Source organism: Esox lucius, chromosome 12, assembly GCF_011004845.1.
Source record: "Esox lucius isolate fEsoLuc1 chromosome 12, fEsoLuc1.pri, whole genome shotgun sequence".
Lineage (NCBI taxonomy): Eukaryota > Metazoa > Chordata > Actinopteri > Esociformes > Esocidae > Esox > Esox lucius.
The window spans coordinates 27,594,772-27,666,860 of NC_047580.1; the positions used below are offsets into that span (position 1 = coordinate 27,594,772).

General features: G+C 38.6%; 3 protein-coding genes across 5 annotated transcripts; 2 read left to right on the forward strand and 1 right to left on the reverse strand.

The window, feature by feature from the left end:
- Positions 1-12,567: 12,567 nt before the first annotated feature.
- pfdn4 (prefoldin subunit 4) lies at positions 12,568-17,796 on the reverse strand. The gene is made up of 4 exons (NM_001310895.1): positions 17,740-17,796; positions 17,010-17,117; positions 15,237-15,377; positions 12,568-13,026 (listed from the first exon to the last, which is right to left on the reverse strand). Exons 1-4 carry the CDS (start codon positions 17,764-17,766, stop codon positions 12,895-12,897), a joined length of 408 nt encoding a protein of 135 aa, NP_001297824.1. The 5' UTR covers positions 17,767-17,796; the 3' UTR covers positions 12,568-12,894.
- A 4,498-nt stretch (positions 17,797-22,294) lies between these two features.
- Positions 22,295-38,857, forward strand: bcas1 (brain enriched myelin associated protein 1). Its single transcript, XM_020051379.2, has 14 exons — positions 22,295-22,671; positions 22,954-22,998; positions 23,216-23,300; positions 24,419-24,843; positions 28,171-28,362; positions 29,617-29,676; positions 31,387-31,443; positions 31,855-31,890; positions 33,837-34,058; positions 34,774-34,815; positions 35,173-35,310; positions 35,437-35,517; positions 36,427-36,633; positions 37,019-38,857. The coding sequence occupies exons 2-14, from the start codon at positions 22,972-22,974 to the stop codon at positions 37,070-37,072; spliced, it is 1,626 nt and encodes a 541-aa protein (XP_019906938.1). The 5' UTR covers positions 22,295-22,671; positions 22,954-22,971; the 3' UTR covers positions 37,073-38,857.
- A 9,296-nt stretch (positions 38,858-48,153) lies between these two features.
- Positions 48,154-56,314, forward strand: znf217 (zinc finger protein 217). Of its 3 annotated transcripts, none has more exons than XM_010875148.3 (6): positions 48,154-48,211; positions 49,683-51,122; positions 52,592-52,714; positions 53,230-54,660; positions 54,827-54,938; positions 55,052-56,314. In XM_010875148.3, the coding sequence occupies exons 2-5, from the start codon at positions 49,823-49,825 to the stop codon at positions 54,925-54,927; spliced, it is 2,955 nt and encodes a 984-aa protein (XP_010873450.1). In that variant the 5' UTR covers positions 48,154-48,211; positions 49,683-49,822; the 3' UTR covers positions 54,928-54,938; positions 55,052-56,314. The 3 variants fall into 3 exon arrangements, with proteins under 3 accessions (XP_010873450.1, XP_010873449.1, XP_010873451.1); XM_010875147.3 differs by having other exon boundaries at positions 48,158-48,264; XM_010875149.5 differs by lacking the exon at positions 48,154-48,211 and adding an exon at positions 48,922-49,450.
- Positions 56,315-72,089: the final 15,775 nt, after the last annotated feature.

Genomic DNA, 72,089 nt, shown 5'->3' on the forward strand with positions numbered 1-72,089 from the left:
GCCATTATCAAGATGAGACTTCCCACATGAAAACATACAGCAGTTAGCCATACAATACCAGAGTACTTACCATAGTATTCTGTAGTAAACTGTAGTATATTGTACTACAGACAACAATACTCCCCAATGTAGAATACATCTTAGTAACACTTCATTTGGATAGTCAATATGATCTGTAGATGACAAATTGTCAAAAAACTAAGTAAATACTTGCTACGGTTGGGGTTAGATTTACAATAAGTGTCATGGTAAGACTTAGGGAAAGGTCTGAGTTTAGGGATAGGATGAGGTTTAAGGTTAGGTTTAGGTTTACAATAGGTGTCAGGGTAAGACTTAGGGAAAGTTCTGAGGTTAGGGATAGGATGAGGTTTAAGGTTAGGGTAAGTGTTATAAGATAATTAATTGAAAGTGAATGTCTGCTAAATTTAAGGTTTACAATATGAGTTAGGGTAAGTGCTAGGTAAAAGGTTAAGTTTAGAAATAGGATGAGGTTTAAGGTTAGGGTCAGTAGATAGTTGAAATGTTGACTGGGAAAATGCAGGGGCATCACCTGGTTATGACAGTTGGTAGGGCACCTACAGATTGAGTTTCCAAATAAAGTTGTACCTACATCTATTGTGACACACTCACTATAGGATGTTGTAAAAAACTGTAAAATGTATTAAACCATACTATAATGTTCCTCATTTACGTGTAGTAAACACGTAATAGTATTGAATTCATTCATAAAAATAAAATTGAAACTTTTATGTTGCTGAATGCCGTTTTAAATATATTTTCTTAAGGAAGATGGTTGCATGTTAATCGTACATTAGTGAAATTGGTGGAATTAATAGCAAAAAGGTGATTTTGCCAAAAAAAGCAGGAAGCTAAAACTATCAAGGGCATTTATACTCTTAAGCGATATATAGTAATCAATACATTATAAATTAGTTAATGTTACTGATAATCAAACACACAACCAATTCTATCACACCATCACCACTATAACTTTATAAATCTATTCATCTTACATGGTAAGTGGGAGATTATCCTAAATCCCGAAGTACACCTTCAAGCATCAAGGCACAAGGCCAACATAATACAGGCACATCAGAGTGATTGGACACAGTCCTTTGCCTTGAAACAAGGACTTGTTTTTAGAGACCATAACCAGTTTAATTGGGGTTTAAACAATACCCAGTAAACTAAAATGTAAGTACAATAATATAGTTCACTATAGTTCAGTACAGTAATAGGGTACAGTATATTTCAGTATACCACAGTAATATTGAGCAGTATAGTACTGTTATTTACAGCACAGTATTGTTCAGTACTGTATAGTACAGGACACAAAATATAGTACAGTAGGGTACAGCACAGAAAAGAGCACAAAGGCACAGTATAGTGCAGTACAATAATGTACAGTAAAGGACAGTACATTACAGTAATGTAAAATATAATATAATATTGTATGTTTAATATTGTACACTTCAGTATAGAACAGTATGGTATAGTTCAGTACACTGAAGTAGTAGATGACAACTCCTAGCAACCTGGGTTTCATTCCCAGCACTGCTGCTTGCAGAGAGACATCCCTGGACATTGAGAGACTGTTGATGGGATAGTTGAACTGAAATGTGATGGCTTGCTAAATGAATACATATTTGAGGAAGTAAAATGGCACGGCAAGGGCAAATCTGACTGGGTTAAACAGGTGGAACCGGCAAAAAGGCGTGGACCACAGGTCGTCGATGCATGCATCTACACACATAATCATCAGTTATTCATGCAAACCTGGAGTTTAAATTCCCCCCAGAAAACCTCGTAATAATATAATATTGGGTTTTTACCGGCAAAAAGGTTCAGTGAAAGTCTCCTCTTTGGGTGACTAAGTGTGTACTCCGCAACATGAACGAGGAGTGTTTTTCCATATTGTGTTAAAAAAATAAAGGTTTTTTGAGAAACAATATTGTAGCTCATCCAGGCTCATCCCTGATGTCTCTAGGGTAGGGCCGGGACAGAAAATGAGGAGGCAGCAGCAGCCTGAAACTAAACCTCCATCTATCACACTTAAAAAGATGCTGCCCAACCTCCGCTTCACAAGCAGGACGCCAATATGCTGGAAGTTGCCGGAGTCTGGAGATTAGAGGGACATTTTGCGGTGTCGTGGGACAAAACAGACAAAGCTGAGAATGATCATGCTTGTTTTTATTAGAAGGTGCTGCTATTGTTTTAGGTTAAATGTTGACTGGGGACAAGGCTGAGAGGTTTACCGGCCCCTGTATGGTGTTGTGTATAAGTGATGGTTTACAGGCCCCTGTATGGTGTTGTGTATAAGTGATGGTTTACCGGCCCCTGTATGGTGTTGTGTCAGATTAACAAGGGATGTTTCTCAGGCGGTGCATCCTCCACAGCATTTCAGCCCCTCTGACACACTGCAATAGAAGAAAGCTCTCTGGAAGATCACAGAACAACACTGGGATAATGCAGGGGCCTCACCTGGTTATGGCAGTCATCATAGCTTGCTAGGACGCCAGGAAACTTCTGCTTGGCATGAACTTGATCTAGGGTTTTAAATCCAGACACTGGGCTAGAGTGTAACAGGTAATTGCTGTTTGATGTGTTTGTAAAACGTTGAAAGAAGGTAGCCTACAATAGGTTATTTGTTAATGGCTGGAGGGTAGGCTAAACTTTTTCTCAGAACAGTGTAGAGGTGGAACATGGCTTTAGGGGACACAAGGTAGCTGCCAGCCTTAAAACGAAACTCGAGTTTCTAATCCCGTTGCAGAGCTACAGGCTTATCAGCTAATTGCTGTATGACATGTTTGAATGGAGGGAGGCCTACAGCAGCTAAGGTGATACAGTCAGTGTAGCTTGTTGTTGTTGTTCTCCAAATAGAATTTTGTAGTTTTGATATTGTGTGAAAAAGCTAATCCATGGAGGAGGGGGTCGAAATCGAAAGCTGGTAAAAGGTAATAGAGTGTGAAACTTAAAATGCCTAGAAGAGAAAATTCTAATGAGATGCTAAAATAGGCAAAACTGAATTAGTCCAAATATTATCTTGGGAATTATTTCTGGGGGATTTCTAGCTCCAACTGTGATAATAAAATAAATGTAAAGCACCACAAGAGTTGCATTTTTTTCCTTGTAAAAGACAATGCCCACAGCTTAACTGTGACAGTAAATCATCGTTTTAGTCAAAATATGATATATTTGTGTTTGAAGTGGTAAATTCAGGCGTCAGGTGTTTCCCATGAGATGACATGCTATACATTATTTGACTATGCTTTTACTTTCCATCTTTCCATCCATTAGCATTGCATTGTATATTAAAAACACCTCCAATGTTCTTCCTCAGCCAATAGGCTTTTCAGGATATACAGTAGCTATCTTGGTCCCATTAGAACCAATTCAAATAGGTTGGCAAATGTATACGGGTGCACTGCTATTCTTCCTAATCTGTGTTATGACCATAAACATTGGTAACATTTGAGGATTTGAATCGTGTGATTGCATTTTAGAACCCAGCTCCGATGTGGCCCCCTGTGAGATGATTATGCTACTTAAATGGTGGAGCTCCTTATATTGGTTATACTATGGTTATAGTCCATATAGCTACTGAAAAGTCTAACACATGGGTAATTTATTTTAGTATTTTCATTTTAGAAAATTACAATAATTTATCTGCAGTAATAGTGGTATAATAGTGTTTTACAATACTTAATTACCTGTGTTGTGATTGGTGATATTATTCACCAATAATTTCTTACCAAACTGGGCCAGCACTTTTTGCCAAAATGTAAATCCTGATTTTATATAGTGGCTGGGGGCAAGCAGCAATGTATCTGGCATTTATGGGGAGCCAAAACCCTACCATATGGGCGACAAATCCCACATGTGACACCTTTAAAAAAGGAAATTAACATAGCATGGCCAGGCAAGCAGACAATTTACTAATTGTCTACCAATGCATTGGTCCCACAAAGACCACAGACATGCAAAATGAACTCGCAAATTGCTTCAATACAAACCCTTCAGTAGTTAGACTATCCATTTTACCGGGGTAAATTATTTTCACATCCTTGTTAATACAAGAATCATAGCTAGGCAGTATCATTATTTTAATGATACTTTATTTTAGCAATAATTGCGCTAACATATGTTTCACAGGAAGCTAATTTACTAAAGAAATTAGTAAGTTAGGGTACACATTATTTTGAGAGTCCCTATTTCTTACTGTAAATGCTATATAGATATTAATACTATCAACAAACTTTAAACTTACTATTGGTGGATAAACAACTGCTTGCTAATGTTAAGGTTAGGATTAGGTTTAGAATAATGTTTAAGGTAAGGGTTAAGGTTGGGGATAGAATACAATTTAGGGTTAGGATATAGGTAAGCGTTAGATTTAGTAGATAGTTAAAATGTTACAGAGAGTCAGTAGGCAATCGGCAGAGTATATACAGGCACACTTTTGGGACATCTTCTCTACTTGGCATCTTTATATGAATTGTGGGAGCCCAGCCTTTTGAGTGTTCAGTGTACTAGAGTGTATAGACCACATTCCATACCAGCAGAAGTATTACCACTTGCCCATTTCAGTGACAATGGAAGCCAAGGAAAGACCCTGATGAGCAAATGCAGCCCTGACCATGTTTCCAACCCTCCTTCCTGTTAACACTAAGCCAACCAAAGGGCTGCAGCTGCCTGGTTCTTCTTATTGTTCTTCTTCACTTTTTCCTCCATCACTGATGCTAATGCAACACAAACTGAAGGGAACCATCCGCCTCTCTCAGCGAATCAGTCTAAAGAAACCGCCTAATGCTGCTAAATTGCTAGGGCTGACTGACTCCGATGTGAGGTATTTATTTTCCATTAATGCCCGTGTGCCTTCTTAAAATGAAGCTTGGATGGAGATTGAGAGTGGTTTTAAAAGGATCTTATAAATTGTGTTCTAAAATTGGTTTCAGAAAAGTAAGATTTTAGTATTAAATATTTCCTTACATCAAAAAATTCTGTTTGACAAAAGATTTATTAGGGCTGCATACCAATAATGTGGCATTTTAAAACAAAGTGGTAACATTTTGAATTGCATATTAAAGTTTAGCTTACTCTCAAATAACTTACAGCAGAAACTTAGGACATTTGCTGTGTTTTAACCTCTACAATGTAAGCATTTGTGGACAGACTATGTAAACACAAATGGTACTGAAGACCTTCAATGAAACACGAGGAGTATCGATTCCAGTGTTTATGATAAATCAACATTTTGCAGGTGTTAGCATCTTTGGCATTTTTTAGAAAGGAAGGAGAGATTTGGCCCAATGAATAGTCTGTAATTTTCAGAGAGAAAGGGAGTGGTGGAATTGTTCATTCACACTTTCTTCTCTTATCACATCTAGGCAATTTAATGAAGTATCTCACCAATTATGCAAGTCTTTAGTTCTGGATTATCTAACATTACTAACAATTAAGCCGCTTAGGACTACAGTTGTAGTCCTAGTAGGAGTGTCATTATAGCTAGACTACAACGGCAGCTATTGATTGGCTTTTGTTTCACTTGAGAATACGTACTTTATGACTGCAGTGTGTTAAAGACTAGCAATATTGTGTCGGTGAGTTGTAATTTCTTCGATCAAATTGTATATCCTTTCAAGATAAAACAAGGACTCCCCTACCGGTCACCTCTAGCACTGGGAGATGCCATGGTAATGTGCACTACCCATGGAAGCCCCCTGGTCTTCACTGGCTGTGACACATTAGCACCTTAGACCACAGCACCTTAGACCACAGCACCTTAGACCACAGCACCTTAGACCACAACACCTTAGACCACAGCACCTTAGACCACAGCACCTTAGACCACAGCACCTTAGACCACAGCACCTTAGACCACAACACCTTAGACCACAGCACCTTAGACCACAGCACCTTAGACCACAGCACCTTAGACCACAACACCTTAGACCACAACACCTTAGACCACAGCACCTTAGACCACAGCACCTTAGACCACAGCACCTTAGACCACAGCACCTTAGACCACAGCACCTTAGACCACCACACCTTAGACCACAGCACCTTAGACCACAGCACCTTAGACCACAACACCTTAGACCACAGCACCTTAGACCACAGCACCTTAGACCACAGCACCTTAGACCACAACACCTTAGACCACAACACCTTAGACCACAGCACCTTAGACCACAACACCTTAGACCACAGCACCTTAGACCACAGCACCTTAGACCACAGCACCTTAGACCACAACACCTTAGACCACAACACCTTAGACCACAGCACCTTAGACCACAGCACCTTAGACCACAGCACCTTAGACCACAACACCTTAGACCACAACTCCTTAGACCACAGCACCTTAGACCACAACACCTTAGACCACAGCACCTTAGACCACAACACCTTAGACCACAGCACCTTAGACCACAGCACCTTAGACCACAGCACCTTAGACCACAACACCTTAGACCACAGCACCTTAGACCACAGCACCTTAGACCACAACACCTTAGACCACAGCACCTTAGACCACAGCACCTTAGACCACAACACCTTAGACCACAGCACCTTAGACCACAGCACCTTAAACCACAGCACCTTAGACCACAGCACCTTAGACCACAGCACCTTAGACCACAGCACCTTAGACCACAGCACCTTAGACCACAACACCTTAGACCACAACACCTTAGACCACAGCACCTTAGACCACAGCACCTTAGACCACAGCACCTTAGACCACAGCACCTTAGACCACAGCACCTTAGACCACAGCACCTTAGACCACAGCACCACTTGGGAGAAATCTGTTGATATATAAAATCAAATATAGTTTCCTGGTATGACTCAGTAGAAAGCGTGAATCAATTCAAGCCAATTAGGACAATGTTCCTCTGTTTATAATACACTGAAATTATAATTAGAAAAGTAATTGAGGCAGCAGCTGTTGCATCAGTTTGTCTCATTCTGTCTCACAGCCTTTTCACACAGTCACCTTTTGGTTTAACAAATGAGTAATTTATAAAAATGCTAATGTACAGGGAAGATGCGTATGAAATGGACATACTGTACTGATATCCCCTGATAAAACTCATGTGTTAGTCTTTGATAATGTGAGGGATGACAATTTTTCATTAAGATATATGCTACTAAATATGCCTTGCTGTTCAGATAGATAGCCCAGAAAAATATACATTCCTCCAATGACTTACTCTGCCACTACCAAACATACGGTATGCTTAAGCCATTGCACATCTTACTAATTCTCTCAATATGCCGTTTAAGAACATTTTGAGTGTTAATTGTTCTTGGTCTAGCATGTGTTTTTCTTCAGAATAACGGTCCCATGTGTGGTGACCTGACCACTGCCAGACACAGGCAAGTACTGACTCTTTACTGGAAGCTACATTCCATCAATGCTCCTCCAGTATAGCTTTAATGCACATCAAGAGTTCATAAATCTGTACATCAAGAGTTCAAAGTAATTGTATACTCACAAGACTGTGACCATAACTTTAGTTAATGTCCCTTAATCCTGTCTGGACAATTTTTGTTTACATTTTAAGCAGAGAAAAATCAAATGAACTGACAAATGGAAACATCAAACAACCCCTTGTCAAAGATTTTAATTACTAAACCGACACAGCCCTTAAGCTGTTGTTTTCTGCAGGAGGCTAGAAAAGCGATTTCTGATGAGCAGAGCCAAGCACCAGGTAACGAGATCCTTTTGGGCACTATAGGTGCGTTCTAGCAAGGAAGTGCCTACTCTGAAGTGCTCAAATTCAAAAACTCAGTTGGCCCTTCAAATGCCCATCCTGCCACAGGTAAAGTTGTTGTTCATAGTATGAAGTACAATGTTCTACTTTTGGGGACAACAAACTGTACTTCTATCCAAAACCACCTTTAAGTGCATACATTTTACTTATATACATATAAGCCCTGGCAAGAATCAAACCCAAAAGCTTTGACATTGCATGGACCATGCTTTCCTTACTGGCCACATAAAACTATATCATATACATTAATAATGCTATGCTACTAGCAACATCTCTGAATTTAAAAAGGTAATAAAAGCCTTATTCAACACTTAAAGATGAGGCTTGCAGAATGATTACATTATTTTGATAAATTGTCATTATCATATCTAAATTGTCATTATCATATATATTTTTAAATGTACCCATGTCACAATACACTTAAAGTGCTCTTAAAAAAGGAACAAGCAGGACAGACACAATGAGTTGATTTCATGGGCCGATTAAAGCTAGTGCCGATCTTGGCACCCATCTAGTATGTCATCATTTGGAGTGTTAATACCAACTCAGTGAAAAGACAGCAAATCCAGAAGTGGAAAATGAAATCAAAGTAGCTGTATAACCTTCCTATTTAGTGAAAAGTGCAATATCAACTTCTGGCTATAGTTAGCAACACCAGGATAGGGCAAGTAGGAATATAATAGCAGACATTCAATGGCACCTTTGAAGGTAAAGTGACTGATAATTGCACTAGTTTTAAACCAATCTTTTTTTTTTTTTACTGAATATTATGATAGGCATCACCAGATCCATACTGTATAGAGTACAGCATCCAACACTATCAGCGAGTTTCAAACCTTTTCCTCACTAATGGATCTTCCATAAGACCTTCCATTTCTGAGACCTCTATTTGAGATCTATTTGTGACATGTGGATGTATCAGTTTAAACCAAGGTCTTAGCATTGCAATTGTCATCCGTCTTTGGTAATGACATTATTCATGAGCACCATCAGAGAAATTCTGTGGGTGTTTTATAATGGTGGCTTATTCGGTGCATTGTGCCATGCATATAGAAGGGCATTTGTGATGGTGTGAAGGGATAGTCTGCACATATTAAGGGCCACTGATCATAGCCATCGCTAAATTTGAATGGTGGAAATTATTCATCTTTTTCATTCCTAAAATATTGCTGTATTTCTGAACAGCAAGATCCTGGTCTACACTGAACCTGTTCTACATTAATTCCAAAGATAATTGAGAGAACCAGCTGGTGCCTGGCTAATTCTACATTGACCCTTATACAGTACATTCAGTACATTCACCTATCTAGTCTTTCAACCTATTATGCAGATATAAACCACTAATGTGATGAGATACACATATTGTCATTGGCAAATGAAATAAATGGCAATGTGTGTGTCCCTACCAAGTTCATTAAGCTAACATAACATCCAAAGAAAGCAGATAATAGTAAATATCACAACCCAAAGAATGCGCATTACTGTAAATTTCACATTTAACAGAAAGTGGATGATGGTAGATATCACATTACATAGAAGGCAGATAACTGTAAATATTACATTACAAAGATAGCTCATGATAGTAAATATCGAAACACGAAGAAAGCTTATGATAGCAAATATCACCTCACAAAAGAAGCTGAAGATAGTAAATACCACAAAGTAAGCAAAATATCACATCACAATCAATCAGAAAATATCACATTACAAAAGAAGCTGAGGCAAAGGAGCAACCTAGTTCCCAACCACAGGAAATGACTAAAATGTAATCATCTGCTTATTAATTCATATCAAAGCTTTCTGTCAATAATATTCTTAAACTAATAGTCTACAGTATTTGGACCCTGAGTGACATTCCCAGCATTCATCCTGACAGCTCAAAACATTAGATGGGTCTCTAACCACAGTTTGCAGAAAGGGAATTTAATTTGACCACTGTGATCACAGGAGTATAACATCACTTAAAAACAGTGATCACTTCTGAAGGTCATCTTGCATTATTTAAGAGACACAGAAGACAAAAATTATCCCCAAAAGCATTTATTGCATCATCACAGCAGTCTCTGACTGAAAAATTACACCAGGACCGATTTCAATGTTTAATTGAATCTCACTGAATCTCTCTTTTAATTGAAAAAAATATTTCTGAATTTTAAAGCAATCCAACCAGCATTTCATCTATGTATGTATCTGTAACCCAATTCCAATATTTTATCTGCGAAACAGATTAGTCATTGGTTTAAGTTGTACCTTTTCAATTGTAGATACCAATATTATAACTTAAATGAAGTGCATTATAATAAGGCCTCTCTCATCTTTTTGAGTGGGAGAACTTGCACAATTGGTAGCTGACTAAATACTTTTTTGCCCCACTGTACTTGTCATACCCTATAATCATACTTGAGCAGTCAAAATCAAGGAATCTTATAACATACTTTCTATAGTATGCGCTCTTATGTCAATTACTGGTGCAGTATAGCATATATTTTATTACACAAAAGCCTTGAAGACAGGTACTTTAAAATTAACGATTTTGTCAGTTATAAAAACTATTAGGTATATGTAAGGCCTATTCATACTGAAGATGAATGGACTTACAAATATATACATGAACAATAATTCTAAACTGTATTTACATAAAACCTATCACAATGGAATATAAAACATGCAGTATAAATGTCTACAGTGGGAATATCTATGGGCACTAATATTCAAAGATTCCTAAGTCTCTACATTGGCAAAAAGCTACAGAACAAATAGCCTACAGTTGTACAGAACAGTCCAGTATTCATATCATATACTTTCCCAATGTGTTTACATTGAAAGGACAACAGGGAATTGAAAGCCAGATGAGGTTTTTTTGTGACAGGCTAATGTTGCAAAAATTCTGTGTTTAGAGCCTGACAGGGAAGAGTTCAGGGAGCAGTTTATTATTACCATTTAATTATTGAGCTTACCGTCTTTCTATAATTGAAATAGAATTCAAAGAACAAAAAAAATGTTTTATGTAAATGACTAAAAAAAAAGGACAAGATTGAACGTAATGCAATGTGGTGCTTGTACTAGTAATAGAGACATGGAGACACCTTCTGGAGTGTTTCTGCTGTTACAATGTTAATGAGTAGATTTCAGTCACCCTAATGTCTGATGCCCTAATGCCCTAATATCATGAACATAATCAATAAAATGAACACAACTTTCAAATAGATTTCGTGGACATGATGTACACTAGCATCAGGGTCTTTTTCAGTTAAATTACTATAGTAAATAAGTACCAATAGATGTTCTTTAACTATTGTTGAATTAATAGCTTACAAATTTGCCATGGGCTTCGTGCACTAATTTAATTTCAACACCTGGGTGAATGAAAGTCCAAATTGACATAAAAATTGGATTACTGCCTGAGCACAGCTCGCTGTGTTATAAAGATCTACCAGGGAATATGTCCCTATTTCACACAGCTAATTATTCAAAGTAGAGATTGAGGTGGAGAGAGAATGAGTGTGAGCGAAAGAGGAAGAAAAGGAGAGAAAGAGAGCGAGAAAGAACAAACACAAGGCCATCCGGGAAATAAGGCAAGTGTTTTCCAAATTCCATGTGTTCCTCTGAGCCAGGGTTTAACATAAAGCCAAGCTTGTGTGTGTTTCGGTGTTTGTTGCTTGTGTGGGCGGTTCTCCTCTTAATCTTACCAGTGAATGTATAAACTGGAAGCCCAGGGGCCAGAGAAACTTCTTAATTAAGATATTGATCCTCTAGGTGTCCAACACAACTTTAAAACCTACATTTACTCATCTGATATTAGCTCAAACAGGCCACACTTTAGCACACACTTTAATGAGGTCTGTGTATAGTTATTTTTTTTACAGGCAGCATTGCGTGGATTGGATGTTTTTTTCTGTCAAAGCATGGCAGTTAATGAGATTTTTCAGTTAGTTTGAAAAATGTCACATATAACAATTTCTGTAAATGCATTGCAGTCAGTGCGGAAAAAAACCTTAATATTATAGTTTTATTAGAAATGCGATCAATGAGAAAAAAGGGCAGAATTTATGGAAATGTAGGTTTGTAAGGAGAAATTAAAGCTTAATATTTCATTACATTTTTGTCAGTTTTTTGCCATCAATTTACACTCCAGCCGAAATTACACTGCAGCTGAAAACGAACATTTAAAATGTGGGATGAATCTCGGGCAATGTTGTTATTCTTAGTAGGTAAAACGTGTAGAAACAGCCAAAAATAAAAGTTGACAGTCTCTACTGTTGCCTCATATTCACCTTGAAATGGCAATGTTGACTTAAATGTCCCAGCACTGTAAAGCACGTTGTGGCATAATTATTTAACAACAATCAGATCAAATTAAATAAACCAGGAGTATGCCAACTAAACCTACCCACACAGGGCAGATACAATTGTGCAGGTAGGTGGTTTATACTGGAGATTTTGTTTTTTATGTCAACAAAAAACAAATACAAAACAGAAATATATTTTCATTCATGCTTATCAGTGCCTTGTACTGGTCCTAGATATCATAAACCATGAATTACTTGAAGTAGATTATATGTTTGGGTGTGAGAACAGTTGAATCAGAAAACTGCATTTACATAAGCATGTTTGAAACATTTCTTCATGTAATTCTCTTTACAAAGGTTGGTTTAAGAGGTTAATGTGGTAAATCTTAAGTACAGAGTTCCAGCAGTCCAGTCAATATATTTTGTACTGTACTGTACTGTACTTCCTTTATGGCAGTGTGAGTCTATAGCATTATAAATGACAGACCCATGGCAAGTAAACAACATGTTTAATGTCTCCACTGTCTGGCTTACAAAATAAAACCACACAACAATATAAACCTCTACAGTAGTTAAGCTGAACAAAATCGTGTCGATGCTATAATGAGTATAGCACAAACATTGGTTAGGAAAGCCTCCTGTCGGCACTGTGTGGGACTAATAACATGTAAGCTGCATGAGTCCACTTTGTAAAGGTTAAGTTGCCTGGTTCCAGATCTGTTTTTGGCATTTGTAAACCTCTATAAATCACTGATTTGCTGTCATGCTAAACAGCACAAACAGATCTGGGACCAAGATAAGCTCGGCCCCTTACAACACACTCAGCTTTCATCTGCTTCCAGGTTGATGTTGTTCCCAAACTTTGCGTAGAGCTGGACTTTCAGATCACCCAATACACGCTGTATCGCAGACACTTTCCCTTCAAGCTCTTTGATCTCCTGTTCCAGTTGTTCCTATGGCAAAAAACAATGTATGTTAAGAGACATTTTTTACTAAGGTGTCATGTTAGTACAGTAAAATATATCACACCGGTCACGGTTAAAACACACTTTCATTTCAGTTTTCCACTGCCAATGAATGGGACGAATAGCAAAACACGTACAATTGAGACTTTCCCCACTTTCCTGTGTTGTGCAATAACGTGCTTTTATCCAGGTTATCAATGAAAAGGAGAAGTGGTGTTCATGTGCTTTTATCCAGGTTATCAATGAAAAGGAGAAGTGGTGTTCATGTGCTTTTATCCAGGTTATCAATGAAAAGGAGAAGTGGTGTTCATGTGCTTTTATCCAGGTTATCAATGAAAAGGAACTGATACTCCATTGACTTTGTTGGAACATCCTCCTTTCCCAACAAACAAAATAACATTCTCCAATGACTGGCTTTACGATCGACAGAGGACTGACAAGAGGACTGACAATAAGAAACCCTTTTATTTCAGTCATAAATCTAAGATAAATGACTTATCGCCTGAACTTTCTAACTCCCTCTGCGCTAACCCCAGAGACAGAGTTGGGCCATTTGCCGAGTGTGGGATATTTGACCATGGTGAGATCGATGCCAGAAAAGCGTTGATCTGGGAAGCCCAGAGGGAGAAAAAAGTTAATAAAGCAAGGGGGTTCACACATCTAACGGATGAAACCAGACCACCTTTCTAGTGACTTGACACCTCTTTTCTAAGAATATAACCCGACAACACACAAACACTACTTGAAGCCAACGGAGGTAAGTTTGCATGGCTTACCCTCCTAATTGATTTTGAGAAGCAATCCTTACCTCCGCCATGTGCTTATAGGACAAGGCCGCAAAGCTACAATTGACTACAGATTCTCCAGTCAAGCCTTCGAACAGCTTTTTTACAGCTGTTACCAAATAATCAACTCATTTCATGGACATTCCAGCTACAAAATGTAAACAGACCTCAAGTAAATACAATTACAATTTGTCTCTAAAATGTCATGAGTTGTTAAATGACTGTGTGATGGTTCAAACTTAAGCAAGCTAATGCTTTTAGAAAAGGTATAGCCAACTAGCTTAACTGGTCAGGACACTGGCCCAATGAGTAAAAGCTGTGATGAACCTGCCAACTGAAGCTGTGATGAACCTGCCTGGAATAGAACACATACATTTTGCTCCCATGCAGTGAGAAGGATAGTTCAAGAGGGAACAAACTCTCCATGGATCACAGTTAAATAATTGCAGCGGTTGGTCACCAAATCTCCAAAACTCCAAATGATGCCATTTGATGCCACCTACATGCCAACAAGCTATTTGGATGTCTCGTCAGGAGAAAACCTCTACTCTCATCAGGACATAAACATTAGAGGCTGGAGTTTACCATCATGGGGACTTTGACTAGGATCAAAAATTGAACCAAATCTGCCTGCCTTTGCCAAGAGGCAAATACTGGGCAATTATTGGGTCTTCCAGTTGGACAAGGATCCAAGGTATTCCACCATATCTACACAAAATTGGCTCACATACCTTGCTATGTGTCATCTTACCTTATTAAACATTGTAGGAGGTGAGGGTGCATTAAGTATTTTACAAAAAACGTAATATTTTGAGCGCTGATTCTGCTCATCTTTACCAAGGCTTGAGTAGGACACAGAATCCGTTACCTATGTGGCATAACTGAAAGACCACATATGCTATATGCTTATTCATAAGGCTACAGTGTTTAGTGTATCATGGATCAAATTCTTTGCATAAAAAAATATATATTATTGATTAATTGAATGTAGTAGTTGGTGTGTTTCCATGGTGATTCGAATTATTGTCTTCTCTGCCCCGTTGTTTTCTAACGTCTGAAATCATAGTGAAGTTGCCATTTACAAAATTGTTTAGTATCAACACAAGGAATAAAATCTACATTTGTATTACTATTTAAAAAGGCATCTCTCTTTTTAAATAAAATTTAAAAAAGAGTATGGCCTACACCTAATTAGGGCAACATACAATTACTTTTGCAATATTATTCACAATTATAGTCATGGACATTACCAAATAATATCTAAAAAATTCTGTCCTATAAAGTCCCCAGTACAATAATAATGAATTACTGCTTTCTCGGGCAGACCTAATTTAAAAGAAATCTCAGCGTGATATCAGGTTAATTTAACGGTAAAAAAACAAAAAACAAATAGGCTTATTACATGATAATTACCTTCGCAGCTTCCAACATCTCTTGGGTCTCTTCTTGGGTGTGACTGATGAACACATCTCCAATCTGATATGGTATATTTAGTGTGTCATCCTCAGCCATCATCAGGTCATCACTGGCATCCTGCAGATTCTGTAGAGATTTCTGGAAAGATAAATCACATTGACGGCTGTAGTTAAGCAGCTGTAATTGTAGTTGCGACAACATGAAGAAGTTTACCAGAATAATAAAAAACATGATGTCTAAAGAAAAGTACACTGCTCAAAAAAAATTAAGGGAAGATGTAATCATTACAGTATAACACCAAGTCAATTAAACTTCAGGGACATCAATCTGTCCAGTTAGGAAGCATAAGCGATTGTGAATCAATGTCTCCTGTTTTGGTGCAAATGAAAGTGACAACAGGTTCACTGGAGAGACAACAGTAAGACGACTTCCAAAAAGGGAATGGTTTTGCAGGTGGTGGTCACAGACAATTGCTCTCTCCTTTTCTTTCCTGACTGATCTTTAAGTTATGCGTCTTGCTAGTGTCCTTGTCACTGTTTGTAGCATGAGGCGGTACCTGCAGCACATTCTGGTTGCACAGGCATTACAGCTCCTCTAGGATGGCACATCAAAACATGCCATTGCACAGTTTGCTGTATCTCCTGGTACAGTCTCAAGAGCATGGAGGAGATACCAGGAGAAGGGCTGTTACACAAGAAGCGCTAGACCGGGCCGTAGAAGGGCATCAACACAGCAGCAGGTATCTGCCCCTCTGTGTGATGATGAACAGGTGGAGCACTGCCAGAGCCCTACAAAATAACCTCCAGCAGGCTACCGGTGTGCTTGTTTCTGATCAAACTGGGGCATGAGGGCCCGACATCCTCTAGTGGGACCTGTGCTCACAGTCCAGCACCATGCAGCTCGATTGGCATTCGTTGGCAGGTCCACCATTGGCATCCCGTTCTCTTCACAAATATGAGCTGGTTCATACGGAGCACGTGACAGACGTGAAAGTGTCCGGAGATGCCGTGGTGAACCTTATACTGCCTGCCACATCATCCAGCATGACCGGTTTGGCGGTGGGTCAATGATGGTCTGGGGAGGCATATCCTTGGAGGGTGGCACAGACCTCCACATACAAGCCAACAGTACCCTGACTGCTGTTAGGTACCGGGATGAAATCCTCAGACCTTATGCTGGTGCAGTGGGCCCTGGGTTGCTCTTGGTGCAGGACAACGCCTGGCCTCATCTGGCCAGAATGTGTAGGCAGTTCCTGATTGATGAAGGCATCAATGCCATTGACTGGCCCTCACGTTCCCCAGACCTGAATCCAATTGAGAACCTCTGGGAGGTTGTGTCAGTGAATTCGACACGGCCGAGTAGCGCCACAGACTGTCCAGGAGCTCACTGAAGCCCTCATCCAGGTCTGGGAGGGGATTCCCCAGGTCACCATCCGCCATTTCATCAGGAGCATGCCCAGATGTTTTAGGAAGTGCATACAGGCACGTGGAGGCCATACACACTACTGAGTCACATTATGAGTTGCCATGAAGAAATTCATACAAGTTGGAACAGTCTGTGATTTCAGTTGTTGACATAGATTTCCGTTGGTTTCCATTGGCCGTTGTTACGTCATTTTGTTCTCAACAAATTACACAACGTACAGTAAAAACGTAGATCTTGAATATATTTTGTTCATCGAGACCTGATGTGTGATTTAAGTGTTCCATTAATTTTTTTGCGAGCAGTGCATATATACAGATTTTCATAATCATTAGATGAACCACTTACCTTTTTTGCCTCTATTTCATCTTTGAACTCAGTCATTCGATTTGTGTTTCTAGCAAATGTATTGATCTTCTTCTGGTCTTCAAATGTGACATTGACATCTTCAACTGCCTTTGAAGGAGAGGGCAATATAAATTGTTCAACATAATTACTACATCGCTATCTGCAACCGTTCATTTAAAATATTTAAATCTTAATCATTTTTGTGGCATTCAAACAATATCAATTAACAATTCCCCCACCCAAAACATTTCACCTGAACAATTACAAAAATAAGAAGTGGTTGGGGCATACGACGAAACACACTGGTTAACCATTAAATACCTCACTCATTCCTTAAGTAGCTAATTCCAATTAGCTACTTTACTTCATACTAGCCAGACGGATACGGCTCTCAAATGGCACTTACCATTAAACTAACACCATACAAAAACATTTACTAAAGACATCGCGTATGTAATTTGTTCTTTGATAACCATCTTTCTTAGCCTAACATTACTTTCGCTGGCTAGCTATGTTACAACTGTACGGTAGTACTGTACTGCTATATGCGAACACCGTTACGTTAAGGCTGCTCCCTATATTTTTGAATAGCTCCCAAAGCAGATCAAGAATAGCAATTTAGTGAGAATTGATTTACTTAACATCTGAATCGGTATTAGATAATTATTGAACGAATGGCAGGGATGTTATGGAGATACGGGGGGAAACACTTAAATAGATTTTAGCTTACAACTGTCTTCTTCATGGTGGCCGCCATCTTGGCTTATCTTCAGGAAAAGTCAGCTTCTTCTTTTCATAAGATTGGTGGAGATGAGCATTCAAATAACTCATTACCGCCCCCATGGGCGCCCATTGGGAATATATTTCTCCCTTGCATGTTGGTCCGTTTGTGTGAATAATTCCTTTTCTTTTTTTATGAGATGATACTGTTTATTAACCTATTCATATACTAGTGTCGCTATAAATGGTAAGCTAACTGATACACTGCCTATAAATATGCAACACCCCATCGACCCGGCCCCGGATAAGCGGAAGAAGATGGTATGGTATGGTATGGTACCCCATTGAACATTTTGTTACTAAATAAACAAATCCGTTTTATGCATTAAATGAAACAAAAATATAAATTGGTTACTAAATATTTGTCAGAAACAGTTTTGGCAGTAATTACAACTGCGCCTTTTACAATTTAGCACACCTAGATTTGGCAATATTTGACCATTCCTCTTCATAAATATTCAAGTAATGTTCAAGTCATGCGACTAATCTTTATGTTCATGGATAAAACCTTGGTTCCTAGAGGGAGGGATTGAGTTACAAAAACTAGTGGAGCACACCCGCATGTATGCATATGAAATGAACAGAAGATTCAATCACATGCACTGTTTTTATGTGAACAGTGTTCGGTGTCACTAAGAGTTCACCACAAGTTCCTGGGAGCTACTAGTGATGTAGCAGGGACTTTTTCTTTTCCTGTTGCTTCAGCATGTTCTAGTTGGGCCCGTCCGCTGGATGATGTCAGCATGTCTCAATAAGCAAACTGGGCCGGTCCCATTTTGCCATTATTTCCCTTTTCTTCTCTGTTGCATGATATCCGATTTGAATTGGATATAATTGGATCATTATATAATGATTAACTCCCTACTTCTACACAACAACTCCCTGGGATTCAGGAGAGTCGATGATGAGAGAGGTATTTCCTAAGCACTTAAATACAATGAAAAGAACAGAACTGCTACTTTGAAGGGAAAGGATTTTTTTCTTTAAATTGTTTTAATTTTAATTTTTGTAATAACATTTTATTTCTTTACATTTTCTTGTTCCTGATTGTTCCATTGTAACAGGGAAAGGAATTATCCAAACATACTTGGACCCATGTCAAATTGATAATCTATTATACAATATATGTGTTTATTATACAATTCAACCCCACAAAATGTGTTGATTACAGTAATGTCCTATGCTTCCTGGAATTTTTGCTTGTTTAATATACCAGTCAAAAGTTTGTGTAAGTGTGTCTGGTACTGTACATACAATAAAAAATTTAAATATTAAACTCATCTCATATTCAAACACTGTCAGAATAAAAGAAATGTCAGATGGTTGTCTCAGAGTGAATCTACAAAGATTTATTTAAGGCACATATTATTTAGAAAATATATTTAAAGAACAAATTGCAAGGTGTGTTTAGAGAACAAATGGTATATGAAATCCAATAGTCTATACAGTTATCAGTTGTATAGACTATGTAATTAAGAAAGTGTTTTTAAAAGATTCAGAACTGGCAGTCAAAAGGATTTAACCAGCAAACCTCACTCAATCTCGAAATCTCTGACCCTAAATAAACTAAATATTATCAAAACAAAACACTCCATTCCTATGACTATGAGAATAGGGAAGAATTACAGAATGAAAAGTTTGCCTTGACTGCCATAACTTGCCAAACATTTGTTTACTTTATTTAAGAAAATGCTTGAAATTCATCAACACATTGTTTAGGATCCCCACAGATATCTTAGTGGTCAACAGCGTTGAGCCAGTAACTGAAATATCGTATAAAGTTTATATGGTATGTCCATATATAATTGTTGTTGTGCAAGTCACTTAAACCTATTTGGTTCAGTAAGTCACACATCTGTTAAATTACTAAAGGAATTTACAATAACATGTAATATTAAATTAGCTTAAGGATATGCCTTTTCAATTACATTAATTGAAGGAACATCTAACTGATTGCTTGCAACTCTTTTTTTTTTTTTTACACTAGACTAGAACATTCTTTATGTATGCAAATGGCTACAGCCAAAACCTTTGCACAGGGTGATAAAATCATAAAGCAATAATGCAGAATAATAAATTTTTCTTCTTCATAATTTCAGTGTAAATTCTAATTTCATTCTGAAGTTCATGTGAACAAAAAACAGCCACGCTTGCATGCTTTGGCTAAAGTAGTGGGAGTGAATCGGCATGTCTCCATTCAATGAAGGAATGTCTGTGTATTGTTCAAGACACTCACGGCTGATCAATGTACCATTAATATACCATCACAGGCCACCCCGCAAAGTTGTACTATCAGTGACTGAAGAACATATAAAAAAATTTGATTAGTGCCATCAATGACTTTATACTTTTTCTTTATTAGTTTGTTTAAGTTTTAGGGGGAAAAAACACATGATTTTGTTGTAATATTAGGTTTAGTGTTACAGGCATAAAGTGGCCGGCACACAACACAGGGGGAAATAAAAGTCTCTGACATAAAAATTCAATAAGTGGAAAACCACAACTGATCATGTTTCTCTCTCAGCATATCTGATCCTAACTGAACCACAGGGCCAACAGCTCTTACATACAGTATTTGCTGTCCAGGTGAAAGACATAATGAAACAAACGTGGTGACTCCAAACACTGCCAACAGTTATCAAGTAACCTGAATTTAAACACAATCCTGAAATTGGGTGAATTACGTTTGCCGATAAACATGGCCTATTGTATTTTGGGGGATGTCAACATTTGCCACTGGAGGGCAGTAATACAGAAGACGATGAGCAGTCCATTTTTGAAGTTAAGCCCTCAAATTTTTTCCCTGTTAGAATGTTATAGCTAGTTATTGTAATTCAGAAGCTAGATTTACTCTAGTGCCAAATCCATTTAAAGTCTAGGAGGTCAGTGGAATTCAGTCTATGGGGGATAAAGACTCTGCCATTGGCAAACAGTCAGCGACACTGCACAACTATTTAAAAAGGGTTATTTTCAGGTTGAGAAGAAATTATTGCAAAATGCTACCTTCCATTCATATGAGCAGGTAGCATAGTTAGCATACAAATATTGGTGGTTGCAGTAATATATGTTTCTAGTTGTAATGCAGGGAATTAGTTACATTGACATGAACATAGGGGACGACATCCATACTAGCTTTATGTTCTGATTTTCACCTAAACATAGTGTGGAATGCCACAATAACCCTTAATCTAAAGGGAGAGATTATATTTGTTGTTAGTTTGTCTAAGATAATAGTATTAATACATGTATTGTTTTTCTAATAATTTTCTTTATTTTAATTACGTTTTATGAATTGTTTTTCCAATTTTTATTTATTTGTTAGTTGTTTGTGTTTTTTTTTATAAATATAATAACCTTGATGAAGATATAATACATGTTTATTTTTATTTTCTTCCAGATCCTTTTTATTTGCACTCCTGGTCAGACATAAAATGATGAGTTAGTCATTGGTTAGTCATTGTGAACTATAAACAACAGTCTTATCTAAGCAAACATCATTGATAACGAGAAAAACTGATAGCTTGTATATCCCTACGTCTTTGGAACACTGAAACACAAATTTAGAATGGGAATGATATTAATTTCTGATATTAGTGTCTTGTGTTTTTCTTAGTCTGGATGAATAGCTTTTTCCAGGGGGAGCGCAACAATTGCTTCAGGCTCATGATCCTGGTTGATTAGATTATAGAAACCTGTGTATGTCTTGATTAACAGTAAGACACTGCTAGGATCATTATTTCTAACATTATGTCAATGTCATTGAGCTAAAATTAGTTTAGCATTCGAGCCAATAAAAAAATTAAATAAACTCTACATCGTCATATATTTATTTAGTGATATGCTCTCTGTTAACTGTTGGTTTATTTGAAACACAGTCAAACATTTTGATTGTGGTCATACAATATTGTTTTTGCCATATGAAGTAATTAAATCCTGTAGCCAAATTAAAACACTGTAACATGAAGCTTTATGTAAGCTGTGTGTATTACAGTTTAAAGGTCTATTTCATTATTCTACAAAGGAATATTAGGTTGTTCTTCACCCTTCAAGTTGTCTATGGTCCAGGATAAATTGTAATCCCTGGTTTAGTCATCTTTAAAGAGGTATTGTTAACTTAAACCACCTGTAAGGGCATGTTTAGTTAAATAAGTCACTTTAAATCAACTTAATATTAATCAAAGGTTAGGATTTCAAAACATTAGCTATGCTTGCACGCAAGTTTGATATTTGAAATTGAGTGCAGTTTCTCCCAGTTTGTGTACTAGGCATGGTAAGGAATAATCTAATATTACTTTTGATAATAGTGAATTAGTCCTTTAATATGAAAGTTAGTAGTTAGCACCATGTGTCAGCTATTTGGACTGGTGCCCCACAAAGCAAATAAGCAATGCTTCCCATGGTTCCACATATCCTACAATCACATCCTGTTTCTATCCTGACCACACCTTATAGTCATGAGTTTACTGCACTGTAGTTTATCCTGGGTTCTTTGAGATGTACGTTAATGTCATCAAAGTGAGTCTGTCAAAGCTAAGCTCATCAACATGTTTTCATTTAGACATTTTCTGAGAGAAATCAATAGATTAGCTTGAGTACATCAGAGGAGCTCTGACAGTTTGCATTATTATTGCTGCAGTTGTGTTTTAGGTCATTCACATAGATCCCTTTTTGGATTAGTAAGAGATAGCCCCACCCATTTAAGAACAGGTCAAAACACTTATGTATATATACTTAGCTGGGCAGGTTGGAAAGTTGCTAGTCAATTGACATTTTGCTCCTACTTGTAGCTGGAATATTACATACACACTGTAGTAAACAAACTACTTTCACAACAGGATTGTGGGCTACTGTTGTTTTTACTCATCTAAGGACTTTGAATAAGGTAAGACATAATATTTTAGACTATTAGCTTTGGTTTAAATTGTATTATTTTAGGCATTATATTATATTGCTTTTCCATAGCCATCAAATCGAAATTTATTTTCTTCAACTGTTGAACATTTATTCAAGAGGAGTAGCCTATAGTCTATTGCTCTTCATAATAATGTTATTGCATATTATTTAATTCATGGTTGGTTGTTAGACTCAAATATATACCAATTTGATACAAGAATCGAGTTAACATTCCAAACATATGCCAAGGCACTGACCATATCTTCTACAGGTTTCAACTGTGGTCAAGATGGGCAATGAGCATTCCAAAAACACGGTATTGTTGAAATCAGCCTACTTTAAAGGCATGTGTAATATTTGGAATGATAACTGGAACAGTTGTTTGATTTTTAACCAAATGGAAGTGTTTACTTTCTAGTAGAAGTGGCTTTATATTTTCGGGGTATTACTTGTCCAAAATGCAGTAATGATGGTGACTTGTGAAAAGTGATGAAATGACTGATGTGATGAGAAGAGAATTGTTCTTCCCTTAGAGTGAACTGCCTCATGAGAAGCACCAGAATGGAGGATTGAATGGCCATGCTATGAGCATCTCATCCAATGACCCGGAGAATGATGGTAAGTATTTAACAAATCAAATCAATTTCATGTGTGGCTTTGAGTATTGTCATGTATTTTTTTGATATTTTGTAAATTTCACCCAATTTTCCTCCTTTGCTCAATTTCATCATACCCTATTGTATCTACTGTAGCCAAGTGTCTTCGCAACAACTTGCAACAGATTCAAGAGAGTCTTCCTCCTAGACATCCATCACATTCATTTAGCTTCTATCCCAAACTGTTTGTCCAACCAGCCAGACGCATGGGTCAACATGTGTGACGGCACGCTCACTCATCTGATTATCAGATGTAGAAATCCTTGCTGATAATACCTCCCTTCTCCCCGGGCATTTATGGCATTAGTTTACATTAGACTGTTGTCAGCTAGCTGCACAGTCAGGACAGGAACTGTGGTTAGCTTGCTGCTTCAGAATAGCTTCTTAGACCTCTGTCACCACCTGTGAGGTGCAGAGTATTTTACCCTCTAATTTCTTCAGCTGCCATCTGATTGTTACCCCATGATCAATACCCAAAACACTGGCCTCAACTGGTTGCAACACCTCAGTATATACATATAGCTAGATGTTAAAGTTTAGCTCTAATATGACAGTAGCAGTCGCTGGCCTTGCAATCAATTGTTGGATTAGTCAGGATCAATTTAAATCTGTCATAAGTCTCTGTAAATAGTCTCTACTGCTGGGTGGTGATCACTGTTAACTATAGGCGTAGCCTTTAAAGGAAGAAGAACAGATGTTTGATCTGTCAATGTGTATATAGTCTCACTGGATAGACAGTCAAGTATCAGGATTTGCAGGCCTTGTGGGGTTAAAGTATTGATATTATTAATCCATTCCATATGAGCAATTAGTTTCACACCAACTAATGTCTCAAGTAGCATGTTAGTTTCACATACAGATCAAGGAAAAGCTGTGCTAACACTGAGCTTAGGGTAATGACCCTAGCAATACAGTGATTAGTCATAGGGACAATATTGATAGGAAACTCCTTTGGTAAAGTTTCATACTATTTACAACACTAAATTATGTATTACATAACATCTAATAGATCATATAAAGCTTGGTAAAGCCCGGTACTTTATTTCCTGTCACACCAACCAATTGACCTAACTCTTGCAGTTACCTGTGAAACAGCTGTGGAGCAGAACAGTACACCTCCCTTACTGCCTCCCTCTGCTGAGCCAGCTATAGTGGAGCCAGACAGCAGCTGCCCTGGGCTTGAGGTTGTGAAAGAGGAGCCTGTCATCAAGACGGTTCCACAAGCAGAACCAGAGACTCACGATGCTAAAAGTCAAACCACACCGGAGCCTGAACCAGCCCCTCAAGAGAAAGAGCCTAAAAATGATTTGAAAGAAAAAGTAAACATCTTCAATAAGCTACTCAAGAAAAAGGTTAAGCCTCAGCCCACACCCAACCCTGATCCAGACCCTAAAATGGAGGAGGCCGTAGAGGAAAAGGCTGCTGAGGACAGTAAGAGTTCCCCAGTAAATCCGACTGTCTCTGAGAAAGTGACTGAGGGGATCCAGGCTGTAAGTATCCAGGCTGTAAGTATCCAGGCTGTTAGTGATGACTTCTTAATGGATTGGCATGAGTTTCCTTTCTTTTTTATCGTTGTGCCCAAATATTAAAATCTACAGTAAATTGTTTATCACGGTAATGTAAGATATACTGTTAATTTGTAACATTCACTTACAGTAATATCACGGAATCAACAGGTAATTCTTAAATTTCCCAGTGTATAACAAAACATTCTATGAATCTAACAAGCATCCCTGTTAATTCTTATTACAAAGGAGACAAGTGAAGGCATCATTTCCTTGTCATCTTCCACTGAACCGGATTGGGAAATCTTGAAGGCTCCACATTTGTTTCCATTGCAACTGGAAGTCAGATTCCCATTTCAGGAGGCTGAGTGTGAACTTCCACCACTGCCTGATTTGTCTGTGGCAGATGGCAGTGAAATAACCACTGAAGCCTATGAGGAGCAGCTTACGGACAAGAGTGTCAGCCCAAAGCATTGTATCAGCCCACCCAAAAAGGAAACAACAGACCTGGTTATCGGTGAAGATGTCACAGAAGAAAGACCTGCAGGGGAAAACAATGCATCCGAAGACAAGCTGGAAGAGACTGCAGATGTTCATGATAATGTTCCTGCCATAGAGTCAGCCATGGCAGAAGAACTAGAAGAGCTTGAAAAAATAGCAGATATTCTTAAAGATGTAGCAGCTACAGAGTCAGCAATGGCTGAAGAACTGGAATCGAGCCCAACTAGTACTGAGCAGCCCACGGTGGGAAGTGCAAACCCACCTGAAATGATGGAAGAACCACAAGGGATAAAAGATGTTGATACTACCGAATCAGAACAATCTGAATCCAGTCCGTTTCAAAAAGAGAGGTGCAGCTCTCTTTATGTGATGTTGGAGAAGTATGGAAGTAAATCTAATCATGCAAAGGCAATTCTTAAAGAACATCTGTCTGAAAATCAAGAGGTCCCAGCTGAAACAGAGACTTTAAATGTGGACGAAGACACCACTACCCAATTAGAGGACATTTGTCAGTCTGAAGAAACCATAACACAAGAAAAGCAAGACCACAAGGAGTATGAAGACAAAAGAATGATCAAGACATTTCCTGGAGATTCTACAGCATCACTGAGGTTGCTAAGCCATCTACAATCAGCCTGTATGAAAATCATTAAAGAGTCAACATATAGGCCTATCAGTGTGGAGGCTGGGGTGTCTACAGAGGGACGCACCATTTACATTACACTCACAGTCAGTCTGGGAGAGAGAACTACATCAAAATAGCCAGGTGCGAATAAAGAGCATCTAGATTGCACTGTGAAGAAATTATTATTCCACTGTGAAAAATGCATATATTTGCTGAATTGAAGTACCGTTTGTTGTTTTGTTAAACTTATTTGATTAAGTTACATGGTTTGAATATTTTTTTTTTATCATACCTTCGATGTTTGCTATTAAATCTGGTTCAACAGATTCTTTTACAGTTTTTCTCAATCACAGGCAAGCCTTTTTAGGTGAATGCTGTCATTTTCAAAAGAGGTTTACTCAAAACTTGACTTGGTGATGTTTAGATAAATTGGTTAACTATCAAAAACTGCAGGATTATCGAACCATACTCTCATTTTTGCATATTTCATTGAATATTCTAGAATTAGTAAAATAAGAACATTTTGGGCAGGGATTATTTCTCAGTAACATAACATTTCATTTAATGAATTCTAATACCTTAGAGTTTGCATTGGATAAGCACAAATACAATCCCGAAAATCAACAACAGGGACCATTGTGGAGGAATATGTACACACTAAGGCAAAGGTCTATAATGGAATGTCACACAAATTGTGTAGAACAATGTTGTTGCTTTTCGCAACGCTGTTCACAAAACCCACATTTATGTGGCATTTGGCACAACAGTAATTGCAGTGTGAATATATAGCTGCTTTCTCCAAACATAAATTAATAAAAACCTAGTGATACTGTCAAAGCTGTAAAATCATGACTGTTTGCAAAAAGATAAAGACAGTGAAGTGAATAGTTATGTGAAAAATTTGAAAATACAAATATGAAATGTGCCAAAATATGGGTAATTGTCCTTTCATTTAATTTTCATGAAACCGTATGCATCAAATCAGATTAATATAAATATTTAGAAGTAAGCACAATCTGGGCAGGATTCATTCACTGGTGCCAATTCAATTCCACATATTCAATACACATGCCCATATGCTTACAGCTTTCTACACCTGGAAGAGAAAGATATTGCTCTGTGTCTAGGTGGAAACTTTAGCTCTCATGATTATTGCATACTTCTGTCTTTTTGTATTCTTTTATTTATTGAAGACAATTGAATTCACAGTTTTGCAAAAATGAGTCTATGAAACACAGGTAATTACTTTTTCAGACAGATAATGTATTTAGGCATTGCATCTTAGTAAGTTTGTTGGTGGTACAGTCAACAACAACTCCCAAAACCAAACCACATACCAAAACTGAACCAAACAAAGGATTCCCCTAAAGGAACACAAAACAATATCTTAATCACAGAGTAGATATTTAATATTCCAAATTAACCAACAGTTTTATTTTATTTTATCAAAATGAAATGTTGGGGGTTGGGGGGTGCCTTTTGGGTTCACTTCTCAAAAATAATTTTTATAGATTATTTGAATAACCCTTTCACATAGTATCTCAAATAACCTGTAGGGGTTCCCCCACAGTACAACCACTGAAAGCATTTGCAGACAGTACCAAAAAGGCTTTTATGAGGAAGTGCAGGTTGGAATGTATTCATGTTTTACTTGTATCTGCTCCTATGTATATTTACTATTCGTATTAAATTCAATTATATATTTAAATATTGTACCAGTGTGTATATCAGTCTGTTAAGTTTATATAGAGGGGGTTTGGGATGTGCAGACATATTAGATAGAGTCAACTGTTGGTCCGGCTGAACAGATGGTATTGTTCAATAACTGGAGCCAAGCCCAGATGATGAATGAGCATTGTTTAATTAAAAATCATATTGTAAGGAATATTCAGTAGATTTAATATCACTGGATAAGTATCGGGATGTTCTTCGAAAATCACCATCCACAAATATTGCATTTGAGTTCGCTGACATTTCACACAGCAAAAAGACAGAAGTGTCTAACATTGCTGAATATCAATGAGTGTGGGGTGGAAACCAACATTAATAAAAGGATGATTGTTGATGTTGCCCTGAGTAGGCAGAGGCACGGTTGGAATTGTGCTCCCATCTCAGTGCCTCATATAACAGACTGGTTGCTTGCATATGATCTGCACAGCTCCAACACATTCCCCCTTCTGATTCCTGTTGGTTGTCTATAGGAGCCGCGTGCTGAGGCGAGACAGGATCCAGATACTTTGGAGGAGCCTCCCAACCCTATTCTAGAGGAAGAGGAGGTCAAACACCCTGATATTGACCAGGAAAGCATTCACCTACAGGAAAAACTAGAGGAAAGCCAAGCGACTGAGAGTCAAGCAGATAAGAATTCAGTTATGAACTTCTTCAAAACACTAGTAAGTATACATTTCCATTTGATTGAATTTATTTTAAATAACTGAGTTGTTTTAACAGTTAGTTCCAGAATTCAATTGACATGTTTGCCTCATGGTTGTTTAAAAAAAAAAAAAATTACAATACATTTCTATAAAAGAGGAATAATACTTCAAACATTTGTAACCTTTGACAAAAACACTTGTTGCCTTTTAAAACATTACAAACACTATCGAAGGATAATCATTTATTTAGTATTAAAAAGAAAGATTGCCATAATGCTATGGTAATTCTGTCCAAGACTCTGAATATCACTGTGGTATGTATGGTCATTCTAATCTTCTGTTCAGGAGCACAGAAATAAAATGAGAAACAGTCCATCAGTGATATCTTTGTATGAACGTATACTGTAGCATTGTCAGTAATCTTGGTCACTGTGCGTGAAAATGTGCATAGAAGCGGCTTGAGGCAATAAAAGAGTGACCACTTTTGAAAGGAATCATTACACAGGCAGCTATTGTCTTTTCTCTTCATCATGCCTTCTTTTGGAATCATGCCTCCTTAAAGAGTTAACATATAGCCCCAGTTCCATGCTAATCAAATCCTTTGAACATGCGGGAATGTGGTGGTCTTTTGTTCATCTCGTAGTCTGAGCTCACAAGGGAGGCCTGTGCCATTGGAAGTTGAGATGCGTGAAGACAGAGCAAGGGCAGGCCTACGCCATCTCCGGAGCACAATGGCTGTCACAATAAGAGAGCATGTACTGTATGTGCGTTTGCCATGGACCTCTTTGTGTGGTATCGGTTAGAAAATATGTAAATAGCCATATTAAAAACTGAAAGTCATCTGTGTTACGGAAATGTCACTGTTCCCTGTATGTCATTTGTCAAAATAAACACCTTGAGATTGCAGTAATGGTTAGCATTTTGTTTCTGAGATTCCCAAAAGTGTGTCTGTAGATTCTCTAAAGATTATCTGATGACATTTTACCTATCTACTAACCCTAAGCCTTAACCTAACCTCTATCCAAACCCTAACCCTAACCTTAACCCTAAACCTTATTCTTGACCTAACCCTAACCTTAGCAAGCAATTCATCATCAAAATATAGTTAACTAAAGGCTTTTTGAATGCTTGTTGATAGTATTACTAAATACAGAACATCTACAGAAAGACATTGGTACTCCCAAAATAAAGTGCAACCCAATATTGTACTGTCTGTATTACAACATTCAAGATTGTACACAGCCACTCAATATGTGCTTGTATGTTACTCAGATGACTCCTACCAAAAAAAACAAGCAAGACAGCACAACCCCTGATGTTGCAACAGACCAGGTAAACATATCTTGTTATTTACAGCATAATACATTAGGCAAAAGCATTAGATTAATGCAACCCTGTGTCTGAAAACTTTGGGACGCTGTGTAAAACGTAACAAAAACAGAGTGCAATGATGTAAAAATAATTTCAACTATAGAAAATAGTACAAAACAACCTATCAATTGTTGAAACTGTGAAATGTTATTGTTCCTTGAAATATATATGCCCATTTGATGCCAGCAACAAGTTACAAAATCTGGGACAGGGATAACAAAAGACCGGAAAAGTTGTGTAATGCTACAAAAAACCTGGTGGAACATCTCACAACTAATTAGGTTAATTGGCAACAGGTCAGTAACATGATTGGGCATAAAAATAGCATCCCAGAGAGGATGAGTCTATCAGAAGTTAAGATGGGGAGGGGTTCACCACTCTGTGAAAGACTGCCCAGGCAAAATAAAGTTGCAAAGAGTTTGGGGATCTCATCATCTAAAGTACACAAAATCATTAAAAGATTTAGAGGATCCAGAGTAATCTCTGTACGCAAGAGACAAAGCCGAAAACCAATATTGGATAATGATTTGATTTGATATTGGATGGCCATGATCTTCGGGCCCTCAGGCGGCACTGCATTAAAAAAGACATGATTCTGTATTGGACATCACTTCATGGAACTCTTCTGATAACTATTGTCTGTGAACACAGTATGTCGCTGCATCCACAAATGCAAGTTAAAACTCTACCATGCAAAGAAGAAACCATATATAAACAAGATCTAAAAATACGTCTTCCTTCTTTGGTCCCGAGCTCATTTAGGAGGCAAAGTGGAAAACTCTCCTGTTGTCTGACAAATCCAAATGTGAAATAATTTTTGGGAATCATGGATGCCGCGTCCTCTGGGCTAAAGAGGAGAGGGACCTTCTGGCCTGTTATAAGCAGACATTGCAAAAGCCAGCATCTGTGATGGTATGGGGGTGCATTAGTGCACATGGCACGGGTCACTTGCACATCTGTAAAGGTACCATTAATGCTGAACAATACATACAGGTTTTGGAGCAACATACGCTGCCATTCAGATGACATCTTTTTCAAGGAAGGCTTTGTTTATTTCAGCAAGACGAAGCCAAACCACATTCTGCACATAATACAACAGCATGGCTCTGTAGTAAAAGAGTCTGGGTGCTAAACTGGCCTGCCTGCAGTCCAGACCTGTCACCCATTGAAAACATTTGGTGCATTATGAAACGAAAAATACGACAAAGGAGACCCTGAACTGTGAAATCCTATATCAAGCAAGAATGGGAATACATTTCATATTCAAAACAACAGCATTTGGTCTCCTCAGTTCCCAGACCATTAAAGAGCATTGTTATAACAAGAGATGATGCAACACAGTGGTAAACATGCCCCTGTCCCAATTCTGAAAAAATATGTTACTGGCATTAAATTCTAAATGGGTATGTATCTTTCCATAAATAATAAAATTGTTCAGTTTCAACATTTGATATGTTGTCTTTGTACTATTTTCAATTAAATACAGGGATAAATTATTTGCATTCTGTTTTTATTTGCATTTTACGCAGCGTCCCAACTTTTTTAGAAACAGGGTTGTACGTATACAATTATATAGAGATCCTACATTTTTACAATTTCTGTGTGTAAGGCTAATATAATGCCTTTGGGGAAGCCATCTTATAATAATAATGAAAGCTTTTCTTGCCACAGCCTTACTTTACCTTCAGTAGAAAGACAACATCTTTCTCACTGCTTACACCAACAAAGGTGAAATATTAACAACAGAAGCATCTCATTCTCAAAATGTATCATCTTCATCACCATGAGGTGTCATTCAACATTAACATTAACATCTAGTGTACGTTTTAATGATGTTACGTTTCAGTTGCAACATATTAACCAGTGAGTGGAATGCTTGTGGTTTAATGATACTGGTTTAGAATACAGCAGAAAAACTCCCTGTTATCGAATACCAATTATGTCCGATACTGTCTGAGTTAAACAAGCCAATGATTCTTCAACCTGAAACAAGTAGTTAGTGTTGTCAGCAGTCTGCCGTAACAACATAATCTTCTGTAATGTTGTCAGAAGCTCAATTGGTTACATAGTGTGTCTACAAGAAAAATGTAGCAAGATATGCCACAGCCGGTCTTAACTATTGTTTGTTCTTGTCACAAGTCACAGAAGGAACCCCACCCAACAGCGACAACTACTGTGAGTACTGAATACTGTGAATAAATAAGACTGAGGTTGAGGAGCCGAAGGATACCGTCTCATTGCATTCCGGTTCTGACAACCTAGAACCCATCTTCAAGAAACATATCAAGTTCTAGATTTGCACTTTAGTCATGTGGCTGACGCTCTTCACCAGAACAACTTACACTAATTTGGGGATTCCCTTTGATCTTAAAACCAGAAGGAATGATCTGTTCAATCATAGTATTTTCTGAACTACAGCCATATCTATACGGTAGTATATGTACTTTCTGGACACTGCATAGTATGTATATTTATTGAATATAACATTTTGTGAATCAAGTAACATACAGTTAATTTGCAAACTATTCAGACCCTTTCACTTTTTATACATTTTGTTAACATACTGACAAATTCTAAATTGGATTAAATAGATGTTTGTCCTCATCAGTCTACATTCAATACCCAATGATGGCAAGGCAAAAACCTTTTAGAAATGATAGCAAATTTATTAAAACATACAAAACAGAAATATCACAGTGACATAATCACACTGTTTGTGAGCCATATGACTGTGACTGACCTGTGTTGAGCTTCAACTTATTGTAAAGGGGGAAGTTATTGCATTTCTATATTTTGTATATTCTGTAGAGAATGAAAGTATTTGTGGACATTAGAAAAAATACCATACATTGTAAGCCTATCTCGGGTGGGAAGTTATTTAAACTTTTTGAGAGTTTTCTGCAGATCGGTGATGCAGGAGGCATAGCGTTTTTACAAACAATTCTAAATGCTCGACACTGGCAAATTTATTGTTTGTGTGTAGAGGGATCTACATATGTATTCAATGTTATGGCTTTAGTTCAAATGAGGGAGACAAGCCTAACCTTTAAACATTGTTTTTTCAATTGCTTGTTACAGTGCCACCAACTGACCAATATTTTGTTCTGTAAATGCAGGATCACTATGACCTACTTCATTTGTCCAAATTTTGCCAAAATTGTTTCAGTGGTGTCGGAGATATAAGTAGCATTTGTGCAGAGAGAGATCCATGGTCCTTTCACCTTTTTCATAGTAGGTGAAAACTAGTAGCCTATGTACTAGCTGTAGTGCATACCGGTTAATTACTACTTCATACAGTACAAACTAGCTCGTAGGCAACCTACAAGCTTCAGATGAAAAATGTATTTTCACCACCTGGGCTGCTGTAGTGTTATTTGACAAAGACACAAATATAACGGCATTCCGTGTGGCTATAGGGTTTTTTGTGGATTAACAGGCAGAATTTTATTAAGGCTAACAATGTAGCTGAGCCAGCCAGTCATATTAAACAACAGTGAATAATGTTCTGGATTACCAGTGAAGCAGATGTAACATTGAATACGTACCAGTATTCAGCACACAAGACATTGATTGAATAGTTTACACCAAAAGCTAGCTATCTAACTAACCAGTTGATAGTTGGCTAACATGAAGTTTCACAAAATATTCTCCAGCTAGTTGCTGACATGTATACAACCGATCAAAAGGAGCTAATGTTGAGAAGACACGCTTAAGGGCACGCAGACTATTTTCGGGTGGAATGATTACAACTTTATGAAGCAATCTGTTTGTGCCCACTGGTTACTAGAAATATCTGCTACTATTAAATAACGACACCCTTTCCAAGAGGTAAGCGTGGCTGTATCAGCCACAACCATCTGCAGAATAGTCCACCAGCCAAGCTAAAGATACTTGAATGCCAGGTGCAAAAACAGTAGGTAGCATTGAAAACAGGATGTCATCAAATTGTGCGAAATACCTTGACCTAATATGTTCCAAATCTAATTAGTAATAAGGACCCTTAATGGCTCATGAGTGTCCCTTTCACAATTACTAAATACATATTTTTTTGTGCTGTTAACTGGTTATTTTTAAAAAGTAAAATTTGTATACCTTTTCCATTGTGCTTTTCTCTGGCGTAGGTTGCACAAGTAGTTGATGCTCCAACAGCAGCCAAAGGAGGAATGTCATACCCACCACCCCCACCTCCAGCTCCAGTGCCACCTAAAATGGAGGTTAAAGCAGAACTAGCAGCCCAACCTGTGACAAACTCACCAAAGGAAGAACAAAAGGGTGCTGCTAAAGAGCCAGATGCCACCAAGCCTAAAGTCAGCAGCCCATTCAGCAAACTTTTTAGCAAAAAGGTAGGCCAATTCCTGCACCACACAGCAATTTCAATAAATAAATATGAACATAATATAATTTCTACACTGTATCTGTCAGATTTTAACAGTTTAATATTAATTTGAGGCACTGCTTGGCCTCAAGTCTAAAGTCAAAGTTAAGTCAACTCGTGGAGCCAGTGCCCCTGCCGAGCCTGCAGCAGCGGTAATGACAATTCAGCCATTTTGAAACTAACATTAAAGCTCACTGTGACATCTATCATTTAATCTAACTATATTAAAACCATTACATTTTGTGGATAAGAACCCACCCCATACAGAATGCTGCCCTTTCTCTTGAGCAGATAGTCAGTGCAGAAACCAAACGAAGCAGTCTTTTAATGTTACACTTTCAGCAAAATGTTCTGGAGTTTCATTGCTGATGTGATTCTCAATGAGGAATCAACAGCCTTTTAAACAGGGCTGAAATCAGCTGAACTGAGTCATGGCCTGTGGAGAATGGACTACATCTGCACAAAATTGTTAACCCTATTGCATAGAAACAACATCTGAAATACTCTAATTCATTTAAACCACAACTGTTACCACACAAAGAAACAACCGTTATAACACCAGACCGACTTTTCATTTCATTACTTCAATCTTTCAAATCAATCACGGTGACTTGTCATGCAGCCCAACATATTTAGTGTACTATAGGTCAGGTCCAGATCAACAGCGTTCTGCTTTCCCACAGACAGCAGAGACAGTGGAGCCCCTGACAGTTCTTGAAGTACAGGTAAAAAACAGAGAACAATTTAAGCACGTTCCATCCTCACCGTGCCACCTGTTTCTCTTTCTGTCGGGTTGCATGGCGAATAAGGGTGTTCAGCTACTTTACAAGTTACTGTAGTCAGTCAAAGTTGTAGTACATTCATCTCATCCATCTCATAAATATGGTGTTCCTACGTGGCAAAGCACATAATCTCTTTCCAGAGTAGATATATGTATCCCCCTCTTCTTTGTCTTAGTGGTTTGGTGGGTTCTTGTCTGTTGCTTTCAGGTGGTGGACTTGAGTTTCTCATGGGTCCTAACATCTCCCTTAATCCTGATCATGGTTCATAATTAAGTCTTTGTTTATGCTGTTTTGACCAAGAAGATAGACGCCTCAAAGACGGCCACCCTGGAGGCCTCAGCAAAGCCAGAACCACTGTCACCTTCACTGGAGGAGGACAAGAAGGCTGCTTCAACAAAAGCTTCTTCTTTTGCCTCCATTTCCCTTTTCAAGCCCAAGGTAAGGCAGACATGAATACTCTTTCTTCATTTTGGTCCCCAATGGGAATGACATATGAAACAATTTTGTAAAACCGGAACATTTGTAAATGTGACAAAAAATAATGCAATGGTGTGATAATTTGAGGACCTGCTAAACCAAATGGCCTCAAAAGTCCAGGTGGCCTCAACAAGCGGAGTCCGATTCCTCAAGAAACCTTTCAAAGGGGTAAATGATGATATCTGCCAGCGAGTGTGGAATTAACAAGTCCTCATTATATTCAGCTTATGCTGGTATTACTAATTTACACAGTGTTGGAGCAACAATTACTTTGTGAGAGCACCAGTTAATGAAATTTGTCATTCGGTATTCAGCCAAAGCAGTTTTTACATTTATCCAGGAGTTCCGTCATACAACCTCCTATTTCATAGCATCAACTGAGCTTTTCATTTATGCTTTTGTATTCTGCCATCGATGTATTAATTTTGGGGAGGAAATGTCATAATACAGCTTTAGATTAAGCCTAGGATCCTCAAAAGCAACATGGTTTCAGGAGTAAATGTTTGATGAAATTGGAATCAATAGTATAATCCATTTTGGTAAGATATGTTACATTAGGTCACATGACATTACATTGGGCTACCAAAGAAATTGCAGTGGTACCGTGTTTGACGAAAAACATGATATGTTAAGAATTTATCAAAATGTTTGACATGTTACGAATCTGCAAAATGTATGATTATTTTATTAATTTGCAAAACGTTTGATGTCACAAATTCCATGGTTAACGTTAGTGTTAGGATTAAGCATCCATTTCTAACGGTTAAGGTAACGGTTACTTTTGGGAAAGGCTTAAAAATATGTACATTTTTCAAACTCAACCATTGGAGTCCTAGTTTGAGAATTAACCACCTGTCCACAATTTAAAAACTTACAATCTAATTAAATCTAAAACAACATCACTGCTACTGGTGGCCTTACCACATATAACATATTGTACTAATTAAAGTCTCCCAGCAAATCATAGCAAACTTATCATATACTAATTTTAGAGTCTCAGATTTACATATTCTCTGCTACCTCTGGTCTATGACACCAGACTGTCGATAGACATGCAATTTGTCCTAATTCAATCAGGCTGCTGAGCCCAAAAAGGAAGCTCCTGCCCAAGCTGCAGAAGTCATAGCTGGCCCAAGTGTAGCCAAGGAGGAACCAAAGATCCCTGAAGCCCCTGCTGTGAACAGCAAGCCTGTGTCAGGGCCCCCCGAGGATGGGGAGAATACCCCTGTCCTCTCTAAGAGGCTGGAGAAGAGGAACTCCATCCATTTGTTCTTCAAAAACCTGGTAGGCTTAACTAGCCAATTGTGCCCTTAATCACCAGCAGATGGCCCTGTTTTCTAAACTCACCATGAGGTCAAAATATCATGCTGAAATTGTGAAAATTATTATATCGTTCTATTTGTTGCCCCATGTCTCATTTATCAATGTCAAATGTATTTGATATTAATTCAGAACAATTTGTAAAATGTATTTCTCGCTTTGGCAATACTTTTTTGTGTTTATCAGTGGCAAAATCTCTTGCTTGATTTCATGTTTTAACAATGAAATTAAATGTGAGGAAGTCCAATGGGTGATGAATACTTCTGTGAGGAACTATTAATCATTCATATTTCAAGGGTCAAAATTTCAAGGGTCAAAGGAGTCAAATCTGCCTTTCTTTTTCTTACAGGGGAAACGCCAGTCAGATGCAGGAGTACAAACAGAACCAGAGAAGACCAAATAAGAAAGAAAATGCCACTTAATTCTTCATGTACCATATTTCTGCCCCTAAAAAATCTTCTGGAAATGAACTTTTGATTTGTTTGATCAACTGATCGCTGTGGTGATAAAAGCATGTGCTTGAGGGAAAGAGGATAAACTGTGGACTGGCTTGGTCTAGTCTTTGTTGAGGATTTAAGATAGGTGTTTGTTGTGAAGGAGGTCATATATATTTGTTGTTTTAAAGGTTTGAGAGGTAGAGGAAATAGTGTACTTTGACTTATTTTCTATAGCCTTTGCTTTCAAACGTGATCTCTTTTTTTCTGTAAATGATACATTTACACTGGTTTTAGAGATTAATATACTGTATCTAATAATCTAATGCAATGTATAACTTGATGTTTTATTATTTCACTTTGTTTACCTACATAACTAGTCTGAAAGAATTAATAGTACACAAAATGGTTTCACATATGTTTGTAGAATGGTTTGGAGAAGAGATGGATGAAACTCAGCTTGAGATATACATGTTTATACTCAACATGTAATGAAGGATTTGGCGAAATGGTTCCTGTTCATGACAAGATAATAATATTTTCCCTAAACATGTGCACTTTACAATGTACTATTTTAAAGGAATGGTGCACTAATGCGAAATTAGTGCACCAATCCTTAAATTACAATTTATGATTATAATCTTACATGGAGAGACATCACAATCACTACATTTGTTGGACTACACATAAACTACACAGATTATCTGGTAGTCTACAACTAATGCTGCACAGCCATGAATAACATTTCATTGACTAAGAATGGTAATTAGCTGTCCTCCATCATGAAATCAAGAATAGGACTATAGATTAGTCTCAGATTGGTGTCACATATATCTTAGACACCACTTTCACAATGTTTATTTAACTTGGGTGAATGATTGTTCTTGCAACACCTAACTACACTGATTGGCCAGTTGGAGGCACTATAAGCGATCAAAAAAGCTAACTTGGCAAAGTCATGCCTATTTCGCCATTTAATCTGAAATCATATAATTCTGTACATTGGTCTGACTCCATATATTCCAACAATCCATAAGGTCCTAAATGTTGAATCGCCATTCTTAAATTTCTGAAAATCTGACAAAATGCTACTTTTCTGTGAATAGCCAATCAACAGAAAATCGGATATACCACATTAATGGACAAAGTTGTTGAACACAATATATTTCAAATTGGTACCTAAGACAAAATGGCTGCTACTCACCATGAACTTTGTATGAGCGTGGTCTGGCCCATGGATGCAAATCAATCAATCATGGATATTTTCATATAGTATCAAAATGTGGTACACCTATTGTAAACACTGTCAAGACTCAACATGACCATTCTATAAGTGGCACAGGTTTATGTAGCTTCATCTCTTTGACTCAAAGTGAAAACATTTGGCACACATGCTCAGGGATATTAGTCATGCGATATCTCAGACAACAATGGTGCAGTTTTGACTAAAAAGGTGAAATTGTCTTCTCATAGAAATCCCACATTTACAAAACTATACTGAGTGGACAAGGGGCGTTGCATCATAAGGGGGGGGTCAACGTGGTACTCTTGTCTTGTTTTAATTTGATTGCACTTCTTTACATACATTATGTGTGCTTGTATGAAATCTTATTCATTTTGGTGATGATGTCTATTTATTTCTGTATCTATGTGGACTGAATCTGCAAATAGATTACTTCCTGTGCCAACCTTCACAGATATGCTACGATATTAACAAACTATTTGTTTATTAAATCTATATATCTCTAACTGTATGAAGAAAATATGTTTACAGCATTTGTTTCCTTGTTCCTTGAATTAATCATATTTCTTTTGCGTTAATTTAAATGAAGTACTATATTGAGTGAACGTTATCGTCAAACAGGATTAACAAGTGCTACACTGACTGAAATGGACATGACCCAACAAGTTTATCTTGCATGATTGAAGTAGGAAGCCAAGTTGTCTTATATTTTGAGCCACACCTCATTGAAAATATAAATCTAAATTGAGACTTAGAGAAGAAAAATATTCACAGGCAAATGTTATTACTAGATAATCTGAAGTACTGTGAGCATGCTTGTACGATAAAGATTATATTTATCCTTAAGTATCTTATGAGTAAAAAGAATACAAATATGTACATGAACAGTCTGGACAACAAGTATTTGATACACTGCCGATTTTGCAGGTTTTCCTACTTACAAGGCATGTAGAGGTCTGTAAGACGGAATCTAAAACAAAAATCCAGAAAATCACATTGTATGATTTTAAAATAATTAATTTGCATTTTATTGCATGACATAAGTATTTGATCACCTACCAACCAGTAAGAATTCTGCCTCTCACAGACCTGTAAGTTCTTCTTTAAGATGCCCTCCTGTTCTCCACTCATTACCTGTATTAACTGCACCTGTTTGAACTTGTTACCTGTCCACACACTCAATCAAACTGACTCCAACCTCTCCACAATGGCCCAAACCAGAGAGCTGTGTAAGAACATCAGGGTTAAATTGTAGACCTGCACAAGGCTGGGATGGGCTACAGGACAATAGGCAAGCAGCTTGGTGAGAAGGCAACAACTGTTGGCGCAATTATTAGAACATGGAAGAAGTTCAAGATGATGGTCAATCTCCCTTGATCTGGGGCCCCATGCAAGATCTCATCTCGTGGGGCATCAATGATCATGAGGAAGGTGAGGGATCAGCCCAGAACTACACGGCAGGACCTGGTCAATGACTAAAAATCCTGCAGCGCATGCAAGGTCCCCCTGCTCAAGTCAGCGCATGTCCAGGCCCGTCTGAAATTTGCCAATGACCATCTGGATGATCCAGAGAAGGAATGGGAGAAGGTCATGTGGTCTGATGAGACAGAAATAGAGCTTTTTGGTCTAAACTCCACTTGCCGTGTTTGGAGGAAGAAGAAAGATGAGTACAACCCCAAGAACACCATCCCAACTGTGAAGCATGGAGGTGGAAACATCATTCTTTGGGGATGCTTTTCTGCAAAAGGGACAGGACGACTGCACCATATTGAAGGGAGGATGGATGGGGCCATGTATCACAAGATTTTGGCCAACAACCTTCTTCCCTCAGTAAGAGCATTGAAGAAGGGTCGTGGCTGGGTCTTCCAGCATGACAATGGCCCGAAACACACAACCAGGGCAACTAAGGACTGGCTCCGTAAGGAGCATCTCAACGTCCTGTAGTGGCCTAGCCAGTCTCCAGACCTGAACCCAATAGAAAATCTTTGGAGGGAGCTGAAAGTCCTTATTGCCCAGCGACAGCCCCGAAACCTGAAGTATCTAGAGATCCTGTAGGAAGGAGTGGGCCAAAATCCCTGCTGCAGTGTGTGCAAACCTGGTCAAGAACTACAGGAAACGTATGATCTCTGTAATTGCAAACAAAGGTTTCTGTACCAAATATTAAGTTCTGCTTTTCTGATGTATCAAATTCTTATGTAATGCAATAAAATGCAAATGAATTACTTAAAAATCATGCAATATGATTTGTTTTAGATTCCGTCACTCACAGTTGAATAGTACATATGATAAAAATTATAGACTTCTACATGCTTTGTAAGTGGGAAAACCTGCAAAACCGGCAGTGTATCAAATACTTGTTCTCCCCACTGTATATTCAGACCCTTTCAAATGATTCTCCAAATTAAGCTTAGATATATTCTGTGTCCTTTGATCATTCTTGAAATGTCTCTTGAACTTGATTGAAGTCCACTCAATCATCAAAAGCAGTTGATTGGAAATTATTTAGAAAGGTACACACCTATCCATATAAGGTCCCACACTTTATGGTGCATTTTAGAGCAAAATTCAGAGTGCTCAGAACCTCAGAATGAGGTGATCACTAAATTGATTCTAAAAAAGTATTTTTGTTTTGTCATTATGGGTCGTTGTGTCTAGTTCAATCAATAAAAAAAAATGAACACCACAAAATGTGAAAAAAGTGAAGGGGTCCGAATACTTTCTAAAGGCACTATGATGATTCATAGCAGAAATTGCAGGGAGTCTCTCCGTGAAGCGATGTCTTGATAGCTGTGTCTGAGTTCCTCCACCATTAAGTGATGAGTCACAATCCTTGAAGTATTACTCACACTGCTCTTTTGTTATCTGAGGCACACTGTTCTTTCTTGCATTGCCCCCTGCAATCACTGCGATCGGTTCAAATTGTGCATCTAAGTAATTGCCATGAGGTGGAAGGGACAAGAGAGGGAGAGAGAGAAAGGAGGTTTCTGGGAGGTTGTAGACTAGACATGTATTTTGTCCCATTGTCTGTTTTTTTCCTTCAGATTGTTCCAATTTATGATGCAATATCACAGTTCGGTCTGACAGCAACCAGATAACACTCATGTGTCTGAGGAAAGTTTGATCATAGTATCTTCAAAAGAGCCATAGTAAATGGTAGCTTATGATGGGCCAAGATGAATACAGAAGCTATTTTCTAAATGTGTATTGACCAATGACAGTCAACCATAAAGGTGGGAAACGTTTGACAGGGCTAAAACTGATTTAGGTTTACTGTTAATCCACATTTGGGAAGGTGCACAGGCTATGTTTCCAAAATCTCAATAAAATTGGAATTGTGTAGAAATGATATTGGAAGTACTACATATCTTTTCTTGACTTTATCCAACTTGATAATAATAACAAAAAATAAATATTGATCATCAGACAGCACAGAAACAAATAAATCCCAAAATATTCATCCTTAGAAGAGAGATCATTTTTACTGCTTTCTGTTTGCTATCAATTAAGTTTGATTTGATTAAAATGGTTCATAGTATATAGTTACAGTGGTTAACATGGAATGCTTTAATCCTTCAATACTAAGGTGCTTCTACTGTAGTCCTCCCAGCTGATAATCATTGTTCCCACACCCAGTTGCTCATGTATGTCAATCTGGATAAACAACTCTACTTAATCCCTAAAATAAGTAATATCGTAGTAAGAAATTATGTCCTCATATTGTAAGATATTAATGTTCTCAAAATGTTCAATAGGAACATTGCAAGAACATTTCTATGTCAAGTTAGCTGTAGGTGAACAAAGAAGAAAAACAAGTTTATTGTGGGTCAGGGTAGCACAGTGCATCAACATCACACCAAACATACAGAACACAGTTGCTGTGTTCAAAGAGTGTAAAATATTAATATTCTAAATATGTTTCCTGTAGAGTTTTCCAGTAAATGCCTGTCCTACAACTTTGCCATAGAAACATTCTCTTACAGAAAACAAACATCACTCCCTTTTACTGCTGCCAAGCCCATCAAGGCTGTGATTGGTGAACCAGTGATCCAATCATAGCTTTTGTCCTTTTGCAAGCCATACACACACAGTTAATACTTTAAGCAAACAATGTTTTGACACACTTTGACATAGATAATTACATTGTGCATGTTAATTTATCAAGTAGTGTAAATGAAGTAGGGTGCATGAGGATTGTAGTTCCTATGTACGTACCACAAATACACCATTTGCTAAGTTTGCCATATTTTTCATTTAATTTGACCTCAAGAGCACTTGGTGTGAATAAAACTTCTGCTACCATATTATGTCTGTGTCCGTCATTTATTTATCTGATTATTGTCCAATCCTTGGTTTACTTCATCATTCATTTGATTTTACAAAGTTCCAATAAAACATCATGTTCAAAAACATGAATAGTATATATATATATATATATATATAAATATAAATATTCTGAGAACATGGCTACCTCATTATGAGTACATTCTGTCCTCCTAAATCTAATGCCTAAACATGGTAAATAGGAGGATTCAGGAGCATTAGAAAGCATTAGAAATATTTGCGCTCATAGACCAGGTGAGCATAATTGGTATAATATCAAAAACATTTTCTTTCCCTGGGCTCAGAACCAAAAGTGTCACAGGAACACACGAAGATCCCCATAACAATTCCTATGAACGTATTCCTCGGAGGAGCCGATCCATGACCAGCCTGTTTCTGTTCACCACAACTGTGTGTGTGAATGAATGCAGCGCACAGGCCGGAGGGCCGGGGGGCCACGCCGAGGGGACAACAGTGCCGGGTAGCCTATGTGGAGGCCTGCTGTCAGCGCTAATGTGTGTCACGGCCAGCAAGCACTGTGGTGCTCCACAGCAGCATGTCCACACAGAGGCACGGGGTATCAGATTACATGGGAGACACATCGTATTCCCAGGGCTCCTAATAGCAGGTTAACGCCAATATCCAGAATTCAGATGTAGATGCACAGAGTTGCTGATTAGAGGTGTGGTAGCTGAGGGAGCGTTATTGTAATGGATTTTGGGACATTCTTTTGAGTTGCTGATCTTGCTGGTTTGCAGAAAGTGGGCAGACGTGGCAAACAGCATTATTTTGATTGTGGTTGGCATTACAGTTAAGGAGGCTTTAAGAAATTATTAAGTCTGGAACACATCCAATTTGACACATGGGTTATGCTTGAAACACAGTGGATTTTTGCATCCATAAATTCTTTTTTTTAAATGCCAAATATTTACACATCATGCGTGTTGTGTAAATGTGTGTTCGTATTGAACTGTTTAAAATAAAAATGTTCAGTTCACCTGATGTCCTCCCCCTTTCTCACACATTTGGTTTATCAATTTGTAGTTCCAATCTGGCCATATTGCGGCAACTTCTAGGAGAGTCATTTCTGTGATAAATCTTTGTTTGCTTTGACTAGTATTTAAGGTAATTGAACTGACTTATCCAAGTAGAGTTATGTAAAGATGAAGCAACATGTTTTCCAGGATTCACATATTCAGTAAATATGTTTTTTAATCCAAGACAGAAAACAAATATGCGATATATTTTATTGAGAAATAAAAAAAGGCAATAGTGATTTCGCCACCTGGGAAATCACTAAACATTTACATTTACTAAGACACCAACCATTCTTAACCATTGATGTTATCAGGGACGGGGTCTATATTAAATAAAATGATAGCTAATTATACCTTTCAAGAGTATCTTTGTCTCACATTTGACGATTTCATTGATCACTTGGTGTGTGTAAATCCAGTGTCACTTTGTGTTAATCACTGTAATTATGGGAATTAGCATTGTGAATAAAATTATTATTATCATTTCACCTTTTATATTATTTACTAGACTTGATGTGTGTGGCCTCTATTTCAGAACAATTTCATTTTCCTAAAACATTTTCTAGTGTTAATCATACTGGTTTACTGCCAGAACAATGTTATTACAAAAAAAAAAATGTGAATGAGTACAAATGTTGTTGATTGAGTGAAAATGTATGTAGCCCATACATCTTGATGTATCATTTACTGTGATTAATCTGAGGTCTGTATTGCAATGCAAACATAACATGGCATTTTTAAAAATGATTGGGTGTGTTTACATACATGACAGAATAACTGTATCACACAGTAGACAAAGGATTACAACATCTGCCACAAGAGGACAGCAACACAAAATAATTCTTTATCAAGCCAATGCAGACTGTGCACTTGATCAGTTTTTGATACTTCAAAATCTCAGAACGTTCATACATTACCTTGGGGAAATGGTCTCCTTTTAATAGGCCTACCATTGATGATGAAAACAACTTCAGAGAAGGGATCATGAATACATGGGTAAGCTGAGGGATGGTACATATATTATCATCAGTGTCTTTCGCACAGATCAGCACCATTGTCATAAAGGAAGCTGATCCATGAGTGTGGAAGGGAACAATGCAGTCAGCTGCCACTAATACACCAAGACAAAAACACGTCTAAATGTGTAGTCTGTGAGGAGGATCTCACGCATGCAGCCACCCCTCCATCACACAGCAGAGCCGTGGGCTGAAAACAAAGTCAGTATTTGTTTTCCTAAAAAGCAAAGTGATGATACGCACACCTTTCCCACCAAATGTAAAATACAACATGCTTTGTTTTATGTAGAAAAGAGACTGATTTTACTGTTTTACTATACTATTAATTTTTACAATGGGATCTCGATGTATCCTTAATATACTCTTTTATATATTCTTAAGTCAGAAACTGTGTGATGTTTTCTATTGTTTACCTAAGTAATTGGCCGAACACAGGAACTTTTTGCCTGTTTTTCTTTTCGTGTTAAGATAATTGAACAATGCAACTTATAAGCATCAAGTTATGCACCAGGACCAGCTAGGACATTTCATGTTTAGACCGTCTCATCACTTTCAGACCTAATTCTGCCATTCCAGATTGCTAGCTTTTCACAAAGCCTTTGTGGCCAGAGAACAATGGGAAATGAGCGGGAGGCCACAGTGTGTGTCACATGTGGTGCCTTTGATTAACATTCTAGACTTGTTTGTATGACAGGAACTCAGGAATAAAGCAAGGACAAAAAAGGCTAAAAAGACCAAGAAACTGCCTGATGTTGTTACATAAACTTTAAGTAAAAATGCACATTATTGGTACTCCATTCAACAATAAGCAAGAGGTTTGGAAACAGAATAGAATCCCCTCCTTGGCCATATGTTCTGTTTAAGACATTTGCATTTTTCAAATAAACAAAACAATGATCACATGAAACTATACTGAAAAATATATTTTAATATAGTGTAAACATAACAATAATAAAACTAGTTTTGAAGTAAACATGTATGGATAGTGCTACAAAGAAATGGCAGAATTTTATCTGAATGTTTTCTTTCTGAAAATGCTGTTATTACCAATTTCTGACACAAAGTTTGAGGATTTTTTGAGAAGTCAAAATGGTGTCACTCATGGGGGACATTTTATTGGGGTTTGGCATAACCTGTACAGCAGACCTCAGAGGGAATTTGACATGTCCCAATTGGCTGGAGCAGTGGTCCACACAATCACCCGTGTGTTTTTTCTGTGTTCACCATACAGGCTGGATTGAGATCCATGGCCACGTTCCAGCCAGTTGCTGGAGATGTTTTGGCAAATGCCTGCTGGCAGTGGTCAATGTGGATTTGTTCACTGTTCTTTATCCTCGACAGCTGTGGATGGGTTTTTCTCCCAATGACTACTGCAGTGTGATATGTCCCTTAATAAGCCATTCAGAATAGGGGAAAAAATACATTTTTAATAGTTAAGTTGGTTTGATGAATGCTTTGTTCATTGTTAGTGTTAATTTCAATGTCTGTTTTATTTTTTTTTGACAATATCATGCCAATGTTTAACATGGAGATCCTATAATGTAATTGTTCTGTTATATAACTGTGTTATGAAATATTTGTTCAAACTCTATCCACCAATGCAAGTAAAAGTATGTTCATCTCATTTGTTTCTTTTATCAGCTAAAGTTACTGAAAATAACAAAAACAGTAACAGAGAACCTTCATCTGTTAGATTTTGTTTATCTTAGCTTGTAGACTATAAAGAGGTGGGTTTGGTAATCATCCAACATCCAGAAACAGTTTGCTTGTTGGTAGTTTGTTTCCAATCTTTAAGTTAGAATCCTTATTTAACAATAACTAAGCATGTGGCAGTATTTTGTTACCACGCTATAGTTTGTTTTAGGTTTTGAAACTATACCATTATATTTACATTGTTTACAAACTGTTCACAAACTTTGCAGTACAACAAGCTTACATTTTGGTTTATGATGGTGTACAACACTTGGAATAAACTGATTTTATGTTCTTTGGAATCAATGGGTTTATTTCATGCAACCCATTGATTCAATTTCAAAAATGTGTTTAAAAACATAGGATCCCAGCTTCAATTTGTCCATCACACAGTCAAGAAGGGAGAGAATGTATGTTGTAATGTAGGGCTAGTGCATCATTTCTGGGGAAAAGGCAGTGTGAATAGATTTTTCAGAACAGTCAATAGCATAATGATTGAGAGGGGAACCACAATGAGATCTATACTACAGCCAGCTGTCAGAAGAGTTGTGGTGGGGGAGGGGTGAAGCAGTTGCTTTGAGATGCATGTACTCTGAAGACAAGAGGAGGCAAGGTGATCAACTGTACTTAGAATAAAGCCAATGTCCCAACCTACTACTGTCTATGTGGACATACATGTATGCATCTAAGTGTTTATAGTCCTGAATGGAATGTACTGTAGCATATTTTACATTGATTGTTCCTTTTTAATTCAGTATATGCCATAACTGCTTTTCCTGGTTGTATTGTAGCCCATGGTATGTTATGGTTTGAATTGACATAGCTGTTTATGGACATATTGGTGTCTTCCAAATATGTATCCCAATTAATCACTTAAATACTTCTTCTTTTTCCAATAGACCACCTTTAAAAAAAAAGAAAAACAAGACCTGATTTTCAGTAAACATTTAGAAAATAGTCTATATGTAACATTGATAATCAAATCACTTTTTAAGTGATGGTTTGATATAAAGGCAAAGCTATAGGGTTATCATTCAGTTCTATTCTTGACACAGAGTGACTTGCTGCATAGCACATCCCATGTAGCTGTTAGTTTTAGGTCCCCATCCCCCCTCCCCACATGGTGCGATCTGTTCTGTTGTAATGGGAAGTGGAGTGAGAGATGTAAAAGTCAACTATATTTTGTTTGAACAAATTGCTGTTGATTTTTTTGCTTAGAACATAAAGTTTTTAAAACATTGATATTAGATTTTGGCATAGATGTTAACTCTAAATGTCTTAAATGAAAAACTATGTAGGGTACAAACATATTATTTTTTGTAACAGCCCATACCTGCAGTGTTATACAGAATAGAATCACAAAGCAATCTTTCAACAAACAGTGAATTATCTTATCTAGGGCTATCCTCTAACTCCAACCAACTACAGCTGACTAATCATCCCCATGACACAACCGCCATTACAATGATTAGATTTTGGCAGTCCACCTTGTTCTTGTTTTTTTTTTTTTGCATTAGATCTACAGACGTTCTAACCTTACATTCAAAACATTGAAAACAGTCTGCACCACTGTGTGGCATTAGGGGCTACCGTGAGAAATGTATTATTAAACATTTGTTTCATTTTACTTACGGTAACATTTTAGGATATGTGTATTTGATTTGTTTTAAAGAATGATTTACTTCATCAAAAGTTGAGACCACGTGACTGTCCATGTCTCGATTTTGAGGCTGTTAAGTGCACGCGCTACGTCTCTCCCCAATTCGTTGAGAGCGCGCTTCAGAATTCAACAGCTGCACGGTGAGATCCGCAAACACCGAAAAAGAATAATATGACCGAGAATTTGTTGCAAGGTGAAATATGTTTGGGAACTAACTTAACTGGCTGCTTATTCTTTTAGTTGTTAGAATATAATCCCCTGTATATTTTTCTTATCTAGCTAGATACATCGTTTCGATTAATTGAAAGTTTACCTGGAAAGCCTGAACGGTTACTATTGTAGGTATTGGTGAGTTTTATACAGTTTTAACTTAGTCAATCTCAAATGAGTGTATTGATTTATACCCTGCTAAATTCAGTTATCAAACTATTCGAAAAGTTACTAGTTATGGTTAATTGCTACCAATGTCTTGTTTCATGTAATGCCACTCATTCCATACATAGCTATTTCTGAAGTTCTTCCTGGCGATGCCTTTGTGGCTGCTAAATTGAGAACTAACGCTAGCGTGCTTAGCTAGAAAGCTAACTATGTGAACTCAGCAATGATTTTGTGGAAGGAAGTCGCTGTCCCCGTGCTTCAGATACATGTTTTGGCTATCATAGTACTGTAAGGTAGCTGCCTACTGTAGTTCGCTAACGTTAGTCTGTTAACTAGTGAAAGTAAGCAGGATGTTCATTGCATTGAAAAGAAACTGAGTTAAAGTGACTTATTCAGTTGTTTTATATAGCTATGAAACAGTCCACCATAGAAAAGTCAGTAGAGTGTATATACACAGTTTATCTATGTGTCATACTATGAACATCTAGCATATAATAGCCAATTAATTTGGCATTATTTAACTCGAAGTTTCATAACCGTTGTATATATTCAACAAGTGCATCATTTGTTTTATTACGTCGCGTTCGTTGGAGAACCTAGCGAACTGTCGCTAAGCGCTGTACAATTAAACCCCAATACTATTATGTTGTATCTAATAATTATAAATTGGTTGTTTCGGAGAGGTCATAGACACTTGTGACTTCCTTATTTAGCGCACTTCGCCAACTTTAACGGATAGCCAAAACAGGCCACCTTGTCTTGTTGAACAAAGACTGAAAACTTTCGACTAATGCATTTACTTAGAAGTGGAAACAAAAAAGGGAACACAAAAATAAGAATATATTTATGACCAGCAGTGTACAATCTTTATATACGTTCAAGCTGTTTATATTCTACAAATTCTAACCAGGTTGTGATAATGTATCAACTAGTTTGTCCAGTTATTCCACATTTTATCCAACTGCAAAACATGTATTTCCACAAGGCATTGCCAGCCATTGGTAAGTATTAGATAACTGTAAGATTTCTTGTTAGAATGTAGCTAGCAATGTGTAATAAAATGAAGCATTATCCTCAGTAGTTAGAGGAAATGTATAGCTATTGTCTCATATCCTGTTTCAATTTGAGAAATACTTTTGTGTTATTTGAGTTCTCTTGGGGCCTCTTAGCATTCTGGAGCCTCACTATCCCCTTGATTTACCAATTTTTTTTTCTTCATTTTTTTTTTCTCAGGAATCTACTTCTTAAGGCCAAGCTACCCTGGATGAATCAATGATGATTCTTAGCAATGTTATTCAGCAACATCATCCATTAACTCCTTTCTTATAGACCACTCAAGTATATAGGTCAGTTGCACAATTTTCTAGGAAGTAATGCCAACTCACCCGTTGTTGCCATATGTGGAAAGTCCAGATGGACTTGGACAAGATATTCTGAATATTAGTGGAGGTGCTAGCATGCCAGGGTCCGGCTCCAGCATGACCCCTCACAGTACCATGGCTGACAAGGTTGAGCCTCAGCCTGAGGGAAGCCTGCTGCAAGTGCTGGACTGCATGTTTTGTGAGCAGACCTTCACACACCAAGACGACCTGGGCCCACACGTCTTGACCCAGCACCCCACAACGCTGTTTGAACCAGCTGTTCTGCGTGTGGAGGCAGAGTTCTTGATCCCAGGTGAGAGGGCCTGTTCCAAACCCAACTCGCTGTCTGTAAAGCAGGTGGAGGTGCTTAGCTGTGTTGTGTGTGACCAGGCTACAAAGGACGCCAGTGAGCTGGAGAGCCACATGAGGACACACAAGGACTGTTTCACCTTTCACTGTAACCTTTGTGGCCGGCGCTTCAAGGAACCTTGGTTTCTTAGGAACCATATGAGGTTCCATAAGCCTAAGCCCCAGCAGAACCTGGACAGTCCGGTTATTATCAATGAGGTCATCCAAGATGAAGTGTCAGAGCCGGTAACTACTGCTTACAAAATGTGCTTTGCCTGTGGTTTCTTTTTCCCCGATAAAGACAGTTTGCTGGAACACAGCAAAGTACATTGTAAAGAATTTGAGGCTGATGGAGAACAAGAGAAGCCTAGGCAGGAGGATTCCCTCAGTCAACAAGGTTTTTTACAGGGCCTCAACTTATGCCCCCTATCTGGGAAAAGTAGTACAACACCAGAGAGATCCTCCAGGTGGATTGCCCAACTAGACCCTTTCAACACTTACCAGGCATGGCAACTTGCCACAAAGGGGAAGGTTGCTGTTGGTCCCAGTGTGGCTAAAGACATAGGCCTGGGCCAAGAGAACAGCTCAGACAACGAGGACTCAGGCTCTGATAAAGAACTGGCGAAAATCTGGTCGGAAGGCCAAGGAGTTGACAACAAGTGTGTTAAAGAAGACTTGGGTCGGGAGCTGAGGTCCAGACAGCCTGCGGGAGAGACCACGTCACCAGAGCCAGATCCGAAGTCTGTTCGAAATGACAAGCCAACACATTGTGAGGACTGTGGGAGGACGTTCCGGACCTATCATCAGCTGGTTCTCCACTCCAGGGTGCACAAGAGGGAGAGAGGTGAGGGGGAGAGCCCCTTAGCCGGCATGGAAACCAAGGTCACCCATGCAGGGTCTCCCAGAGAAGAGGGGTCTGAAGATGGGTCAGAAGAGGGAGTACGTGGAGATGCCTTCTATTCAGGTAAATCAACTGATGTTAAAGAAAGGCAAAGGTGGATTTAATTGGGCCAGTTTATTTACAACTGCTCCCTCTGCTGGTCATTTGCAGACTATGCAACTGGATTTGCTTCCCACTTTTCTTGTAAAACCATAGGAAGTTAATTACTGTTGAAGGCAGGGCTGTTCAACAATATTATGCTTGCCAGATTGAAAAAAGGGTTATTTACAATGGAGCAAGGAATTTTTCCATAAGATCACTCTTGTGAACATCATAAAGTTCCACAAACTGTTATGAACTCTATAAAGCACTTATCAGATGTTTTTGCCAAGTGTTTATATTAAGTGTTTAAAAAGAAAACGTAATTGGTCCGTTTATTATTTATATGGAACAACTTTGTACCTAACAGTTGATCTCCATCAGATGTATTAGTTTCTACTAAAACCTGCCTGTTTTACATAGCTTTATTTTATTTTTTTACAAAGAAAGGTTATGCTAGGCCTACATCTCAGTGGACCAGCACCTCATTCTAGTTTGTATTTCTTTATTGTTTTGTTATCTTCTGTTTTACATTTTTATTTTACCCACATGGGACACTTTCATGCATGACACCTCCATTTACTAGGTCATACTGAGAAGTTTCCCCTTCGCATCAGAAGGGAAAGGGTCCCTGTGGGGAAATTAAAATCAACAAACTGCCTTTTAATTTGTTAATTTAGACATCACAGGATTGATCTCTTCTGAATGCTATGGCTCTGCAAACTAGAGAAAAATTGACATTTTGTTTGAGCACAACTCACAAGGAATTAACCTATTTATTTAGCAAAGCAGTCCGCCTTCAATCATTTTTAATAACTTAATATCCCTTCATAAGTCAGTGGAAGTGGTTCAAGATTCCACTCAAAACAAAAACTCCTGCAACAAACCTGGAACTCCTTATTTAGTATTTTGCATGCATGTGTTCACTTTCTTGTGGTGGCAACCACAGAGAAAAGCACACCCTGGGTGTCTGGTGTGACAACATTGCCAAGTCTTCAAAAATCATCATGCTCAGTAGACTCAGACTACAAAAACAGTGTTGCTTGTTGGATGTTTGTTGCATAAAGTTGATGATATAGACAGGAGTCCGTGATGTTTAACTCCCAGCTGAGTTAAGTGGATAGCCCACGTTCAGTCAATATTTAAAACTGTTGATACTTAAGCAGTTGTTTAGAATTGATCCAACTGGTAATGTAGCGGTGTTGGCATGTATGGCTGCAGCAGGGGTATGCATTATCCTCCACATTTAACACCAGAGGGGGTCTTTACAAGGTTACTACTGGTTGGACTAAGGTTGTTATATTTTACGAGCCTGTCTAAGCTTCCTGGTCTTTTGATCTGCTTGCTTGCCTTACTTTAAAGAACAGAATGTGTGTAACTAAATATACATTTCTTACTCTCTTTGGCCTAACGAGACTAACTTCATCCATCTCCTTTTTGTTTTTTTTCTGCAGATAAAAGTGATGTCTTTGATCAAATGAAGGTGAAACATCTTGTGTCATCCAGGGAATGTAGTTACTGTGGCAAGACATTCCGTTCCAGCTACTACCTCAACATTCACCTCAGGACGCATACAGGTGAACTTTATATATTGTAGGGGGGCCTAAATTGGATAAAAATTGTGTATATATATATTATTTTCTTTGAACCCCTTTTCATACTGAGTCAATAACCCACAAATGTGACCATGCTGTGAACATTTTGAAAGCATTTCAGCATCAGAGGTGTTTGTTTTTGACAACCGATCTAGTGAGGATTTGGGTGAAGTTCTGTCCCTGGCATGGTTTTACATCAGCGTAGTGCTGAGGTGGCACTTTGTCTTTATTGGCTGTATTTTATGTAATGGCTATATAAAATGCGCATGCCAAAAATAATTGGGTAAACATTTATTAACATAAAAGGGAACCATATAAACAGCGCCCAATTTATTTTCAATGGCCATTTCCAATTATTTTTACGGCAAATTCTACATGAAAGCGATATAAAGCTTGATGTGCCGGATTGTCTTACTCTGTGTGCTGCATCTAATGCTGTGTGGTGTATTTGTTTTTTGGTCAACGTTAGGCTTATTCAATTATGTTCTTGCCTTCAGGTGAAAAACCATACAAATGTATATACTGTGACTATGCTGCGGCCCAGAAAACCTCACTGCGGTATCACTTGGATAGACGCCACAAGGACAAACCTTACACGGACATCCCGAATAAGCCTGCGGTATCTGTGCCATCACCCAGTGAGAAAGAATTCGCCAAAAAGAGAGACGACAAACCCGTCTCTAACCGATCCAAACTATGGCCGACTCCCAACGTCAGGCCTTCAACCAAACTGTGTGCCAGCGTCAAACCGGAGGATAGATTAAATACTGTCGGTGGCAACTTGCGCCCACTTGCTCAGGTCAATGCAGAGAATGGAAAATGGATTGCTACAGGTACGAACTCCTCTACTGATGACACACAATGCCCTGTACCTGTTAACCTGAAGATGGAAGAAAAGGAGATCCCAGATGAGGCCCCATTGAATTTGTCCTTGAAAGTGTCCATTTCCATATCGGCCAACTTGATGCCAAGGAATGCATTGATTTCCAATGCCTGTTCGTCTTGTGCCTTCAGCACTCTCTACCCAGAGGTCTTGCTCATGCACAGGAAACTGGTACATAAAGACAAGTTGGACACGACCAAGAAGAACAGAATTCTAAAACTGAAGCGTTACACTGGCTGCCCCCCTGCCCTCGAAGGAAAAGATGTCCCTCCGCTGCCTGCTATAGATCGGAGACACCCTCGCCGGACTAAATCCCCAACCCCCCAGCCTCCTGGAAAACCTCCAGAGAAGAGTCACTCTAACCCTCCTCATCGACCTACAAGGTCTCTCCCCAATGAAGCCCAGAGGGAGATGGGCGCTCGAGGCCTGGACACTCAACGGTACAAGATGATGATGATGGAGCCTCGTACCAGCCAGGCCCTGTCCAGGATTACAGAGCCAGCAGAACAAACCAACACTAATGGAAGAAAAGATAATGTGCCTGGAGTGGACCGATCGAGGCCGAGCCCTTCGGACAGCCGAGTGCAGAGCAGTCTGAGAAGCGCCCCGGTGAGGAACGGTAGTGGTGTAATCTGGCCCCCCGATGCTACCAGACTGTGCCTCTCCAGCCGGTTTGGTAGCCTGCCCCCAGTGGACTTTGGTGGGGAACCCTCTAGTAAGAGACAGAGGTACTCTGGGCTCCCTGGACGGGAAACGGACTCTGATACAGGCTTTAGGAAAGAGGACGGGTTCCACAGACTGCTGCCCTCAGGAAGAAACAGTAAAAACTCCTCTTCGTCCCAAGGAACCCCTCCGTCATTCAGCCGGCCTCATGCCCGTGCTCCAGTCAAAGCGCCCAACCCTCCAGCAGCAGCAAGCGGCGGCAGTATGGAGACTGACTGGAAAATGATCAACATCCTTCGCTCTTACAGCCCCAGTGACCTGGCCTCCCTCTACCACCCCGCCCTGGGCAATCCCAGCCATGGAGCAGTGCCTAACCCCAGAGGTGTGAACTCAAAAGCTTTGTCTTTTAAACTGTGATTTGAAAGTATTCATTCTCTTTTTATGGCGTTAGTGTAGTTGGTCATGTCATTGTTTTTTTTTCTTGGTGTTTAGCAGTGTCAAATTATTTCTGTGCTGCTTCTTCTAAGAATGTCTTTTGTTTCCCTTAGGGAGTAGGCCATCACTCCACCCTGCTAGTATGCTACAGACAAGAGACTACTCCAGCGCCATCAGCAATGAGCACCGTGGTCCTACTGATAAAAGTACTTAGCTGTTCTGATGGTAGGCTGTTTTTTCTTGGTCAACTTAACAGCCTTGTTGTAAGTAAGCATCACGTTGATTATTTTTGCTTGTTAAGATGAATGAATGTGTTTTTCGCCTTTATACGTTTGAAGTGAACTGAGAAGATCATGATTCCACCATCATCTTTTGAGAGCGTATCTACAGGAAAGGCCCAACCCATAGATGACCCACACTCACTGTGGATGTTAATCCACATGCATCCAATACCCCCCGTTATGTTAGTATGTATAAAACAAAAAAAAAACAAGACTGTTTTGAACATCATTGTTATGGTTGCACTGGATAAAAAATGTAAAAGGATAATGTTTTCAGAGTATATGTTGTTTTTTTTGTTAGTTAATATGCTGCTCTGTCTGGTAGGTCAGCAATCAAGGGACTGTGTTCCTGTCAAAGCACTGGTGTTTGGTACGGTGTTGCCTCCTATAGCTTGACCTCTTAGTTTACGACTATATTAGCTAGCGGAATATTGTTGCATGTTACCTGAAACTCAAGTTAATAGACTGATGCTCAAGTGGTCAGTTATACTGGTGACTTAAAGCTGCTGTCGCTGGCATGTCTAGTAACGAGACAGTGAATTTTGGAGAGTTGATATCAACATGTCTGATGTGCCTCTAGGTAGTAGTTCTTCCCTGGACAAAAAAAAAAGATATGATCAGAGCTTGAAACCAGTGATTCCTGCTGCCGGATTCTGTGAAGTGTCCATTGAAAAGGCTGCTGGTTCATTTAAAATCTTCAAAACCCACTATGCTGGTTACGAAGTGGTAAAACATGGACCAAATATTAAGAGAATTCCTGAGGAACTCTAATTTTCATGTGCAAGAATATTGTTCAGTTTCAACTTGTTTTAGACAGACAGTTATTCCTTACATATTATGAACTCATGTTATGTCACTGTTCATTTTATGCAGGATGTTGATTATTGTATTATTCTCCTTTTTTTTTTTTGCATCAGAATGTGTTGTTACGGGTTTCCCTGCCTGTGGATTGTCTGACACACTGTTGTCTACTACTTGTTGAACTGTATTGAGAGCAGAACGGAAGTCTCACTGCAGGAATAGAGTATCTCAAAACATTGTACACTGTGAAGAAAAGAAGTCTCAGGTTTCAGACATCAATTCAATTTGAGCTCTGTTTCAAATCTAATTACTTTTTGCATTAACTGTTACAAATTTAAAGCACGTGATAGGAAGCATTCTGATATTTTCATGGAGATACATCAGACTTATTTCATTTATGCTGTACATTTTTGGAGTGTTTATTTATTTCTGTTGATTTTGTGTGTACAATGTAAAAGTGAAATATCGTTTAAGATTTGTATTACCATTACATTATAATAAAGTCTGTCATCTGAGGTACAGATGAGTAGTTTCATAATATTTTTTTTCTACAGATAGTCTTCTAGGTCTACCCACTTTTCATGCCAGATTTTTGCATCTCACTGGAATTGGACAAAGAGCCAACATCTTGTTTTTCCTGTCATTAGCATTTAAAATAATTATAACTACTGTGCTCCATTTGTTTGGTTAAAATGTTGATTTGCTGCTCCACCACAGTATTTGGGCTGAGAAAGTCTAAAAATGAATGCGTTCTGCTTTTTCTCTCTGTTCACATTTAGTTGTCTTATGACTTAAAGTGAAAATATATTTGTTAGTTGGAGGTACCTCACAGAATACATTTTAGTGGGATTTCTTTTGCAAATGTCATTGCAATTTCACACAGTTTGGCATTTTTATATATATTGAAAAAAAATTCAAAGGGCATAATGTTTAAATTTGTAATTCAGTATGCTCAATAAAGAATGTATGTACTGTATTGAGAATATTTTTGGATTGGTTTTAATCCACTGGTGTCATAACTATATATCAACACCAGAGGGCAGTGTATACAAATGTAATTGTCTAGCAATGTAGAGATGGCATTTGTGACACTTACAGACTGGGACAGGAATTGCAATTTTTTATTTCTCTGTTGTTAACAGTGAGAATACCATGTCCTCGTTTGTGTTGGTGCTGGGTGGGATGTTTGTGATTTGAAACGTGAAGTCTTTTAAAAAAATGTTTATCAGTGATGTAAATAGTCCACAATTATGAATATTGGTGTGTATTGTAATAGTATTATGGTTGTACATTCTATGCAGTTAATAGATTATGTCCTTCAGATGGATGATTCCTAAAATAACACTTGTTGAATGTCCTCAAATCTAAATCCTGAGAGAAAAAGAATAGGGGGGATGACAGTATATCTGAATTGCGTGTTATGTGAGCACTAAATTACAAGGCCAGTCTCCAGCACATTGAACACTTTAAACTTTGATTTTTCTCTTTGAGTACACCACATCTGTTTGCTGTCTATTCCCGAGGGCCACTGCTGTGTAATCTATTGCATTAGCTCACATTAGTGCATATCGCCCATGGGCCTTTGTAATCATAAACGCAAAATTTGCATTTCACTAAGCATCACCCTCAGATCCCTCCTCACTGTGGATAACTTAGTGCAGCTGCATGGTGAAGCAGAGGGAGGAAGAGGATGGAAGAAGAGTTCATCTGATGATGCTTCCTGTTACTACAAATCCTTTAATTCCACTCTGATGCTCATATAAAGGTTTTTCTCTTTTCAAAACTTATGGGTTTTTGTATGGAAACAAAGGTCCAATTAACACAAATACAAAGGCTTTCTCTGTTGGCATTGCTTTTTCTTCTGCATTGTTAACAGGGGTTCAAGGGGCATTACACCATTGCCCTGCATGGGTTGGTAAAAAGGAAGCCAGAAAACAAGTGACCCCCCTGACCTCATGATTCATAGATTTTATGACATTGCTACATTGTTTTGATATTTAAAAACTGTTGACCGGTCTATGAATCATTTTATATATGCTCCTTTTCTTAACAGGGTTTGATAACAGTCTGTTCCAAGGCTGGTTCCCCTGAGATTATTTGACCAATAATCACAGGACTTCAGTCATTTTTACTCAAGCCCTTCTGCTGATTCAGGGTTCTGGTTTATATTTTTTTATGTAGCCTAGCACATAATGGATGCTATCCGAAGTACTGTAGTGAAAGTGGTATCGCTGTCGTCTATATGTTAAGCAATAGGTTGCATCATAAAATTTTGTTGTTCTACAAAATATTAGACAGCAGCATGATGTCAGTGACAGACAAATATGCATTGATCTAATATAGGTCTCTGCCTTTGAGTGATAAAGAATGTAGATTAAAGACAAAATAAAATATTTCATCCTGCGTTACATTTTATGCACATTATATTTTATGCAAATTCAATTGCAAGGTGAGTAAAAAAAATTTTAAACAAGGGATATTTCCATTATTCTTCTCAAGGTTGTGGTTAGAATTTGGGACACCTCTGTTTTCAATACCTCACTGATACCCCACTGAGCCTTTGTTTAAAATGCTTTATGATTTGGATCTTAGACCATCCCTCCTCTTAGAATCCATTTTGTCTTTCAACTGCTTGTGCTTGTTCTCATTTCAACACAACCCATCGCTTCTGTGCACCATTTCCATGTGAGCCAACTGCTGTAAACACGGGGAGCAGAACAGAACCCCATATGTACCGTAAATATGGCAGTAGATCTATGATGCTACTGGACAACTTTGCTTCCACTTTGCCTGAGGCTTATGTTAAGGTCAACAAACTACATGAACTTCACCCAGTACCAGGACGTTTTAGCCCAAAACCTGGATGCCTAGGCCGGGAGGCTGACACTTGGCCGGAAGTGGATCTTCCAGCAAAACAATAACCCAAAGCACACATCAACTTCCACAAAGAAATTGTTATAATTGGCAACCTTTTGCAATCGCCATCCCAGTCTCTGAAACTCATTGAAAATCTGTGGTATGAATTGAAGAGGTCGGTCCGTGAGCACAGACAAAGGATATCAAGTATCTGGAAGGATACGGTATGGAAGAACCACCTAAAATCCCTTCCAATGTGTTTTCAAACTCATACAATATTACAGAACAAGACTGTTGTTATTCTCTAAGGGTAAGGTTCTGAAGAGTATTCAGAGATATTTTAATTTCTACCCATATACCTCTTTGAGAATTTTTTGACACAAACTAAACGTCTAATTTGTCTACCAGGTAGGCTTCAGTGATCCAGGCCTGGTGCCTGGTGTGTATGTATACTTTTGCAACATGGGTATGAATCCAGCACACAGCTCTTTCCTCACAATCCTGTCCAAAATAGAACAGCAGATAGATGCTAAAAGGGTTCCCTTACTACAGAAACCTTTGCATTTCATTTATAGTGGTGGTGTCATCAGCCTCTGTAATAGTTTTTTTTCCCACTCAAAAAAGTAAACATGTTATTATACTCCCATTGTAAGTGCTCACTCCCCTTTATTTCCACTACTGAAATCACTCATAATTGTCCTCTCCAGATTGTCAACTTGCATGAATTAGCAATTGGGCCAACAGCGCAGAGACACACACGGTCAATTGTTGAATATCCATCCTGTCAGAATTTGACGTAGTCTGCTGTTGTCTCTGTGATGGCTCATCATCATCACCCTGTCCCTTAGAGGAAGAGGAACAATGTAATGGTTCCCCACAAAAAACAGCCCCTGGCCCCAGGAAAGGGATTTTGGTGTTCGGAGAGAACAGGGGCCATATGGAGCGGGCGCAGATAGCGAGGCACATGTACAGAATAATGGATGACGTGTCATGTTTCATGTTGCCGAGAAGCCGTCAAGAGACCTGGTTTGGGGAAATCAAAAGAAGTACGTTACAGCAAAAGCGACTGTTGGAGCATTTAAAAATGGTGCCTATTTTTTCACATTATTATACTTCTTGAAACGTGCACTCTACTCGATGTTCATGGGAGAATACTTCTATCAATTTGATGTTGATTTGTTTTCTGTAAAGTTGTCTGCAATGCCTGCTATTTTGATTTACATAGTTTAACCTGAGATACCATTTTGTTCCTAATAACACAGTATAACTAAATAGGCTCAATACAAATACTCTCTATTAACCATTTCTGACTGAAGATGCAGTTTATTACATGTAAAAAAGTAAACCAAATCCCCATACAGTATTTAACCATGTTTTGCAGGTGTACCCACTTTTGTGGCTGTGGATCTAGCTATTTCTGGCCTTTCTATATGAAGCAGGTTTTGCGCATGGTGGACCAAGTTCCTCATATTTTTTCCCTCTCCGTTCTCTATGTGGCTGCTGCTCCCTCCACTTCCATAACTTAAAACAAAAACATATATCTGCTACAGAAGAGCCCCCTGCCTTCACATTTTCCATTTGAGTAATTAAGCTGACTCTTATCCAGAACAACTATATGAAAGCTAAGGTATATATTTCAGCATATTACTGATTCACAAATGGTACATTGATGTTTGGAAATATTTGTAAGAAAAAATATTTCTTACAAATGTTGCTTGCACAAGTATTCAACCCCAACATGTTAGTATGTAGTGGAGACACCTCTTGCTGAAAAAACAGCTTTAAGTTGTATAGAGTAAGTAGGTACCAGCTTTGCACACAATATTAGAGTGGTTTTGGGCCACTGTTCTTGGCAGATTGGATCATTGTCCTGCTGAAAGGTGAATTTCCTCCCTAGCTTGAGTTTTTTAGTGGATTCTCTTGCAGCATTTCTTTGTTTATTTGGCATAAATGTATCCTGCAATTTTAACAAGAGGCTCAGTCCCAACTGATGAGAAACATCCCCAAAGCATGATGCTGCCGCCATCATACTATACTGTAGTGATTGTGTGTCTTTCATGCGCTGTGTTAGGTTTGCGCCACACATAGCGCTTTGTGTTTTTTGTCAAAAATCTTTAACTTGGTTTCATCTGACCTGCATCTACAGTCATATATTCTCACTCCAGATCTGCTTTCAAATGGACCATTTTGAGTAATGCCTTCTTTCTTGTTACCTTCCCATACAGGCCAGTGTTGTGCAGAACTTTTCATATGGTTAACTGGTGCTCTATTAGTCACACTCCCAGCCACTGAACTCAGTAGCGCCTTCAAAGTAATTTTTGACCTCTCTGTGGCTTCTGTAAAAGGTCTCAATAGTGTTTGGGCGCTGAGTCTTAAAGAACAGTCTTTTATTGGCAGTGGCTAGGTGCCGTGATGTAGTGTCACTTCTTTATTATTGATCTTGTTGTGCTCACTGGATACCCAAACATGTGGAGATTACAGTATTTATTTATTTTACTGTTTTCTTAATCTAAGCATTTGTTACACTTTGTTACACTCTAATTTACTTAGAATTCGTTTTTCATTGTACTTCCGATTCTTCAACAGCAGGGTTTTTATTCAGAAAATCTGATTGGAACTTTAATGGTTCACAGATGGAGTCCAATGGTGAGGTAATAGTATCCTCATCGGGGTATTTTCCTTCATCTGGGTCAACTGGGAGCTTCCACAACACAGAGGTTGAATATTTATTCCAACAAGACTTTACATATTTTTTGTACAAATGTTTAATATGTTTCCCATAATAGAATCCATGTCATCTTCGAACAAAGGATTTTGAGTTTAATAAGTGTTTTCAAATAAAATATCAAACAGAAGAAAATGTCAATTTGCCGTTTGTAATTCAGCAATATGAAAGAATTGGTCAGGGATTTAAATACTTTCGCAAAGCACTGTAAATTAAATGCTGGGGAAAAAAATACTACTTGAATGCCAATGTTTGCATTGGTCATTCGAGGACCACACAGGTTGATAGACAGCACATTATTGAAATTCGCCAGAGTTCCAGCTCTGGGTAGCCACCCGTAGCTGGTAACAAGAGTTTGACAGTGGGCAAGCTTGTTTTGTCTGCCTTCTTAGCCAGTGTTTGAATGAAGATGAAGACTAAATAACATTACATAGTTATTTAGAGTGCATTTCTGTCTTGGTTGTGTTTGATATGAAGCCTACAGTAGATAACTCGAATGACCGCTTGTATTTGCAATTTTTGCCCAATGTTTAAAGTTAAAACAGTCAAGTTTGTTGTATATCATATTGAAATATGTTGAGACCCAAACTACACTAGGGGTCTGGGGAGGCATAAGGAGGAGTAGCCACAATATGTACAAATCTACATAGAGAATCCTATGCAACTTGGTAATTCCTATCAGTGGCCAACTGGGAGGGGTGTTGTTTGAAGTCCAACCTGCAAAAAAAGTATTCCCTGCAAAGAATTGGAGAACCAGACACACGGTCTTGATAACTGTATTTTGGTCGCAGGGACTGTGGAAAATGTAGGAATCATGATTAGATCTTTAGGTGGATTTTATTTTTCCATTTCCATTTCCTCTTTTCTTTTTTTTTACACCCTTTCAGACAAAAAAACGAGTATAAAGAAAATATGGCTTGGTAAATGAGTGGGATTTTGGTCTGTGTATGAAAGGGATGTGAGTTCCAAGCCATTCTTTTTTGCCAGGGGAGCACTGACTGTCTGCTTAGTCCTTACCACCCACCACTCTTGTCCTTATGTACTCTACCTGCATGTGAAATAAGCCTAGCACCTCATCTCTGTTTTTCTCTCTCCCTGCCTGTGTCAGAACTACACTTAAGTGCTGTTTCCGATACCCATGAGTAAGCCCCATAAAAGCCGCCCCATCGCCGCAACGTTATTGTTTCTTGCGGATGATTGATTGATGGATGAGGGCTGACACTTCAATGAAGCCATTTCCACTGGCATCTCTATCCGATGATGTGCAGCGTATATTTTCCATCCACGCCTCATTGCTCGCCTGTGTCATTCCTGGAACTTCATTTACACCCTGTTCCCTGAAGGACCTTTTTTAGCCCATCTCCCTTTTTCTTTTCTCTCTCTCTATCTTTCCATATATCTCTCTCTCTCTCTCTGTCTGACTCCTCTTTCTTTTTATCTATTCAATTTTTTTCCCCTCAGTGCTATAAAATAATGCTATTTCTTGTCGGCTCCAAAGGAGCCTGGGGTAATTTGCAGAACCATGATAAAACAAGCATGGAGGGGTTATTTACTAGAAGTGTGCTACTGACATTGTTGTGCCTTATTCTCACTTGTCGTCAGATGCAGAGATCTATGGCCGTCCAAGCTCAGGACAGAGCCACGATATCCAAACCCGACCACATAGACACCAAGTGTGGCCTAGCACGTGTCATTACCTGTCTAGGAAATGCACGTTTTTTAGACCGCAGAATCCAATGCATTTCACTCATTGTGTTGAATGCGTGTAATAGCCGTTCAAAGATAGTGTCGATTGAGGTGGCTTTCCTGAGACAATTGCCAGTTCTGTTGCTCATATGCAGAGCAGATGGCTAGGAAGCATCAGTGCGGCAGGCTTTCTGGGATGACAGCCATGAGATTCCCCCTCAGGTGCCATTGTAGCCCCTTTAGAAGGGGAGGGTGATTGGTAGGACATGGCACTTCCTAAAGAACTGCTATCTGTTATCTGCCTCTGTTTACCGCCTCGTAGCACTCACCAACAAGACATACAGTCCTACTATACAATATGTGGGCCAGAAAATATGCGGTAGATCTAGCAGTGTTAGCGTTATATATGTGGCTGTATTATTCTATAAAAAGGTATTTACTCAGGAAAAAAAACAATTACCCACAAGAAGATGTACCAGGTGTACTCCGACGAGATATGGAAAAGTAATAGACGCTGCTTGTTTTCTCAACACCTTGGGAGTTATAGCGATTGACACGTTGTCTTTGGTCAAAAGAGAGGAAAATTGTAATGACACCACATTATTCTTTCCAGGATGTCTCGTCGTCGTAGCACTGTGTGGCCTCAGTGCACCTAACCTTGGCTGTCATGGGATGTTTCAGTGCAGCAGGGAAATATGATTGTTTCCCTTCAGTGATATCAGGGAGCACGTCTATTTGCTGCACTAGGACACAGACAAACATACACATCCTGTTACATTCCTGATGATGGCTCACCCCTCCCCTCCATTTTCCTCCCAGGGTGCTAGTCCACGCAGTAAGGAAAGGTATTCGTGCTGTAGACTTGTTTTTCTCCTCAGAAGGCAGCAGAAAATAAGTGATTGGCCCCATGAGTGTACTATCACTGTGGTCGCATCGGCGTATCATTCTCTATCAAGAGTCACCTCAGACGCTAGTGCCTCTCTCCTTTGTGTAGAATTGACCTCGCCGCTGATTGGGCTACACAGACAGGACTGAGGTCATCGGCCCTCTATATACTAACATCCTGCTGTATAATGCCCCAGCAATTGGCCCTGAGAGGCATAAAGAGGGAGTGTGAGAGAAAAAAAGGGTGTAGAAAAGCAGGGTAGAAAGGAAGGGATATGGCATCTAAACTGTCCACCCTGGGATGAGGGAAGAGGAAAGGGGAGTCTAACCATATGAGAGTCCTCCCTTCTTTTTCACCACTCCAGTGGCCTCCTATTACATCTGTTGGTTCCAGTGCATGCTGGGAATACTGAAAAAGTCAGAAAACAGTCTCTTTGTCCCAATTAGTTTAAAAGTAGGTTGTGTTGTTGTTCTCATCACCATGATATTCTTCAGAACTATGAAATACATCACATGTTGGTTCAATTACAATATTTGTGAATGTAGACCTATACAAATTTGTCTGTACAAAGTTTATTTATTTTGTAAACAAGCAAAACATTTCACCCCAAAATTTATTTTCAAAATTGTTGTGTTTTGACACTGTAGAATCAAAACAAATTATAATCACTTTGCTGTTGTAAATTGAGTCAAGTGAATCAAAATAATCCATTGTGAATTGTGAACTGTACATTAGAGAATAATACCTCATGCCTTTCTTTTGGATTATGTGGCTGAAAAGTTTTAAACTGATAAATTAAACCTATAATTCAAATTCATTTGGGTATTCAGTTTATAGTACATTGCAACTCAATGGATGCTTATCAGCATACAGTACAAAGTAACAACGATTTAGAGAAAATGACAAATCTGAAAACAATGGGTATGTAAAATGGAGGGTCTGTAAAATGGGTGGGGTCTTAGTGGAAAAAGTTTGGAACCCTATACCCCAGTTTGGAACCCCATCTTTTTCACCTTAACTTCAGAGCATTTCTTTCATTGTTCTCATGTAGTTATTAAGCATTTTAAATGATGAGCCTAAAGAGCCAGCTCTTTCAGGTGATTGGAGTAAACAGGACAAGGTGACCAAAAAGGTTTGCAATTCTTCACAAACCAGGTACCCCTAACCTCAACCCCTGTTTACCTCAGGAACATTCTTGTTGATAGTTACCAAAGTCATGATTGGGATATGATTGTTTACAGGGGATTTTACCATCCAATCATAAAAGAGGCGGGACCCCTTACCAGGATGGTGATCCCTGTGACTGCCATTCTAAAACCATTATACAGAATAGGGGTTCAAGCTAAATTGTACTAAAACAATGTGCTCACTCTTCGACTGTGGAATACCACAGTAATTCGCAACTGCATGGTTAAAGTGGATAGAACTGTAGTAGAATATTTTTCTTTTCGCAAAGCAGTACCCCCCTTCTCTAATGTGATGTGACACTGAATACTACACATAGAGAAACAAGTAACCTCAAATTGGGTTATGTTCCCTACCTGCCAGTAATCTGGTTGATAAGCACTATACATGTAGATTTCCTGGGAGCGGAGAAATCAGATTACTCAGGGCTGAACTGGGAGTTTCCAGGTCTAAATTGGCTTCTATATTCCTGTCGGCCTCATGGTCTACACAGGATGAACAAGACAGGGAAATAAACAATTAGACATTGCTTTGGATAGTCCCAGTAATAGAAAGACATTGAACACATTACTATGGTAAGACAAGCTGCTACACGGGTCTTGAGAATATAAGAAAGATATAATAATGCCAGATAGTGCAAGTGAAGGTGTCACCTTGGGTCTGAGAGAATCATTATCTATCTCTAACTAACGCATTCCATATGCAGACTAAAGACCAATGTCTGTATTAAGAAATCCTGATTAGCATGGTACCCTACACTTACAGAGTGCATACTTAAGAAATGTTTGTTTCCAACTTGGTGTATAAAACCGGGCTTGGCCTGACAAGTTCACAGTCAACATAGCCTTCACATATTAAATGGAATGTAACATCTCCACATGATTAATGTTTGGAACAAAATGTTGTTGCTTTGCAAAGTGTCCACCTCTCTGTTTTTCAATTTTTTTGACATGACACATGAATCCCCGGTGGCTCAGGAAATCAGACAACCCAGGTGCAACACAAATATCCTCGCAGTATCCAAACATTTCCTTTAAAGGTAAGTGGTACACGGGGGCCCATAAATTAGCAACCCAACGCTAGCTGAAGATGTCTGCTGGCTTCCAATAAGGACCGTCCGTACCCTGAGCAATAAACTTTGACATTGCTGCTTGAAAAATGTCTGCCCTTTTTCATTGTCAAGTGTTACAAATTGATGAAATGAGTTCATCGATGTTCCCAAGTCATTATCTCCCCAGCGGCACTTTGTTTTACAGACAGTGGGGGAAAAGGGACAGTGCTGCAGATTAGGGGGCCAGGCACAGTTTATCAAACACAATCTAATATCATCCATAAGAGAAGGGGGAGAATCTGGAAATCAATACTTCATTACTATATTGTTAGTGGGGGATGAAGAGTAATTGTGCGAGTTCAGAGACGTGTCTAGGCGGCCAGGGCACGGGAAGTTCAATGTCACCCAGGAAGTGATAAGTAAAAGCACTGATGGGAAGAAACATTTCTGTAATGGGTGTGGCGAGGTGGGGTAGTGTGGTGGGGTATGTGTGGGCGTGCGGAGCGGGGGGTGGGCGTGAAGGGGACGGTGCTTCATCCACAGTGAGCAGACAAAAGACACTGGTCTGACCCTCTGCCATTGATTGGACCTTAAGCAATAAAGAGTGAGTTATATAAAGAGAGGAATGCTATACAATCGCTTCAGAATTTACGATTGTCTTGTCATCTAATTTTGTGTCTAGTAATCGCCATCAGTCAATAAAATGCACTAAATAGATTGAATACTTGCAATTAAATGTGTAATTGATACATTCTGAAATGAGACAGTGTCTTTACAAAACAGCACCACAGGCACATCAGAGGGTCAATATTGATTGTTGTTGTTGCTTTTCTTATACAAAGTTGTTAGGTTTATTAGTCAGAGACACTGACAGAGGTAACCTCACTGTTATTCATAATGCCATACCCTAAGTCCCACGTTCATGAACAAGGTCGATCAATCATGTTGCACATTTTATTTCAATTTATCATTTTTTCTTAAGCACCACCTTGTAAGATTCTGGAATTACTTTCCTCTAGATTTTCGTTTGCTTCCAACCGGATTTTGTGGACAACCAGGGAATTTAGGCAAAGTGCTTTGTTTTTGCTACACTAGTCATGTTCTTCACCACATGTAGTAATTGACATAATCAATAACATGTCTTACCTCCAATCTGAACTATTACTGTATTCATAAACATTGCAGCTCAATAACATTCCTACAGATGGAATGTGGGCTAATTAGCACAATACCACCTTGCTAGAGCAACAATCACTACCAGTGAGTGTGAGAACAAGATGCCAGTTAAGCTATCCACATCCTAACACATTTGAATGTTCCACAAGTATACTGTTACATTTACAAATCCTCCTTTCAGAGTGTCTTGACAGAAATAAACATTTTTTTATTTTTTTATTGCAGGGCTCTTGACATTTGTAGAGTGAGTCTGACAGTCCAGTTACAGGGGCCCTTTGCTAATGATTTTTGAGCAGCCCCCCAACGAGTCCTAAATGTCTGCAATATCTATACACAACTCTATACTGTCCAATTAGGCAGACAGAGATGTACTGGGCTGTCAGGCAGATCTGCATGGCTAAGCACCTGAGATCCAAAAGATGATGGGGGGGATGGTTCATCGGCCAGAGAGAAGAGAATGTGCACAATGAATGACTTTCATTACAGCATTACAGGCTTCACACACGCCCAATTACTGCCAGCTTTAATTGATTGTCTTACCTTCCCCTCTCTTGCAACACACGTCATGGCTGTCTGCTGTATCTTTCCTGGGGTTACAGTTTTCCTAGCGTACCACCATGTTTTCTCAGGTTTGTATGTCCGTCCAAAGCTTATCAAGTACTTCAAAACAATTTCTGCCATGTGTTGTTAGAGAACTTGAGCCTCATTCACCTGGCTGCCATTGAAAGGACAGAAGGCATTCATATGCACCATCACAGGTGCATAGTCAAGGAAGGAAATAAAATGAATGTGTGCTAGCCAGTCATCTTCCTTCTTGGCCCTCCCATTTCCCTTCCCTCCCCCTGCTGAGGCCAGGCAGCCCTGTCAGTGGTCAGAGGTTCACTGGAGCATGACACACTCCTGAGTGTGTTTGATCTGAATGAATTATGCCTTTTACATTCATTAAGCCACTTCATTTCTCCTCTCTGTCTGCCTTCCGACTCCCTTGTCTGTCCATCCTGGAAAACCAGTTGCAAATGAGATGTGCATTAAAGTAGAGACGCGGTACATATTTTATTGCATGCATCCTGTCACGGTCATGGCCAGATAGGTAGAAGGATATTTGGCAGTTTCCTGTCTGGTGTTCTACCCTGCTTCAGAACTGTAAGTGTAAAGGAATATGGCAAAACACTCAATTGAATTTGAGTTTTTTGTTTACTCGAGTATGACAAGAGCTAATGAAATAATTTGAGATTATTTAAAATACAAACAAGTCTCTCTGTCTTAATTAATTACAGGTAATGTCATACTGCGTATTTCCTGTGTGCATCTCAAAAGGCTACACCATTCCCTGTTTAGTGCCTGACATTTGACATGGGCCCATCAAAAATATGGCAAAATATAAGGAATATATAGGGCATGTAAGCATCTTGTGGTACACTTTGTATATTTGAGTTGTGAACATCAGGTCTAAATAAAGAGACATGCTGTTTTATTTTCTAGATGGCTGCTTGATAACGGTTGTCTGGAGTGAGATGAATACACATTGCTGCAGTAGATACTCAGGCTTAAGTCTTGGAATTAGTTTGTGAGTAGTCTCCTACATGAAAGAATATATTTAGACATTTTTTGGATGCTAAATATGTGTGATGTGGGGTATGAAAAATCTTCAGAACTGTATTTTTATACATTATTAAATGTATTTTAATCAATTTGTTTATTATTCGTCCCCATTAGCTCCTGCCAAAATCAGCAGCTACTCTTCCTAGGGTTGCATGTAATGCGTGACATTTGGAATACACGTTAGTAAAATGATTTATAATTCACATAAACTCTCCTGTTTAATTCAGGTAAAAAAAAGTGTGGTAGCTTATATTGACTGGAGTCATGGTATCAGATTGGTACAGTGGAAATTACGAATTCGGCAATGTCAGTTTCTTTCACTTGTACAGTGGTATTTTTAGTCAGTTACCATTCTCACTTAATGGCCACAGCCTATTACATTAAAAATACAGTGCAATAGTCAGACATTACACATTATTCCCGTATTTAAATTCCCATGAACATAATTCAGTAGGAGCAGATCGCATCACCAACAGAGGATGTAAAAAGTCTACACACCCCTGTTAAAATGCCAGGTTCTTGTGATGTAAAAGAATGAGACAAAGATAAATCATGTCAGAATGTTTTACACCTTTAATGTGACGTATAACATAAACAATTAAATTGATACATTGTCGAGGCACCTTTTGATTTTATTACGGCACTCAGTCTTTTTGGGTAGGAGTCTATTAGCATGGCACATCTTGACGTGACAATATTGGCCCACTCTTCTTTGCAAAAGCGCTCCAAATCTGTCAGATTGCGAGGACATCACCTGTGCACAGCCCTCTTCAGATCACCCCACAGATGTTAAAGGCCCTGGTTCCAACTGAAGAAAAACAGCCCAAAAGCATGATGCTGCCACCACCATGTTTCACTGTGAGTATGGTGTTCTTTGGGTGATGTGTGGTGTTGTTTTTGTGCCAAACATTCCCTTTTGGAAACCTTGGTTTCATCAGACCATAACATATTTTCCCTCACACTTTTGTTTGATGTTTGTTTTTGCAAACTTCAGCTTGGCTTGGATGTTTTAATTTGTAAGAAAAGGCTTATGTCTTGCCAACCTACCCCATTGCCCATTCATATGAAGAATATAGGAGATTGTTGTCACATGTAGCACAAAGCCAGTATTGCCAGAAAATCCTGCAGTTCCTTTTATGTTGCTGTAGGCCTCTTGGATGCCTCCCTGACCAGTTTTCTTCTCGTCTTTTCATTAATTTGGAGGGACGTCCAGTTCTTGGTAATGTCTCTGTTGTGTCATATTTTCTCCACTTGATGATGACTGTCTTCACTGTGTTCCATGGTACAAACCCGATTCCAAAAAAGTTGGGACACTGTACAATTGTGAATAAAAACAGAATGCAATGATGTGGAAGTTTCAAATTTCAATATTTTATTCATAATACAACATATATGACATATCAAATGTTTAAACTGAGAAAATGTATCACTTTAAGGGAAAAATAAGTTGATTTTAAATTTCATGGCATCAACACATCTCAAAAAAGTTGGGACAAGGCCATGTTTACCACTGTGTGGCATCCCTTCTTCTTTTTATAACAGACTGCAAACGTCTGGGGACTGAGGAGACAAGTTGCTCAAGTTTATGAATAGGAATGTTGTCCCATTCTTGTCTAATACAGGCTTCTAGTTGCTCAACTGTCTTAGGTCTTCTTTGTTGCACCTTCCTCTTTATGATGCGCCAAATGTTTTCTATGGGTGAAAGATCTGGACTGCAGGCTGGCCATTTCAGTACCCGAATCCTTCTTCTGTGCAGCCATGACATTGTAATTGATGCAGTATGTGGTCTGGCATTGTCATGTTGGAAAATGCACGTGTGGATGGGAAAAGAGACAACGTCTGGATGGGAGTACATGTTGTTCTAGAACTTGGATATAACTGTCAGCATTGATGGTGCCTTTCCAGATGTGTAGGCTGCCCATGCCACACGCTCTCATGCAACCCCATACCATCAGAGATGCAGGCTTCTGAACTTAGTGCTGATAACAAATTGTGTTGTCCTTGTCCTCTTTAGTCCGGATGACATGGCGTCCCAGTTTACCAAAATTAACTTCAAATTTTGAGCCGTCCACAGAACACTTTTCCACTTTGCCACAGTCCATTTTAAATGATCCTTGGCCCAGAGAAAATGCCTGCGCTTCTGGATCCTGTTTAGATACGGCTTATTTTTTGACCTAAAGAGTTTTAGCCGGCAACGGCGAATGGCACGGTGGATTGTGTTCACCGACAATGTTTTCTGGAAGTATTCCTGAGCCCATGTTGTGATTTCCATTACAGTATCATTCCTGTATGTGATGCTGTGCCGTCTGAGGGCCCGAAGATCACGGGCATCCAGTATGGTTTTCCGGCCTTGACCCTTTAGCACAGAGATTGTTCCAGATTCTCCGAATCTTTGGATGATATTATGCACTGTAGATGATGATAACCTGTCCCAACTTTTTTGGAATGTGTAGCTCTCATGAAATCCAAAATGAGCCAATATTTGGCATGACATTACAAAATGTCTTACTTTCAACATTCGATATGTTATCTATATTCTATTGTGAATTAAATATACGTTTATGAGATTTGTAAATTATTCCATTCCTTTTTTACTCACAATGTGTACAGTGTCCCAACTTTTTTGGAATCGGGTTTGTATATCCAATGCTTCGGAAATTATTTTGTACCCTTCTGATATCTTTCAACATTTAGATCCCTCTGATGCTTTGGAAGCTCTCTGCGGACCATGGCTTTTGCTCTGAGATGCAACTAAGAAAATTTCAGGAAATTCCTACTAGAACAGCTGAACTTTATTTGTGATTAATCAGAGTCACTTTACATGTTGGCCGGTGTGTAATGACTTCTATTTAACATGAGTTTGAATGTGATTGATTAATTCTGAACACAGCCACAGCCACATCCACAGTAATAAGAGGGTGTGAACACAATTATGCAACCAGGTTATTGTAATTTTTTTCTTTTACCCCCTCAAAGATTCCAGTTGGTTTTTCTATTGAATTGTTCACATTATATGTGACATTAAGAGTGTAAAACGTTCTGATATGATTTAGCTTTGTCTCATCCTTCTATATCACAAAAACCTGGCATTTTAACAGGGGTGTGTAGATTTTTATTATATCCACTG

What these genes read in the sequence shown, in the direction of transcription:
- pfdn4 (NM_001310895.1), bottom strand. Translation starts at nt 17,766, where the DNA reads ATGGCGGCCACCATGAAGAAGACAGTT. An exon ending in CCACCATGAAGAAGACAGTT is followed by an intron (nt 17,118 to 17,739) that starts GTAAGCTAAAAT and finishes TCTCCTTCAAAG; the next exon opens with GCAGTTGAAGATGTCAATGT. An exon ending in ATGAAATAGAGGCAAAAAAG is followed by an intron (nt 15,378 to 17,009) that starts GTAAGTGGTTCA and finishes TTATCTTTCCAG; the next exon opens with AAATCTCTACAGAATCTGCA.
- bcas1 (XM_020051379.2), top strand. Translation starts at nt 22,972, where the DNA reads ATGGGCAATGAGCATTCCAAAAACACG. An exon ending in AGGCTGTAAGTATCCAGGCT is followed by an intron (nt 24,844 to 28,170) that starts GTAAGTATCCAG and finishes GGTTGTCTATAG; the next exon opens with GAGCCGCGTGCTGAGGCGAG. An exon ending in GCAAACTTTTTAGCAAAAAG is followed by an intron (nt 34,059 to 34,773) that starts GTAGGCCAATTC and finishes GCTTTCCCACAG; the next exon opens with ACAGCAGAGACAGTGGAGCC.
- znf217 (XM_010875148.3), top strand. Translation starts at nt 49,823, where the DNA reads ATGCCAACTCACCCGTTGTTGCCATATGTGGAAAGTCCAGATGGACTT. An exon ending in TGGAGATGCCTTCTATTCAG is followed by an intron (nt 51,123 to 52,591) that starts GTAAATCAACTG and finishes TTTTTTCTGCAG; the next exon opens with ATAAAAGTGATGTCTTTGAT. An exon ending in TCACCTCAGGACGCATACAG is followed by an intron (nt 52,715 to 53,229) that starts GTGAACTTTATA and finishes TCTTGCCTTCAG; the next exon opens with GTGAAAAACCATACAAATGT.